The following is a 72,089-nucleotide window of genomic DNA, read 5'->3' on the forward strand; positions in this document are numbered from 1 at the left end:
AAATATTAAATATAATAAATTTAGTGAATTGGCATTTATAACTGACGTATGAATAATAAATATTATTTTTTCTATGTCCTATGATATTTAAGGCAATTTTGCCTTATTCTCTTTAGAAATTATTAGATTTAATATTAAGTGTTAAAAATTTATATATTTATTTAAGGTTTAATTCGAAAATATCAAAGATTAACATATAAATCTTTTACTATCTATTATCACGTTACTGCTCAAAGTTAGAAACAATTTTCAGAATAATTTATTAAAATCCTTTATTTAATTTGTAAATATAAAGATAAAAAAATCAATTAATAATATATGCGATATAAATAATATATGCTAAATGCGATATAAATAATATATGCTATATGCGATATAAATATTAATTAAAATTAATTATGCGATCAATATGTTTGCTATGATTTATTAAATAAATATTTACATTAAATTTTTTAATATTACTTAATTTTTTAATGGGCATATAGTATGCCCATTTATAAATAGTATGTATTAAAATATTTGTCTGGAGCATAGTTGTCATTGCAACTATCTCCACCTCTGTACCATAAACGGCATTTTGAGCCATGCCCGTCCTCTCCGGCGGGGCACCTATTAAATTAAAAAATTGATTTTATCAAATCTTAAAAATGTTACCAAAAGGTCGAATGTCATCAGGCTCTAGCATTTTCGATGCTTTTTCTGGTGTCTTAACTCCATTATCTATTTTGTTTATACAATATAATCCTCTCCAACTATCGAATTTAGTATATTCATAACTAGATATTTTCAAAAAGGATTTAATATTAAATATATGAAAATATTACCCTTCATAAGCTTTAGATTTTTAATAGCTGGTTCTTGAAAATTTTCATCATCATCTAAAAAAAGGAATATTATTTAATAATAAAATCCATTGTATACCTTTTATGGTACTAGAATGAAACTTTTCACTTGACCTAGGAACTGTTTAAAGTTATTTAATAAATTTTTAAAAGTATTAACATTTTTTCTGTCCTGATTTAATTGTGTCATCTTGATAAATATATAATTAATTTTTTTTAAAACTATACCTTTTTTTGTAGCATCTAAAAAATAATATTGAAAAATAAAAAATAACAAAGAAAATATTTAATGAGAATTTGTGTTGTGATGATTTAATGACACATATTGACGATTAAATTTAAACCCATTCATGTATAATTATATTGCTAGCAGAAATAATTAAAATAACACATTTGTATTTGTGTACATTATGTATAGATATTGATAATTAATATTAAGATGGGTATTTGCTGTTTTGATAATTGAGTTTGAAATGTTTAACCATGAGTCATTATTGCAAATTATGTAGAAAATTATTTGCTGGGGTTGGTAAATTAAGATTAGAGATATTATATTTTTTAAGGATTATAGGAGTATATTTGTTTGAGGGTTTGAAGTATGTGTGATATTTATTGTTTCCTTGTTTATAAAAAGTTGATTATTTAAAGTAGCAAAACCAATAAGAGAATTAGTGATTTCATTACATAATTTCATGTTAAGGTCTCCTCCAATGATGATAAAGTATTTTTATTGATATCTATAAAATATAAAAGATTAAATAGGCCTGTTTTCCATTCAAATAAAGATATGGCATTCCATTATTTCTCGGAGATGGCATTTTAAAGGCAAATATTTTAAATGTATCTTGAAGAAAAAATATAAAACAATTTAACATCAGCCATTTTCCCGCAGACGATTTTTTCATCTGGTACCAAGCATCATGCACATATTTTTAACACAAAAATATGATTCCGCCTTTACAAGCCATAAAGCGACAATTTGAGATTGTCCATGACTATCTATTACAAGTAGAATAAACAGTGGCATACCTAGATTGTTTAATTTGTAGGTAGCATCAATGAATATCACCTCAGGATAATATTTAAGATAATGGAGCATGCTAGCATCTTGAAAGTAAATGCCCAACAATTCACTATCATTTTCTAGGATTTCCACCACAGCTCCATTATCTTCCCTGAGTTGATTTATTACATCAAGTAATACATTATCAGATGGCTTGTTTAATTTGGCTGAAATATTATGAATATCTCTCAGAGTCATCATCTGACCTGAATTAAGAACATATTCTTGTATTTTCACCTTATTAGCTTTAAAAGTGATAGCTTGCTCCACAATTTGTTTTTTTATAGGAGAAAGCCTTCTTTGTTTAGAGAGCATCTCATATAGTTTTTTATCTTGATTATATAAATCATGTTAGTTAAAAATCAAATAAATATGTCTAACCTAGATCATGGTTTTTATGATCTTTTACAAATGTGACAATATCTAAAGAATACACATTTAGTTTATCACACTGAAGAAAGACTGTGAACATAAAAATACATTCCTTGTGAAGACTAGATGAGGATCTTATACCTCTAGACTTATTTTTTCTTCAGTCCATATTTACATATATAATAAACTCGATTATATTTATATTGAGCTATAAATGCTTTGCTATAAGGTTCCTTTAATAAGTCTGATTTATTAATAACTATGTTAAAAAAAAATTCTTTTTCATATATAAATATGGCATCGTTTAATTCATGTATAGAATTAAATTTAGTATTAAGATATAATGACATAATTAAAATAAATATATAAAACTATAGTGTAAAATATATTAATATGAACCTGTTTTTAAATCTTTAGCTTCTTGAATCAATGATAAATCTTTAGCTTCTTGAATCAATAATAAATCTTTAGCTTCTTGAATCAATGATAAATCTTTAGCCTTCTTTTATTTTCTAGAATAAAATAAAATTTATAATGTAAAATATATTAATATGAACCTGTTTTTAAATCTTTAGCTTCTTGAATCAATGATTAGCTTCTTGAATCAATAATAAATCTTTAGCTTCTTTTATTTTCTAAAATAAAATAAAATTTATAATGTAAAATATATTAATATGAACCTGTTTTTAAATCTTTAGCTTCTTGAATCAATGATTAGCTTCTTGAATCAATGATAAATCTATTCTTTTATTTTCTAAAATAAAATAAAATTTATAATGTAAAATATATTAATATAAACCTGTATTTTTAAATCTTTAGCTTCTTGAATCAATAATAAATCTTTAGCTTCTTGAATCAATGATAAATTTGTAGCTTCTTTTATTTTCTATAATAAAATAAAATTTATAATGTAAAATATATGAATATGAACCTGTATTTATTTTTTAAAATGGAGTTTAAAAAAGGCGCCAACGAGGCAAATATCCTTTACGACCTAAAAAATTTGACTGGAAATTCAAAAAAATCGCCTCAGCATCATCAGCTCCAGAATAATGTTTCTTGATTGACATGAGCACTTTTTCAAAAAAATATCATTATAAAAATTACAATGATCTAAATATACTCTGATATGTAAATACATTATAATCTAACAATATGATCTGAAAATACTCCACAAATAAGCTTAAAGGAGTATATAAAAAAATGGAGTATTTTTAAAACGTTACACCGGGCCTGAAATTTTTTTCTAAAAAAATATCCGGGCCGGGCCGTAAAAAATTTTTTTTTAATTTATCCGGGCCGGGCCTTAAATCTTTAAATCCGGGCCGGGCCGTAAAAAAATTTTTAAAAAAATATCCGGGCCGGGCCTAAAAAATTTAAAACCGGGCCGGGCCGGGCTGTGCAAATGGTGCCTCTGCAGGTCTCTGATATATATAATCATTTAATTGACTAACATAATAATTCATAATGTATCAATATTATATTAGAATATATTTCAACATTACTAGACAAAAAACCACCCCTCTTTATCAAAATCCTATCTACGCCTTTGATGTTACATATTAATATTTAATCATAAATTTCCGGAGATAAATCCTAAAAATAAATTTGTACCCCCCCCCCCCCCCCCCATTTACAAGCGGAAAAATTCTGGCAACTCCACTATAATCAACATAAAATATAATTAAGGAATAATTTAGCCTTATTTTTAAAATTTTAGACGGTGTCAAAAATTGTCAATGAAAAATCTACGAATGAGAAGAATTATCGATTTTTTTGTGACGTCACATAATTGCCTCTTTCTGAAAATTTTATGAACAGTTTTCTAAGAACTCGATCTTTATTGCTATATAATCATATTCATTTCAATAAAATTCTCAATTCTTCTTTTCATTTATCTGTTATAAAGTACATAATTTTTTTAAATTTTTATGATATATAATTAGCATGAATAAAAGGTAAAATTAATCCTTAATTATTTTTAATAAATTTTCATTGAGAAATTAAATTACAAGGTCTAAGTAATCAATAAATCACATTTTTGTTAATATATTAATTAACCTATTAAAAAAATTACTCCCATTTAGAATAAAGATGTCATCTAAAAGCAATGAAATTAATCAAAATCTAATTAAAATGAACAATAGGGAAGAAAATTTAGACCTAAAAAACAATGACATAGAAAATAAAACCCATAATGTTAATATTCTAAGTAGCAATCATATGACAAATTCTCAAAAACGGCGATTATCTCTGCTCAATACTGACATAGAAAGTTATGTTACATATGTTGAAGATAATATAACAAAGTCAGAAACAGACAATTGCACATATAGAGGATTAGAACTGAAAAATAAGTTGAAGGTATTATTAATAAGTGATCCCGAAGCTGATAAAGCAGCTGCTGCTTTAGATGTCCATATAGGTATTAAATATATTTAGTAAGTTACATAAACATATATGATAGGTAATCTGAAGGATCCAAAAACTATACCTGGATTAGCTCATTTTTGTGAACACATGCTTTTCATGGGAACAAAAAAGGTACAGTTTATAGATATTATTTATTATATTATATTTTATGATATAGTATCCTAGTGAAAATGAATATTCAAAAGTAAATTCTATAATTTTTATATATCTTATGAATATTATTTTATAGTTTTTAAATGAGCATAGTGGTTGTTCTAATGCTTATACTTGTGATGACCATACAAATTATTATTTTGATGTTGCTCCAGAACATCTTAAAGGAGCTTTAGATAGGTTTTCTCATAATATTATTAAACAATAATATAAAATATAGTCATTTTTTTTATGAAATACTATTTACACTATCTGAAGGGTTTGGTTATATTTTATTATTATTTAAATTACATTTTGATTGGGTTTAAATTTTTAAAGAAAATTCATATATTTAAAAATGTTTGCAACAAATAAAGCACCAATCTTTTTATTTGTTAGTAGAATGATAAAAAAAAGTTATAGGCTTGAATCTGGCAGGCCTATTTTTTTAAAAAAATGATTCTGGTGATATCATGCCTTATATATTTTAAAAAAAAATTGAATAAGGCCAGGGCTTAAATTTTGAAATATAAAGTTATATTTTAAAATTTTTGCAAGAAAAAAATGCCGATATTTTTTATTAGTTAATATAATGATCAAAAACTGTTTATTTAGTGTAAAAATGGGAAATAATATTAAAAGATCAATCATTTCTATATTTAATATTAAATTTGGGCTAAGTTGTACAGTCAAATAATTTTAATTTAGGATCAGGTTTTTAGTACTTAGTACAATTAAAAAAACAATTGTTTGAAATTAAGTCAGGCTAGAATTTGTAAAAAAAAATTTTTAGGCTAGGCTTGAAAAATTAGGCCCTATGTAGATTACTAATTTATTTATTATTCAAGAATATCTAGTAATATGAAACAAATCTTACCCCAATTTAGTTATTGCCTCAATTTTTAATTTCATTTATTTTCTAGGCATAGATATATCTAGAATTTTCCTATAAGGGGCACTATTTAATAGATTTTCTGATCATAAATTTTATTGGAGATCTTTAGGTCCATTATTTTATGCCTTTGGCTATATTATAATTTTATAAAAATAATTATAGATTTCACTTTTTTTCTAAAAATTTGGAATTATAGTTATTATTTTAAAAGGTTATTAACTTTTACAAATTTTTTTGGTTTAGGCCTTGTATTTATTTTAAAAATATTAAAACTGGGCCATGCCAGATAATTTTAGTAAAAAATTGAAAATGGCCCAAGCCAAGCAAACTTAATTCCCTCCTGGCTGGGCTGGGCCTGAGAATTTTGTTATTTGCCAACCACTGATCCACATATATATTCCAATTATGTTCATATTGAAGATACTATAAATATATATTTCATTAACATATTCTATAAAAATAATAAAAAACTTAATAAACTCTCATCAAATAAAAGTTATATTTCTGATTCACTTATAAAATACCCTTGTATCGTTAGATTTATGTTTGTAGGGGAGAATATTGATGTCATCAACTTTGTTTTATCAATATTTATTTTTAAACCAAAAAGGTCAGCAACTTGGGTCATCATGTCCACTAGCAATTGGAGGTGTGATATAGAATCTCCTATAATACAAATATCATCGGCAAAAGCAAGAATATTAAATTTCACGATGGGAATCTGAGCTAAACATTGTTTAGTCACTCTTTTTATGATATAGTTTGTAATAAAATTAAAAAGAAGAGGAGAAAGGACACATCCCTGTTTTAAACCTATCTTAACTGGTATTTTTGTTGATTTATGACCCGCATGGATAATTTGTATCGAGTAATCGTTATAGATATTTTTTAATATTTTTACCAATGAAGTTGGAGTATTAACTTCTTCTAATGCTAACCATAACCTATCATGATTAATCGTATCAAAAGCTTTCTTAAAATCAAGAGCAATAATTATTAATTGCCTTTTTCGTATTATAGATTTCTCCATTTGTATCTTTAAGTTGAGAATAGCTTCAAGAGCATTATGTCCCTTTCTAAATGAAACTATTGAATCCACATAATCTCGTTCTATAAAAGGTTTGAGTCGATTTAGGATTAAGTTAGTGAAAATCTTATAAACTATAGAATTTAGTGAGATTCCTCTCCAATCCTCTAGAGTTTTAGGGTACTTAGTTTTTGGAAAATTAATTAGTATAGCTGATAGCCAATCACTAGGGCATATCCCTTCCTTCCATACTCTCGATATGATAGGGAATAGTATATCGGCGGATAATATAGGGTCCGTTTTTAAATATTCACTACGAATATTATCTTGACCACACGCCTTGTGATTTTTTAGTTTCTTTATTATATTTATTATTTCACTCTTAACAGGATCTATGATTCTATCTGTATTTTGGAATAAGGTAGAGGGGGAAGAATGTGTAGATAAAGATGTAGTATTATGGGTATTATCTTGAGGGAGAAATAATTGTGGGGACCAGAGGTACGAAGTGGATGGACCATGATGAATGGAAGACTCACTTTGGTTTGGTAAATGTAATAATTTAGATGGCAAGAGATTATAAGAAGAGGAGTTTTGAGGGCATAGATCCGAAGGCCATTTAGTAGGGTTCTGCTGAGGAGGCCAGGAGTTTGAGGAAGATGCATTTTGGACAATGGGAGATTCTAAATTTGAGTTGTATGTAGAATTAGATAAAAGATTTGAGATATAAGAATTTTGAGCGGGAAGGAATTGGGGAAGTCCACGGTTTAGCGGATTTGGAGGCCAGAAACTTGAGGTAGATGGACATTGATCAATGGGAGATATTACTATTTGGTTATTTGATGTAGAGGAGGGTTCGTTGCAATTATTTGATGTAGAGGAGGGTTCGTTGCTATTAAATATTTTAGAGTAATGTGAAACCCATATTTCCATTTGTATCTCTGGATCTGTGATTTCTTTTGCATTGTGACTAAGTTTAAAAAATTGCTCTTTTTTGAAGGAAGTGAAGGATTTCAATAATTTAAAAGCTTTATATGAATCATTTGCACTGAACGAATTACTTATCTCAGTGGCACGATCCTCAAGGAATTTCCTCTTATCTCTTCTGAGTTTATGACTAATATCGTTTAGGATATACATGGCTCTGTTTCTCCTATAATGACCACTCCCCACTATATTTGAAATAAGATTTTTTGATTCTATTGAGATCCAGTCCGGATAATTCATCTTGGCTGGTAAGGAATTTGATGCCGCATTGTTGAAAATGTCACGAGTATTTTCCCATAGTGTGTCCGAGGATAAGTTGTTAGTATGATTGATAAATTTATGAGAATTATTTCTGATTTGTTCTATATATTCAGTTTTGATATTGTGATCATTTAAAGCCTCGATATCTAATTTGGGACGTTTCGAAAGTGACTTTCCGTTTCTTTTCTTCCTCATATGCCAAATCTTCAGGTCTATTACCATAGAGCAATCTATAATTTTATGGTCAGAGTTAAATAAAACCTGATAATGAACTTTAATATTTTTTATCCAGCTCATAGTCGACCTATTACAAATTAAATAGTCTATTTGAGACCAAGTATTGTATGTTGGGCTAAAATATGTGTATATCTCTCTTTTATCCGAATGTTCGAAGAAAGTATTAGCTATACGAAGATCTAACTTATGACAGAGTTTTAATAGTAGTTTTCCTCCAATATCGGATTTAATATTTAGTGTTCCTGAACCAAGGGAAATATGATTCTTTATATCGATTTTTCCTACTTTCGCATTAAAATCCCCAGCAATTAGTAAGTTTTCGCGTTTCGGAAATTTATTTAGATATTCGTCAAGAAAAATGAAGAATAGTTGTTTTTCAGTATAGTTCACTGGTATATAGATATTTACAATATTTAAGGTTTTACATCTCGTATTTACTTTTATGCTACATACCCTACTATTTACGCCGTCGAATTTTGAGATGTAGCCCGATAGATTCTTTTTGATCAATATACATACTCCACACCAGTTTTTTTCAGTTTCGCCCGAATTAAAGAGTAAGTAACTTTTGCAATTAATTTTACAAGGGAAAATTCTTGGAAATATTATATCGTTGTAGCTGTCGGAAATTGTTATGATAATTCAAATTCCATTTTTTTTATAGAGAAATCTTGATAAAAAATCTATATAATTGTAGTAATAAGCTATCAAAAAAATTGCCTTGATAAATAGTGATATAAGTTGTCTAAAAAAAAAAAAAAAAAAAAAAAATTTTTTTGTCGAAATCAAGTTTTATAAATCGTTAAATAAATTGTCAGAAAAACTTTATTTTATATAGTGTAATTTTGATAACATATATTGTCCGATATCTTTTTTTATAAATCGTTAAATAAATTTTTAATCTGGTAATATAAATCATTGCTCTAATTTTTTAATTACTAACATTACAATGAACAATTTTTCTGGTTCTCTAAGAATTATATCCCTAAATGCTAGATCCCTAAATAATAATAAATTTGCCCAACTAAGAATAATATTAGACACCCTAGCGGTCGACATTGCTTGTATACAAGAAACACATTGGATTGATACTTGTAAAATTAATTGCAAAGGTTACTTACTCTTTAATTCGGGCGAAACTGAAAAAAACTGGTGTGGAGTATGTATATTGATCAAAAAGAATCTATCGGGCTACATCTCAAAATTCGACGGCGTAAATAGTAGGGTATGTAGCATAAAAGTAAATACGAGATGTAAAACCTTAAATATTGTAAATATCTATATACCAGTGAACTATACTGAAAAACAACTATTCTTCATTTTTCTTGACGAATATCTAAATAAATTTCCGAAACGCGAAAACTTACTAATTGCTGGGGATTTTAATGCGAAAGTAGGAAAAATCGATATAAAGAATCATATTTCCCTTGGTTCAGGAACACTAAATATTAAATCCGATATTGGAGAAAAACTACTATTAAAACTCTGTCATAAGTTAGATCTTCGTATAGCTAATACTTTCTTCGAACATTCGGATAAAAGAGAGATATACACATATTTTAGCCCAACATACAATACTTGGTCTCAAATAGACTATTTTATTTGTAATAGGTCGACTATGAGCTGGATAAAAAATATTAAAGTTCATTATCAGGTTTTATTTAACTCTGACCATAAAATTATAGATTGCTCTATGGTAATAGACCCGAAGATTTGGCATATGAGGAAGAAAAGAAACGGAAAGTCACTTTCGAAACGTCCCAAATTAGATATCGAGGCTTTAAATGATCACAATATCAAAACTGAATATATAGAACAAATCAGAAATAATTCTCATAAATTTATCAATCATACTAACAACTTATCCTCGGACACACTATGGGAAAATACTCGTGACATTTTCAACAATGCGGCATCAAATTCCTTACCAGCCAAGATGAATTATCCGGACTGGATCTCAATAGAATCAAAAAATCTTATTTCAAATCTAGTGGGGAGTGGTCATTATAGGAGAAACAGAGCCATGTATATCCTAAACGATATTAGTCATAAACTCAGAAGAGATAAGAGGAAATTCCTTGAGGATCGTGCCACTGAGATAAGTAATTCGTTCAGTGCAAATGATTCATATAAAGCTTTTAAATTATTGAAATCCTTCACTTCCTTCAAAAAAGAGCAATTTTTTAAACTTAGTCACAATGCAAAAGAAATCACAGATCCAGAGATACAAATGGAAATATGGGTTTCACATTACTCTAAAATATTTAATAGCAACGAACCCTCCTCTACATCAAATAACCAAATAGTAATATCTCCCATTGATCAATGTCCATCTACCTCAAGTTTCTGGCCTCCAAATCCGCTAAACCGTGGACTTCCCCAATTCCTTCCCGCTCAAATTCTTATATCTCAAATCTTTTATCTAATTCTACATACAACTCAAATTTAGAATCTCCCATTGTCCAAAATGCATCTTCCTCAAACTCCTGGCCTCCTCAGCAGAACCCTACTAAATGGCCTTCGGATCTATGCCCTCAAAACTCCTCTTCTTATAATCTCTTGCCATCTAAATTATTACATTTACCAAACCAAAGTGAGTCTTCCATTCATCATGGTCCATCCACTTCGTACCTCTGGTCCCCACAATTATTTCTCCCTCAAGATAATACCCATAATACTACATCTTTATCTACACATTCTTCCCCCTCTACCTTATTCCAAAATACAGATAGAATCATAGATCCTGTTAAGAGTGAAATAATAAATATAATAAAGAAACTAAAAAATCACAAGGCGTGTGGTCAAGATAATATTCGTAGTGAATATTTAAAAACGGACCCTATATTATCCGCCGATATACTATTCCCTATCATATCGAGAGTATGGAAGGAAGGGATATGCCCTAGTGATTGGCTATCAGCTATACTAATTAATTTTCCAAAAACTAAGTACCCTAAAACTCTAGAGGATTGGAGAGGAATCTCACTAAATTCTATAGTTTATAAGATTTTCACTAACTTAATCCTAAATCGACTCAAACCTTTTATAGAACGAGATTATGTGGATTCAATAGTTTCATTTAGAAAGGGACATAATGCTCTTGAAGCTATTCTCAACTTAAAGATACAAATGGAGAAATCTATAATACGAAAAAGGCAATTAATAATTATTGCTCTTGATTTTAAGAAAGCTTTTGATACGATTAATCATGATAGGTTATGGTTAGCATTAGAAGAAGTTAATACTCCAACTTCATTGGTAAAAATATTAAAAAATATCTATAACGATTACTCGATACAAATTATCCATGCGGGTCATAAATCAACAAAAATACCAGTTAAGATAGGTTTGAAACAGGGATGTGTCCTTTCTCCTCTTCTTTTTAATTTTATTACAAACTATATCATAAAAAGAGTGACTAAACAATGTTTAGCTCAGATTCCCATCGTGAAATTTAATATTCTTGCTTTTGCCTATGATATTTGTATTATAGGAGATTCTATATCACACCTCCAATTGCTAGTGGACATGATGATCCAAGTTGCTGACCTTTTTGGTTTAAAAATAAATATTGATAAAACAAAGTTGATGACATCAATATTCTCCCCTACAAACATAAATCTAACGATACAAGGGGAAAAAATAGCAGAAGTTCAACAATTAAAATATCTAGGAGTGATACTAGATAGAAAAGGAAATACAAAGCTAGACCTAATAGCTAAAATAAATAAAGGCAGACAGAAATATAGATCCTTTATGAAAATATGGAGTTCGAATCAATTATCAATTCCGTTAAAGATTCGATTATTTAAAACTTTAATATTTTCCTCCCTAATCTATGGTACTTGGAAAGATACCAAACAAGAAAGTAAAAAGATGCAAGCGTTCATTAACAAATGTCTTCGATATATTACCAAAACTTTCTACCCGTATAATACTTCAAATCATAATCTTTGGTCCAGATGTGACATTCTCCCTATATATAGACTATGTGAATATAGGAAAATCGAAATATTAGGGCACATTCTCAGACAAGCCCCAAACAACCTAGTATATCAAGCCCTTTTTATTACCCCTTTAGAAGAATTATCTCTCAAACCTTTCCTATCCTACAAAAATAGTTGGTTTGGTAGAATAATTCGATCATTATCGGACATAGATCTATCTTGGGAGTTCATAAAACGTGCTTCGTTAGATAGGAAAACTTACAAAATCGTTTTAAGACTTATTTACGAACACTTGACGAATAACTGCTGAGAATGTAACAAGTAAAGATGATGATTAAATTAAATTAAATTTGGTTTATTATTTAAATATATAATTCCATATATTACTTTGATATAACAATGAAAGTTGAGTAAGTAAAGTTATGTTATTACTAAAAAACAATTTCTTATATTGCTTTGATATATATCTAAGAGTTGAAGTAATTGAATAGGGCTATAGTAAATGAAGGCAGATTAAATTAGTGCACATTGTAAGATAATTTCTAATAGATTACATTACATTATGAGATTTAAGGTCAAATAGATTAAATAGATAGATATTTTAAACTAAATAATTATAAAAATTAAATATAATTATATTTTCTAACTAAATAATTGGGAACATATTGTAAATAAACTAAATAAATTTAATAATCATAATAATAATAAAAATTAAGACTAACTATAAAAAAATAATGTTAGATAATTAACTAATGACTAATAATTTGTATTGGATGATACAGTACTACTATTTTTTTTTTCCTTTTAAATATGCTCATAATCTTATTCACTATGCTATTATTATTATTATTGGATTGGGTGAGTTCCACTCCTCTTAATAATTATATCTGGGTTACAAGGTTTGTTGGTATCCTTGAGGAAAAAAATCGGCATAATTATTATGGAGGATAGGGTCTCTATAGTAATTCACGTTCGCTCATTTTGGGCAGGTCCATGACCAACGTGCTAGATAAGATAAGATAAGAGATTCATTCATTATCAAATATTAAAGGGGAAATTTCTAATTAATTTATCATCAAATAAAGGAGAAGTGATTCCCCATCATTCTTGACAGGTTACTTACTTATTTAAATATAACTCTTTTTATATAAAAACTATATTAATAAAACCTAGTGTTGTTAAATTGCCTATCTTTGACCATCTCTATTGTGGCTTAGTCAAGCCTAAAAAATTGAATTAAGCTTCTAAGTTGAGACTATGAGTCTCAACTTGAAGATTGATTCGAATATATTTGGATAAATACATAGCTACGCTGTTTTATAGTTGTATAAAGTTAGGCAATTTAAAACCACTATGAAAAAATGATAAATTAGAGCTATCAGGTGCTTTAAATAAGTTGAGAGCCCAGTAAATAGCAAGATGTGCTTTGCTCTGATTTATAAGATAACAAAAAAAATTTAAAAATCAAATATTTCTGATTTTTCAATTGGAACTATATTATTAATTATACATTATCTGAACATCAGAATTTGTATTAGTTAGCATAGTTGTTCACTCCTAATAATATTAGATAATAAATTAATAATTTAAATAAAATATAAATAGGTAAATAGATATCTTTATTGAGTATATAAAAAGTTTGAGATATTATGAAATTTATAAAATGATTACAATTATCTTCTAAATAATTTATGCTTAGTTGTGAGTAGATGCATTTGCAGGATTCTTTAGAAAATGATTTCAAAAAAATATTTTTATAATGTGATAGCCCCTTAAGATGTTGAAGAATATTAGTACAAGCATTATTGTATGTATTAAAATAAAATATGTTATAAAGTATGTACCTTCAACTATGCAGATATTAGTAATTGATATAAAATCATAAAGTATATATTCAATGTATAGCTAAATGAATGGAATAAGTATGTGTCCAGCTTTCCAAATTGCTAAAAATTCTAAAACTATGGTTTAAAAAGCTGGATGGAAAAACTCTTAATTTAAATATTTATATTAGAGATCCATTAATATTATTTAATAGTTCTGCATTAAACTATACTCTAGTTCCTTTTTTGAATGAGATAAATAATACGTGATTTTAGCATGAAGCCCTTTAGTGTTGGCAAACAACAGAGCTACACTAGGTCTTACTCATAATCCATCAAACTGGATATTTAATTTAAAGGGAAAGAAAAAATATTGAGCCCTTCACACGTTTGTGGGCAAGAAAAAAGTTAAAAAATAACGATTATGACAATTGTCACTCTTCTATGGTACATCTTCATTGAAATTTTAATTTAACATTAAAAAAAATTCAATTATGACAATTGTCACTTTTCTATTGTCTTCATTGAAATTTTAATTTAATATGTTAACAATATTTTTTCAGTGCTGTAAAGTACGTTATAATTTTTGAAGAAAAGGAACGTCATTCCTTACCTTCTAGAGGTAACGAGTAATGGTAACGCGTCACTTTTTTTGGTAACGGTAATGCAAAACATTACTCGCTACTCTAATTTTTTCTTAAAAATATGGGAACAACATATTTTATTGTATTATAAAATTATTGTTATTTATTTTATGAATAATTTAAGCTGTTTTTAAATCATATCAATCACCATTCTTCATTTTTTTAAATTTTTAGTCAAGATTGTTAATCTAATTAATATTGAGTCAAGATATGTTAATTTATATTCCTATTCTCTAAAATTATAATTTATTTTATAAAGAACATTATGTCAATTGTACATATTTCTTCAGAGAAGATAATTCAACCTTCCCTGGCCCCATTATGAAACATCTTTTGCACCAATAAATAATTAAGGGTACAAAGTCTGCACTTTGTAAAATCCCAACTCAAATATTTCCTCAATTATGGAATAAAGATGGGCTTCTCAAAACTGTGCAATCTTTTTTAAGGAACAAATGGGAAAATTTCTGATTAAATTGGTTTAAACAAGATGGAACTCTTTTTATAACTCCGCGTAATTAATAGTCTTATTAAAGAGTAATTTGATGAATCTTGTGATAAATCCAATATATGTCATATCCGAATCGCAGAGATTTTTAGATAATGACAAGTCATTCATATTAAAAAATATATGTATATATATGATTTTATATGTTATGGAACCTGTTGCTACGACTCTTTCGATTTTAGAATATTTGGGATATCTCACTCCCACGATAACTAACATAATATTAAAACTTAATAAATGCTTTAAATAATTTCAATTATTAATACAATCCTGCAAGACATAGATAAAAGGTATACCGTTGAAATATTGTTTACAATTTATATTTTGATTATAGTTATTTACAATAGATTTGAAACACATCTATAAAGATAAATATATTAGATTCTGAATAAAATTATAGGTCAACGAAGATAGAAAGTTTGAGCTTATTTTTAATTTGATAAAATATTTTGACAAATAAAAGTTAGACTTTGATTCTTTTAAAAAACAACACATACCAGATTATTTTCTGATAAAGATAAAATTGATGAAGATCTGAATGAAGATGATCAATTAAGCTTTTTTTAATTAGGGTTATTCTTTAATTTTTAATAAATTCCCCCAATTAAAATTTTTATTTATTAAATTAATACAGCCCTCCCATCCTCTGCGTCAGTTGAACGTGTGTTTAGCACGGCGAAAGATGTGTTAAGCACTATATTGTTTATCTGATTAAAATTTTGAAAATCAATTGTTAAAAATAAATAAAAAAATATCTTATCATTATTTTTATATAATTTTATTTATGTTATATATAAGCAAAAAAAATTATTATAAAAAGATTTCATTTTATCAGAGTTGTTAAACGCTACTTTTAAAAGTAGCACGCTACCGCTATCGCTATTTGTTAAAAAAGTAGCTTGCTATTAGCTACTTTTTAAGCTACTTTTCATAAAAAAATTTGTTTTATTTTTTGCTTATAATTTTATTGTATAGCAGAGTTGTTAAAGGATCTAGATACTTATATAAAAATGTGGTATCTGTATCTAGATAGATTTTTGATTAAATAATCTGTATCTATATATTATTTTAGACGTTGTATCTGTATCTAGATCCATTTAAAAAGTATCTTTTAACAACTCTGTTGTATAGTAAATATATAAAAATCAACATTTATAAATATTAAAAAATAGTTAGTTTTGATTATAAAAAAATTTATATAATAAAAATAAATATTTATGGTAATTTGTTGCATTTTAATAATAAAATCTTTTCAATATTATCATCCCCAAATCTAGAGCGACGTTCAGAAAGTATAAGTTTTGCCTTACTAAATAATCTCTCGACACGCACTTGAGGGTAAGGGCGTATTTAATCTTATATACATTTTTAATATGAGATAGATTATCAATAATTTTATTTGCAAGTACATTGTATGTCTGGCATCCTATTATCATTTTGAGGGCTAATGCCATAGATCTTATTTTTAAAGTCCTAGGGTCTAGCCAATGGCCTGTGATTCCCAAATAAGCTCAAAAATATTTAATCAGATAAATAAATATAAATAAGTTTTTACCCTTTGTTATATATACAACTATCTGCCATGGTACTTATATATGATATCTCTGATAACTCTACTATTAGAGCATCTTTCATCATGTTAAAGTTATCTGCTATTTTAATCATTAGTGTCTGGCGGCATAAAATTGTTGTACTAGAGGATAAAGTTTTAATCATCATGGTAAATGATGACAATCAAGAACATTGGCTGAACTGTATAAATTATAAAATCAACAATAACTTTATCAGCCAATTTCTAAGAAATATTGTCATTTGCATTATTAATTAATTTGGTTTGAATGGAATTAGTCTTTTTGGATGTAGAGTCGCCTATACCAACATTATTTAGATGTTTCTCCATTTCCTTAAAACTCATGAACAGTTATAAAATAAATATTATTAGAATGTAAAAATGACAATTTACCTTTAGGTGTTTTTTGAGGTTATAGCTACTAGATTGATTTGAGGAAATATTTTTTTTACATTTTAATAAATTTGAAGCCATTTTTGGATTATATATTTATTTTAAAAAAAATCTAGGGAAAGGTAAATTTGTATTATAGCTATTAAGAACATTTTCTTCCCTGGTATCTTCCATTTTATTAATATCATTGTCTGAATCACTTTCAACGATTTGGATATCCATAGGTGATGACATTTATTAACACGTGATTTAGGTTAATAATACAAATGAAAATATAAATTACAAATTGAAAATATATATCAATTTTAAAATTAAATAATAAATCATAAAAATTATAATTAATTATGATATTATATTTAAATTTTCATGTTTATACTTACCTTCATTATATAGCTAAGTAGTACTTTTAAAAAAGTAGCGCGCTAAAAAATTAAATAATTACAAAAAAAGTAGCCCCTATTAGCTATAGCTACCAAAAAAGTTAGCGCGCTACTTTAACAACTCTGCATTTTATAATATATATTTTTGTTATAAATTTATATTATATATAGCAAATTTTTGTATAGTTTGTAACGAATAATGCGTTACTTTTTGAATAATCAGTAACGCGTGTTTCTTTTTTGAAGTAACATTTGCAGCACTAATATTTTTACCTATTTGGTTAAAAAAAATAACAATTATGATAATTTTTATATTTCTATGTCACATTTTCATTTGAATCATAATATATATTATTTATTACCCATATGCGCCTGAAAGTTAAAAAATAATATGACAATTGTCACCTTTCTATGGAACATCTTCATTGAAATTTTAATTTTACATGTCAACAATATATATTATACCCATCTACGTCAAGAAAGTTAAAAAAATAACGATTATGACAATTGCCACTTTTTTATAGACATCTTCATAGGAATTTTAATTTATTATGTTAATATATATTTTTGCCCATTTGCTTCAAAAATAACGATTATGAAAATTGTCACCTTTCTATGTTCATTGAAATTTTAATTTAATTTCATCACTAAACCATTTACTTCAATAAAATTACAAAAATAATAATTAACTATAGCATCTTATAAGACGATCGTTTATTAAAAAAATCTTAAATATCTCGATCGTAAAATTTTATGATCTACAAACGTTGCTCAAAATTTTTAAAAAATAAAAAATCTTAAAATTTTATGATCTTCAAAGATATCGATCTGTAAAGATCGTTGCTCAAAATTTTTGAGCAAGCTCAATTTTTAATACAACTAAACAACTGCTGAATCAGATGATTTCGGTTTGGTAATTGGCCGATATAAATTTAATATCGAATCAGCCTCTAAAAATGGCTTCGATACACCCCTATTTATTTATATGGATTAAAATTTCTATTATAAATAAAAATTTAATTCCGACTAATCCGATTGATTTTCACAATTTGTCCGATGTATACCTTTAGTTTTTGAAGTAAAAGGACCATACCAGTCTGCACCCGAGCTTTGACGATCAATTCTACGGATATACCGATTTTTAATATCGGATCGATCATTTAAAGAATTTAGTGTCGGCCGATGTTTTTAAATTGGCCAAATAGGTTAATTTTTTAATGATATCTAAATTATCTTGTGATTATTATGCAAGCATTCATTTTTTGGGTGCCAAAATAACTGTTCACGTTATATATTTTTTAGATGTAAATGGTTATTAAATATAATTTTACAATATATTCATTTTATATGTTAGATTCGCACAATTTTTTATAACTCCCCTCTTCACCCCATCTGCTACCGAGCGAGAAGCTAAAGCTGTCCATGCCGAAAACGATAAAAATCTACAACAAGATTCATGGCGATTTCATCAATTGGAAAGACATATTTGTCACCCGGAACAAGATTTTCACAAATTTGGAACAGGTTTAAATTCCCGATTTCAATGATTCTATTTATTATTTATAATAACGAATTAACAAATTTAGAGATTAGAATCTATATACTTATTAATATAAATCGATAAAAAATATTAAGTAAAAATCAAAAATAGAGTGTGTTTTGTTTTATATATATAATGGTTTACACATTTAAGTGTAATATATAATTTTTTATTTAGCGCTATTGATTAAATATTGTTTCGGATCAATAATTCATAAAATAAATTATATTATATAGATATGGTATGATAACCAGGACATTTAATATTTTGTTAATTTTTTACCAAAACGATATTCACGGTATTGGTTAGTATCGATATCAGTCGAGACTTTCCATTTTAAACGATACCAATGCCCAATATTCAAATATGATAATTCTTATTAAATTTTCTAGCCTACATTATGCCATATAAAAAAAATACAAATTGCTAAAGCAATAGAAAAGGAAGAAGATATCGAATTAATTTTTTTCCTATATCTATTTACTTTAAATTTATTTTCCTTTTTATAAAGTATTTCCAAGTTTATCTGGCTAAATCTAGGCTGGTCAAGTAATTAATAAATTTTTCTCTGTCTTAGCGGCATCTTGGATGCTATGAAAGGCAGATTACTATTAATCTTAACAAATCTATTAGTAGAGCTGATGAAATGATGAAAGATTGTCTTAATTTCATAAATCAATTATAAATGATAATATTAATGAATTATATATTTGCTATATTTTCAATAAATACTACTTATCAGTAGCGTCGTTAAGGGAGGGCGCATAGGGGCTTCCCTAAAAACTTTGAAAAAATTAAATTTTATTCACGGTCCTTTTTTGTTAAGTAGAATTACTTTTGTGCTTATAGATGTAATTTTCTTTTTTTAGATATAATTACATTTCATTTTTAGTTAATTGTGGAAATTTTTTTTAAAAATAAGCCTATTCAAATGGGAAAAACTAGAGGTAACACTGAATAATTTTTAAAAAAATTGTATTATATTTTGTGATCTTAATTATAACCAATTTTTCTTTTATTTCCATTTACATAAAAATTTTATAATCATAATTCTTGCATATAAAAAAAATATTTCAAAATAAAATAAAATCTTTTAAAATCCATAAAAACGATTATTAATTTTTTTATCCACAACTAAAAATTAAAATTATCTTTCTTAATAATTTTCATAAATAATAAATGTCTTTTCTTTCGTTCATAAAATACACAAACTCTCCACAAAACTAATAGCACAATACATGGTAGAATCTTAAAAAACATAATAATATGACATCTTGTATCGATTGGGATGGGCAAATGTCTTTAACAAATTTAATATATTAAAGTACAACTATATTACTTCAAAAAAATGGGGTTTAGGTGTATTTAAAATTTCATTCGGATTATAAGCATATAGTTGTGTCCTGGTTCGACTTATTTCTGAATGCCATCTGTTTAGCCGACTCGACTATCTTTTCCTCTAAACAGCCTGATAATTAAAGGCTATTTAGATTTCAAAAATACCACTCATTTAATTTTTTAATAAATATATAAACAAATTTATTCATAGTTTACCTTATATAGGGGCAAGATAAAATAAAACTCATTGAATGGATGATAAAGTTTAAGAAATTGCATTAGGTTATCATAAAAAATATAAATGCACTCTAAAATGGTGTGTGAGGTGTGGTTTAGTTTATGGCGGCGAAACATGGGCATTGAAAGTGGCTCACGAAGTAAATTGGAAAGAATAGATATGAGGATGATTAGATGAATGTGTGGGGTATCTCCGAGAGAGAGAAAAACTAGTAAGGATGGGAATAGAACTTATTGAAAGATTAAGATGGTTTGGGCATGTGGAATGTAGGACAAAAGATGACTGGTTAAAGAGAACCTTAATACAAGTAGGAGGATCAAGATATCGAGGAAGTCCTAAGATGACGTGGATAAAGGTTGATGGCCAGGACTGTCAAATGAGAAAAATCAGAGGGGATACTAGCTAACCTGCTGAAATCGCCATTAAAAGTAGACTATAACATTAACAATTATATATGTTTGAGCATGGCAATTAACTTTATTATAAAAATACATATTTTATACTGTATTTATTTCTTATTACTAATGCCGAACAGAAAAACATTTTGATTTTTTAAAAATGTACTATTTATTGTTCAATTTTTACTCTACTCTATTAAAACAAAAATTTTAAAAAAATTAGGGCACTCAAAAAAGTTTGACTGTTCGATGGCTATTAGGTCTTCTTTTAAAAAAATGACGAACTTGTACACACTTAAAACCAACCAAAATAGGGTGTCCTAGTTCAGATTCTGTTTACCCTAAGTATTAAAAATAAGTCAAACCAGGACACGCCCATAATGCTATACTATTTTGGATTACTTTATTTAATACTTATATTAATTTTTTTCTTCTATACATAATTATACTGTAAAAATAAAATTATAGAAAAGTTGTGTAAATTTACTTAAATATTTGAGATCATACATAAAAAAATAAAAGAGATTAATAAATGAAGCTTTTTCAAATACTCAATTTTTATTTATCATAACAAATTAATACAAAATTATGATCGGGATATGTAGATTCATATATTATAAAATAATTTAGCAAATTATCTTTAGACGCTGGACTAAATCCTAATAGGCTGCTATTCCATGTGACTTAGAAAAATGGTTAATATGAGACTATGTGTCGTCGTTCCCTATGAATATTAACACCAATCCTCTGATCTTTAAAAATATTAAAATTAACCAACTACATTTTTATCACCTATCATTTCATCGACTAACCGGAATTCTTCGCCAAAAAATCAAATCAAAATTCTAAAAAAATTTATTTTTAGGAACACAATTAGCTACTCCAATTCTAAAATCTTATTTTTTCTAATAAACATAGCAAATAGAGATGAAATCCTAGGAAAAATTAATTACCCAGTCAGATCCGATACCGGTCGCCATTTTTTTGTTATTCTTAAATTTTGAATCGAAAATCGAATAATTTTCTATAGATATGGTCATACATACAAATAAAATTATTTTTTTAGACATTTATATTTTATTTTTCCGCGATATTATAAATTATAGAAAATTAATTTATTAAATAAAAATTTTAATAAATATAGAAAAAATATTCCGAAAACATAAAATTACCTCTGAATATTTCAAATTATATTTTTTTGTTTTAAGAAGTTACGATTGGGATCGTTTATTATGATTTTTAGTTTTTGACTTATAGATTTTAAAAAGCATTCAATTTTAAGACCGAAATATCCTTAATAAGTATTAATGATATAAATTTTAATGAAAATTCATAATATTTATTTTATAGGTATATTCGGTTGAATTGATAAGTTATAAAAAAAAAATTAAATTCCGTAAAAATTTATATAGCGAGAAAATCTATATTAATGATTACATTTAAAACAACGTTACTTAAAGAATATATTAATTATTCTCAAAATTTTGATTCGGATTACCTTCATTTCTTTCCCAAAAAATAGCGTTATTGCCTAATTTTGAGTATCTTTTGGTATCGGTATTGGCAAAAAAATATTATCTGGACTTTCTGTATTTTACCAAGTTTATCTGAAGCGATCTTCTTTTTCATGAATATTATCCAAAATAATCTTTTAAAATTAAATATAAAAAAAATATTGTTGATAATGTCTTATCCTCCAAAATAATAATTAAAAATCGGGTTTCCCAACTTTAAAATATCCACATCCAGTTATAAGAATACAAAAATTTTTTGAATCAATTAATATAAATACATGCCAAAGAAAACTAATAATATTCTAGATTTATTGTATAACCAAGTTGTTGATAAAAAACTTTAAAATACGTCAGAATAAAAAAATAATGTTATCTATTTCTTTTTCTAACTAGGTAATAAGAAGACCCTTCTAACAACCCCCAAAGCTACGGGTCTTGATGTGCATAAAGAATTGCTGAAATTTCACCATGAATGGTACTCGTCCAATATTATGGGCCTCGCTGTTCTTGGAAAAGGTTTATGTTATTATAACGTAATGTTAATATTAATTTAATTATAAAATATCCTCAGTTATTGCCTTTGTGGATAACCCTGGCTAGGCCTTGCCTTTTTTTCCATTTAGAATTTTTCCTGTTTAAATAAAATGCTAATTTTAAAAATATTTAAAGAAAGCATCGACGAATTAACGGAATGGGTTGTTGAAATGTTTGGTGGTGTTGAAAACAAAAATATCACTATACCCGAGTGGAATCAAAACCCATACACCGAAGAATATTTGCAAGTTAATAAATTTACAAACTTTAAATAAATAATTATCATTATTAAGAATGCATACTTATTTTTAAATATCTGATTAAATGGGTCATATCATAATTACGGATAATTGATTTTATTTAATATAATGGAGGAATTTTTTTACAAATATGGTATTTTAAAAAATTTAAATGGTTGGGGAGTTCGGGATCAAAAGGGATAGATTTTCTTTATTGTAATAAAGTTTTATTCTTTTAAATCTAAGGCCTTGATAACCTTATTATCAATATACGTTAACATTTCCAAGATTTATGCCTATCATAGAGATAAAAGGTCAATTACCTTGGGTGAAATGGTTACTATCAATTCTGTGACAGTTTTTCCATTACAATTACTTTTTCTTTAGTTTAGATTTCGAATAATAATTAGTTAATTACTTTTTCTAGGAAAGTTTTTGATCAATATATCCTCTCCACTTTAAAAGTGAAGATATGATAGAAATTAAATATTAAAATATATCTTTTGGCTAAATTTGAAATATTCAGTAAAAAGATTATCAGCCTTTTTTTTCTTACCCCCACCCCGGTCTCCTGCAATTAAAGATTACATGGATAATAGGAATATTTAAAAATCATATATATTTAATTAGTTATAAATGAACAATAAAAAAAATATTAGATATAATCGGTTGATATCGGATCAGCCTCTATTTAGACACTTCTAATTGGTATACCATCTTGTGTCTAAGATTAGTTATAATCTTAACAAGGGTTCGAATAATGAATAGAAACTAAGATTTTTGATTTGTTCATTATTCGAGGCGAACATCTTGTCAAAATTCAATATAACAACGGGATTTGCTAGAATCAATAAAATACTTTTAAATATAAGCTAGTTACCATACTCATAACGCTCCCATTGATTTTATAACTACTATACATCTATCTATTTTTTATATTAATTATTTTATATAGTTATTAATCAACGTGGTACCCGTTAAAGATTTGAGGTATTTTTACATTACTTTCCCGATACCTGATCTCACTAAATTCTACAAATCGAGTGTAAGTTCTACTATTCAATACCAATTATTAAAATTTAATTTATTCTAAGATAATAACGAGAGATCGGAACCTTAAAGAACCAGAACAGGAAAGGACCTTAAAAAAATCAGAAAAGTGTGATTCTGAGGTTCTTACAATTTGTGTCACCAAGAACGAATTTATCTGTAATTATGTTTAAATATATATAATATATTTTATTTTTATATGGCTAAAATCATAAAAGTTTTGATTGTTAATAAATACACGTTTAAAAATATAAGTGAGGTTAGCCTTTTCTATTAGGTATTTTGAATATATCATTTTTATATTTACCATACAATAAACAGCCCGGAAACATAATAGGTCATTTGATAGCACATGAAGGGGAAAACAGTATTTTATCTTACCTCAAGGCCAAAGGTTGGATTAATAGTATTTGTGGGGGAAGTCAACCCGGAGCGAAGGGCTACATGTTTTTCACTATAAGTGGAGATTTGACGGAAATAGGAATAGGTTTAAATAAATAAAGATTGTGCATATTTTAAAAAAAATTCACTTCGTTTTTGCCATTCGCTGCTTAAAATCATGAGCAAAATGATCAGATTTGGCCCCCTTTATTTTATTTCTTTTGAAAAAATTATTTTATAAAACATTTAACAAGATATTTTGTATTGACCGAAAATGGAATATACCCAATAAATGAATTTCCCAGTTTAATTTAAATATTTAATCTAGATTGTAACAAAAAATTAACCGAACCTGAGACCCTCGGGTTCAGTGCATTTTATATAAAATGCATATATTTAGATAGTTGACCTTGGTCGTAGAATAAATTCCCTTAAGCATGGGGTAAACCTTTCTTCTTGTAGTCTTTATTAAATCAACAGATAAACAATTGTCTTTACATGATCATATTAAGCATGGAATAGAACATTTTTTATGACTATAAATGGAAAATTATGTCTCTTATTGCTCAGAAATGTAAAATAATTTCTAAAAAATAGAGTATATGGAGCTCTCAAATTCACCTCATGTAATGAATTGGCCCTCTTATTATTGAAAGAAATGCATCCTCTGGCTTTTTCTGAGCACCTCTCCACTCCTATAAAATTTAATTCAATCAAAATAGGCAAGGATCAATATAATGAAACAGTTCTATCTTTTAATGTAAACTCCACTCCTATAAAATTTAATTCAATCAAAATAGGCAAGGGTCAATATATTGAAACAGTTCTATCTTTTAATGTAAATTCTTTTTTACATTTTTAAATAACCCTAAAAATCCTATTTAAGATACGTTTGTAAATTCATTTATTATACTTTGCGAAAATATATTAATTTAACTAACCAAGCTCATTAATTGAAGCAAGCCTGATGGTGGGTTTCATTGTAGTAGGTCATTTTAGGAAACCAATGGCAAAGATGATTGTTGAGCACATCAAACCTGATGCTTCAAAAATCTACCAAACACATCAACTAAGCTTTAGCATTAAAGAGAAATGCGAAATAGTTACTCACTTTTTATGCATATATACTGTAAGTCCTCCGCCAGATGCCGTGGTCGGTATGCTAGATTTAAAAAATTTTTATGCAAAGTTTATTGAAATTTTATCGCTGTAGTATCCAAATTTTAGGAATAGTGTAATTCCATCTTAGACCTTTTGGGTCCCCTCATTTTTAGCTTGGGCCTACATAACTTAATAATTTCTTTCATTTTTTACTTAAACACATAAATATACGTTATGTGGATGATGGTACCACCTGCTGACTATTTTAAAATATTTTAGCAGAATAAAGTTGACTTATCTAAAAATAGACCTTACTCTAAATATATCTAAACCGAATTTTTTAAATTCAAATCCCCTCTTATTCAGAGTTTAAAGTTATTAATGTCAAATAAATCTTTTTGTTTCACCTTTATTAAGTCTCCCCAACTGTGAGGTATTAGAAAAGTTTTTTAAAGCTTGCCAGGATTTAAAGATATCTTCATAGCTAAGTTTTTTAAATTTTGCATATTTTTAAATCACTCTTATAAAAAATTGAAATTAATTGCTTTCATGCAGGTTTTAGAAATATGTCACAAAATATTTTAAATTGGGGTTTCTCATAATTGCCTTCAAAATGTGAGGTTAGATTTTTATAACCAGTAAACCTTATATCTCAATTTTTAGCATCAAGTTTGATGAATAACGCAATAATATCTTTCTTTATCATTCCCAAAGATAACCTTTTAAATTTGACCTCACCAATCAATTTTTAAACATCTAATTGGAAATTTTCTTAATATATTCTCCCCCTTTATTTAACTGTTACAAAATAGTGTCTATATCCAAGGCAGATATGCAAGGCTTGGGGTAATATTGCAATAATTAGCCATTTACGAGAGCCTGAGTACCAAACATTTTGGAGGCTGCTAATTGAAACCAGATGGTTTAACTTACCTGGTCTTTAAGTAAATGCTTAATTCACACCCATCCCTTCCTTTCTAAAAAATGTTAATTCACATCCGCTTCATATTGCCAAGACTAAAAAATTCTCTGAATTAAACTAATTTGTGTACATATGTCAAGAGGATTTCTTTTTAAATATGAGCGGCAGAATCAGAGCCATACATCAGCAACCATGGTTTTTTTTCTAAAACAAAAAATGCAAATCATTATTTTAAATAAAATTATGCTTGTTTTGTAGGGACTTGTGTCTCATTTCCGTTTTTATGGAACGTTTTGTTATAACATAAAAATGCAAAGTATTTTTAAAAAACCAAAATACCTTTTGAAATGTATTATATGAAATTAAATAAAAAAATATTTAAACAATATTATATATTTTAATTAAGCTTATTAGTATATAATATATTTACCCTGCAATCAAATTGAGATTGCCTTTTTATATGGGCATATTTACATATAAATTTTTATAACTTGCATAGAGGCAAACAACTAACAACTTTAATTAAAGTCATTGAATGAGTACTATTATTTATATTATGGTATAAAAATCAAACCAATACACTGCACAATATAAATAACATACCAAAAAAAGATGCTAAGTAGTTTGGAATATGGTCGGTCACGAATCATGGCATATACTTGTTATTAAGTTAATGTCACTAGGTTCTATGTAGAGGGTTAAGCCGAATCGGGTTCAAGTAGAGCTCCTAAGCCCAAACAAACTCACCTCTTTTTTGCCCTTAACTGAACTCGGTTTTTAATTGTAGCGAGTTCCCGAACCTGTCTAATTCGCCATCATTTTACTTGTAATATGCATATAGATAACGTGGAAGAAATAATCAGTACCGTTTTTCAATATATTGATATGCTTAAAAGGGAATTACCTCAACCATGGATTTTCGAAGAATGCAGAGTTAATATTTTTTTAAATTTTTTATTTAGAAACTAGAAAGAATCAAAAACAAATAATTTAACTCTTTCCTTTATTATCTATATCTATTAAATGTTATATCTCTAAACATATTCATGTGAATATTTATTCTAGGACATTGGAGCTCTGCAATTCAGATTTCACGATAAAAAGATTCCCGACTCTTACGTATCCGATATCGCTTCCAAATTACAGGTAATTTTGGACAAATTAATTTTTATATAGTAACTATAGGTGTAGCTAGACTCTTGCTGCCTTCAGCCCGCTTGTGTCCAACCAGCGGCTGGGGTGCGCTCATATTTTAAATAGTATTTATTTTACTTCTATATAATTTGATACTGGTAAAATACAAATAAACGGGCTAATTTAATACTAGTTGAGAATCAAGATTTATTATTTAATATTGATCACATAAATTAATCTCATTGCAAGTCATATCTAAAGAAAATGTTATTGATCTACTCAAAATTGTGTAATGTGTTTTTGTTGTTAATTTTTTCCTAATCCCATTCACAAATAAACACGATATATTATATCTATTGGAAAAATATGTGGAAAGTAAAACTATTAAATGATGGAATGCCTCACTAGATATTAAAATAATTTGATTATAAGCTGTGTTCATTAGATTGAGTATTTCATTATTGAAAAGATAGTATATATCCTTAATATCCAGATATAATGGCAGATATTCAGACGCGACATATTATTTATATTCAAAAAAATAAATATTATTTTTATTAACAAAATTATATAATATATCATTGGCGTACGCAGCGGGGGGAGGGGGGGGGCAAATCCCCCCCAAAGCCAAAATGCAGATGCCGGACATATTTTTCAAAAATATTATTTTTTATATTTTTATATTTTATTATAATTATTCATATCTATTTCTTTTTAAAATTTTATAATATTACCTTTTTCATTTACTAATTTACTTTATCAATTAATTTCATTTTCAAGTTTTCCTTGTGGCGTAATATTTATCTATTATTTTTAAATTTCCCGGTATTATAATTTTCAAATTTCTAGTCATGGATATTAGACTTTTTTTAAAAAAACGCTGAAGGTGAAAATCATGCTAAAAAGCAAAAAAGTATAGTATGATAATTTAATAAACAAAAGATGTGAACTGATGATTTCCTCAAAAGAATCAATTCAAAAGGGGGATATGATTCCCATTTCATCAATAATTGATAAAAATAGGGTTAAAATTGCAAAAGAAAATAGAGGCAAGATAAAACTAAGTATTGAGGCTATTTTATATTGTGGCTTGCAAGGCCTAGAACTTCGTGGCCACAAGGATTCAGGAAGCTTAAATTTTAATAATAATGATAACGAAGGTAATTTCCGTGGACTTTTAAAATTTAAGCATTAGGATATCCTGTATTAATGGAGAGCCTCATTAGTACCAATAAAAATGCTACTTATCTCAGCCCTAGGATATAAAATGAGATAATTGATATTCGCAACAATATCATTTTAGAAAAATTGATTGTTGAAATCAATTCTGCCCCATGCTTCTCAATTTTGGCAGATGAGACCACGGACATTGCTGGCATTAAGCAGTCGTTGTGTGCGCGATATGTAGATACTCATAAAAACATTATCAAGGAAATGTTTCTCTAATTTATTCCTGTTTCAAGCATGACTGGGTCTGCTTTAGCTGATGTAATATTTGTGAATCTTAAAAAATTAAAAGTAATAATTAATCTTATTATATAATTATTTTAAAAAATATAGCTAAATATAAATATGATACGTGGGCAAGGGTATGATGGAGCACGTGAAATGAGTGGACAATTCAATGGGCTTCAGGCATTTATTAAAAAAAAATGCCCAACAGCTATATATGTCCACTGTGCTGCCCATTCACTCAACTTAGCAATATCGGATTCATGTTCTTTACCATTGATATCAAATTGCTTAGGTTTTTAATTATTAAATTAAATTTTTTATATTTATATCAGGTAAAATATCTAGCATCTATGAGATGTTTAGATACCCCAAGCGTCAAAATATTTTGAACAGAATTATATCTGAAACTCCTTGCCCAACAAGGAGAAAAAAATTGTAAAAAGCTTGTCCAACAAGATGGAGTCTTCGACATCAAGCAGTAACAGCTTTTATCGAGTTAGAAGAGCTGATTATTAATGCTCTTATAGAAATATCACAATGTCTGAAAAAGATATTTCTTCAGAAGCAAGCAAGTTACTGGATTCAATACTTATACCAAATTTTTTTTTCGCATTAGAATGTATTAATAAATTATTTAATTATACAACTATTTTATGTAATACTTTTCAAAAACCTGATATTGATTTGATTGAGATGATGAGAATAGCAGAGACAATTTTATTAGAACTCAAAGAAATTAGAGCTAATGCTGATGAGGAATTTTATATGTTAATGTTGAATCAAAAGCAGAGCTATACGAGTTCAATATTTGTCTCCCTCTACTTACAGTAAGGCAAACTTATCGTCCAAATATAGGGTCAATAGATGAATATTATAAAATAAATGTCTTTATACCTCTTTTGGATACATTTATAACCCAAGTAAATGAAAGGTTTTTAATTTATCAAGAAACACTTATCAATCTGCAGATATTACTTCCGCAAAAGCCCTCTGAACCTTTTTCAGATGGTGATAGAAAAAAAATAAAATATTTGGAAGATTTTTATCATGAAGACATTAATGTATCTCATGATGCTTTATTAGCTGAATGCCAACTATGGTATAAAAGATTAACTATGGTTGATATAGTCCCAAAAAATGCTATGATGCTTTGCATCATTTCAAACATCTTTTAGATTATTTCCCTAATATATTGAAATTATTATATATATTAGCAACTCTTCCCATTAGTACTGCAACTAATGAGAGAACATTCTCTTCTTTAAGAAGTTTAAAAACGTACCTAAGAAGTACAACTTCTGAAAGTAGGTTGAATGGTCTGGCCCTTTTGAATATTCATAGACATTTGACGCCAAACACGGATGAGATAATTGAAAAATTAGCTCCCTCCCAACGAAGATTGGATTTTACATTATAAAAATATAATGTTTCTATAATATTTTTTGTGCTATCATTTTTTAATGTCTTATATATTTTTCTTTTACATAAAAAATATAATTATTCATATTTCCAACATTTAGATTTTTTTACTTTATATATAAATTTTAAAAGCTCAAAAAAATTTAAATTTCTATTATGGATTATTTATTTTATAGTCATCATATCCTGGTTATATCCACTTAATATTTTATAATTCAGATTTATTTAAAGTATTTATATGCCGCCGGTTATATTCGTTTAATATTTTTTAAATCAAATTTATTTTTATATATCGGTTTATATATTTAATTTTTTATAATTCATATTAATTTAAATTTGTATATTAGAAATAGTTATTAGTCCTAATAAATTTATGCTTGATATTTTCAAATAACAATCATTTTATTTTAAAAAATTTTAATTATCCCCCCCCACACCAAATTCCTGCGTACGCTACTGTAATATATGGTTGTAAATAATTATACCTTTCTATATAAACTAAGTTAAAATTTTTAAGTATAAAAAATAGCTTTGGACATAGTGACAAATAGATTATCTAATAATTGATTTAATATTTCTAATAGCTACTGTAATATATGGTTGTAAATAATTATACCTTTCTATATAAACTAAGTTAAAATTTTTAAGTATAAAAAATAGCTTTGGACATAGTGACAAATAGATTATCTAATAATTGATTTAATATTTCTAATATAACAATTTATTGACTGGTTATTCTTAATCGATAGTTAGTATATACAAAATTATTATAAATAAAATATTATTTTTATCAAATTAAATTGCTTATTATTTTGCAGTAAAATTTGTTTTCTTCTACAGAGCAAAATTCCCCCATTAGATACCCCTATTATAATTCCGTTTATAGCCATTTTAATGATATGTAAAATATAGTTAGTTCTATGGAAAGATTGTTTTTAATATATTTATCTAGTTTATTTAGCTCTTATTGTGATTATTTTTATTAATAATATTTAAAAATACAATATACATTTAGGACTATCCACTGAATGATGTATTAAGTTGTGATTACATTCTCACCGAATACAGGCCCGATCTAGTTATGAAATTGTTGGATTGTCTTACACCCGAAAGAATGAGGTATAATTGTGTAATAAAGATATTGTCACAAATATTTAAACAATGATGGATAAATTGAAGCTATTCTTTATATGAATAATTTTTCATCGGAGTTGAAAATTAAAAGTATATAATATCTAGGGATGACAATTTTTTGTAAAAATGCAAAAATTTATTCATTTTTTCTGAAGCTTATATTTTATGCGTTTCCAAGCTTTAATCTAACTATAATGAATAAATAACAGGGTGTATGTGGTTGGACGTAAATTTACTGGTATGACAGATCAAAAAGAACCTTGGTATGGTACAGATCATAGCTCAAAAAAAATATCTCCTGAAATTATTCAAGTATAGATATAATCTCTTGCATATAAACCTTTTTTATTTTAAAGATTATTATTATTTTGGATAATATGTCTATAAAAATATGAGATCTGCAGAACTATCAAAATTTATCAAACCGCTTGATTTATAATATTTTTATTGATGCAAATTAAATAAATTAATTATCCTATAATTTTAGAAATGGTTGAATCCCGGGAAAAATCCTAAACTGAGCTTGCCTAAGCCAAATTCTTTTATCCCCAACGATTTTACAATCTATGCAAAAACTGGGAAATCTGAGGTTTTATTAATAAATATTAATTTACATTATGTTAAACTTATCTTATATTCATTTATTTTTTTTATTCTTCTATATTTTTATAGCAAACCCCAATGCCATACCTAATAAAAGTAATACATTATTATTAAATTTTTTAATTATTATATAGATTTATTGAATTCATAATATGTAACCTGATATTAAAAGATATTTTGTGGGATATTTTTCGATTACAAATAAGTCTAGTCATGTTTGTTGGCCCACATTAAAGACTTGTTACCTATCATAATTATTTGTGAATTATAAAATGGTGAAGATACTAAAAACTAAGACAGTATCTAATTATTAATTCTTCTCACATTGAGTTAAAAATAAAAGCAAGTTTTGCATTTTGATGTTAAATTATATGATTAGTTTTTTTTAAAATCAAATTTATAAAAGCCAGACAAGCCAATATGAATTTCTTCAAAAACCTGGATAGAACTGAACCGATACTTAACGGTTCGAAACCTGAATATACGATAGATATTTCATTTCACATATCCACTTCTAACTCGAGTGATTTATTATTGGAATTTATTCTTATATGTTTTATTTAATAGGATGATCCCAAACTCCGAATATGGTTCAAACAAGACGACACCTACCTCCTTCCCAAATCATACATGAATTTTGAATTTTTGACGTATTAATTTTATATATTTTAATCAATTATTATTTATTCTATTTATTTTTTTTTGATCCGCAATTTTTAAATTTGTTGCATCCAATAGTCCTTTAGCTTATTTGGACCCCGCTAATTGCAACATGACTTATTTATACGTTCAGCTTTTCAAAGATGCCATAACAGAATATGCGTACAATGCAGAGTTAGCTGGATTGTCATACAATATGGAAAATACCAAACAGGGCTTAAATGTTATATTAAATATTTTAAACTATCTTTTTTTTATCATGGAAAGTTTAGAAAGATACATTTAATATTAATTAGCTAAATAAAATTTTATTTAACATTATGAACTTTATTTTTATGACCATTTATTTAGAATGTACTGTTAAATGGTTAACTTCACATTTGCTATAAATTTGGATAGGGTCAAAATCTTATTCTTAGAGGTTCATCTCATTCTCGTTCATCCCTTCCCATAAAAAAAATCATCCTATAATAAAATATACCTACCTATTTTAATCGGAACCAAATGTATTGTTTTTTATTTCTCTCTTGTAAAATTGTTTAAAGAGAAAGATATGTTAACCGTGATTTACTGCAAAGTGCCAACACGGCGCATATACCCCCTTGCAACATAATAATTTCCAAACTTTAAAGATAATCGCTTTAATTTTTTACTAATTTATTTTTCAGCTATCAGTTAGAGGTTACAATCAAAAACAGCTGATATTTTTAGACGAACTTTTTGCTAAAATGAAAGATCTTGTCATCGAACCAAAACGTTTTGAAATCATTAAAGAATCTGTAAGCAATTTTATATATTTAGTATCATTTATAATGCAAAGTTTCAATTTATGATTAGCCATATAATGCTAATGAAAATACAATCTCATAAACGACTATCGACTATAATTTGATTGATTGGTTTAAAATAAATTTAAAATAGAAGATGGGTCCATGTTAAATCGATCACGATTTTCTATTCTTTGGGATTTGTACAAAATTACACATAAAGCAATATTCAGAAAAGCATCAGAGCTCTTATATTTTTGAGAATATCAAAGTCAAAGTATGTAGAGATTTACTAAAAACGACAGAATTATATATAATAATTATAATATCAAAATTGTATACATTCTATTTCTAAAAAATATTTTATTTTTTTAACCCGGCGTTCCATTTATACTTATGATGAGTTTCTCCAATTTTTATAAAATTTTTAGGAACTGTAACTATAAAAAATTGGAATACTACATTTTTATGCGGAAAATCAATAAAAATATTAAAAACAAGTTTTTTCGATAGATGTCATATATAAGTAATGTTTGAATATTATTTTAAAAATATATTTATGATATTTTTATAATAACACAGATTCATGAAAATATTTAAATTTGACAAATATTTTAAAGATTTGATGGATGGTTTGAATATTTTTGGAAAATATGGTTATAATAATTTACTTTTAGAATATTTTCTTACCCATAAAAATTAAAATATTTCATAAGGGTTGTGGTTTCTTTACTATATATAATTAGAATATCATGTAAAATACAATAATATTAGAACATTAGCTTTTTAAATGATTTTTACCATGAAAACGAAAACTTGACATATATATGGATTGTCTTGGTGGCATCTTAAAATTTATTAAAAAATCAAAGAATTATTTTTATGATCGGACTTTAAATTTAGAATTGAATTAAATGGACCTAAAAAAATTATGAATTTATCTTCCTTTAAATATCCTTGATCATATAGCTGCTGTCAATCCTTTTTAAATTCCCTAATAGTTTCGCTGACGAGTGGGTATTTGCTGCTTCGCTCACCCCAAAAATCGTTATATAGGCCCAACGTGAATGGTTCACCTCCATAGTCTTTATTGAGTTTTCATACTTCTCACAATTTCTTTTACAAGGGTTAATAATCTATCCAATAACACAATCAATTTTTTATTTTTCTTAACACTTTTCCTCCTTTTTTTTTGTTATAAAAAGGATTTCTTCGATATTTTATGGTCGATCTTCATCCCATGACTATATTTGGTTTGATCAACTCATTTTCTTTCCCCTTTCATTTACTTCAGCTTTATTATCTACTAATTCATCGATTTATTAAGAAATATACAAGCACTCTTTAAGGCTAAGATTTCTATTAATACTTTCCCAATATATTAACACTTACAAAAAATTTAAACCTCTTTTATATCTCTCCTTTTAAATTTCATCCCACATATACATACTTTTACTCCTTACGATTTCTCTTCAATGAGTTCCCCCAATTTCTCCCCTAGAATACCCTTCGATTTTTCTCCAGTGATTCCTCATGAATACTCTCCTATTTCTCTCTAATGAGTTCCCCCTGATTTCTCCCCTAGAATTCACTCCGCTCACATCTATACATTTGCTAATTCATTTATAACAAAACAAAAATGATTTAACTTCTTAATTATAAATTTCTACACATTCGTCAATCACCTCTTTTTTTATACCCCAAAATTTTAAGATAATTTAATAGCCTCATAAATCAACGTATATTAATTTATTTTTCTAAAATCTACATGTTTAAGATATTCTTTATCTCATTTACACTTTCTAATGAATTTCTCCAAATCATAAGTCAAGACAGTAAATACTTTATTTTGATATTAGAATAATTCTATAGTTTTCAGTAAATCGTTAATTGAATGACAATCAATCGATAAGAGTAAATATAGTTCATTTTTTATATTTAATCCTTAATATCTCCAAAAATATAAGAGCTAGGATGCTAAAATTGAACATGCAACTTAGCTTGTAAACAATATTTTACCCAAGGGGTCCTGCGAAAATTTTGTTTTCTTATAATCTATTTGACATGGAATAAATGGTCCAATATATTTTTTAAATAAAAAATTGAACTCCAGCTTATACCAAAATTTTAAATAAACATTATTAAAATTTGAAATCATAATTAATTTCATTTTGTTATATTTAGACTGGTCATGATTTATATTTTCCTAAATATCCAGAGTGTTTGGAATCTGGATTAAATAGGGTTCTGGCTTCGGTTCATAAATTTGGTGTGGCCAATCAAAAAATTAAACAATATAATAGATAAATCTTTTAAAATTAATTTCACTTTTGTTAGAACCGGTACTTGGAAATCTTAGAAATTTTAAGAGGGTTCTACTTCCACTGTTTATAATACTTTCTAAAAAATAAAAGCACACTAGGAATCTCAAAAACTTTTTTGCCGAATTACCTTATCACCATGCTATGTATTTTACGAACTCACTTTTGGACGATTCTCATTGGAGTAAAGATGAGTTGATTGAATCCTTGCAAGGTATACTATAGCATTTAATACTTAAATATCATTGCTTGTAATTGGGAATGATATATAGTCATTCTCTACGTGATTTAAAATAATAGATTCAGAGGGTCATTCAATGAGTATAAAATAAAATCAAAATTTTGATTAAAAGCATTATTTTAAATTTAATGTTTTAATTTTTTATTTATTTTCTAAGATTTTATCATTTATATATGCGCGTTATTGTATTCATACATTTTACAAAAAATAGTTAAAATCATTTAATTTGATTTAAAATAGTTTTTATAATGATATAATACTAAATTAAGTAATATCGTAATGAATGGTACTTGAATTTTGAAAATTATCTAAATAAAATGATGAAATATTCATCTAATAACCCAGCGCTTATATAAATATTTTTATCTCCGTTTAATGGCAATTTCGGAGGTTCCAGGAAACGGGAAAGTTCTGGAGTATCTAATTTTTTCCATACTTTTCCCAAACGTTTTATTACAGGTCTCTTATTAATCTCAATTATTATTTGGAAATTTGACAGCAAAATTTAAAAGTAGTTATAAATTAACATTCATAATTTTTACTTTATTTAGTAGAACGGTTAGGGCCATCTGGATAATTGTTTTAATCAGGAACTTATTTTTTTAGACATATCTCACAAAGACGTTCAAAATTACATACCCAGACTATTTGCTCGTTTCTGTCTGAATTGCTTAGTTTACGGCAATTTTACTAGCGAGCAGGCGTTTAGTGTGTCCTCTTTGGTCGATCAAAACTTTGTCTCCACCAAACCCCTGTTTACTTCCCAGATTATCAAGAGTCGAGAACACGTTATACCTAAAGGTAAATTATAAATTCGATAATATTAATTTATATCTAATATAAATTTATACTATATCTTTTCTGCAAAAATGAGATGTTGTTTTTTAGATTATTTTTATGGGGGTAGGCTAGGCAATATATTATTTTATAAACTTGCGTCTATCAAGTTGTTAAATATAATACCTATATTTTATCTAGATATTTTTTTAAAAAAATATTTATATCTAGATATACTTTTAGTTTTATCTATATTCATTTATAAATACATTCAACAGATATAATTTTATTTTACCTTTATTAATAATATTTTGATTCAATCCTATTTTTTTGTATTAAATGTATTAAATATTTGTGCCAGTTTATTTCTTTCCATTTCAATACAAACTTTATTTTATGCAGACGAAAATATGGTAATTGTCTTAATAAAAACCTTTATATAATATAAATTTTTAGATGATTATTATTAGTGATGTTGATAAGAAATAAAAGAAACAAACAACACAGCATCAGCAAATTTTTATACTTAATTGGACTTGGCTTCAAATATATAACTTAAGTAGAAAAAATATTGACATAGCGATAGTCGATGAACTTTCAAAGTTTCCAAAAAGATATCTATTTTAACACCCATCAAACTTTGAATGAGTGTCCTGTTTTTAGCTATATTGTAAGAATATCCTAAGGTTATTTATAAAGTATAACACAACACTACCTTCCATCGCGCCAGTTAAAAAAATTTACCTATCTCAGTGATAAAAACAATGATATTTTATAATCATTTAAATAATATATCAAATTGAATAAAAAATGTCTGGTTCACTTCACTTTTTAAGATACATTTGATAAGTATCTTTTAACAACTCAGGTGCCTCTAGTGTAAAAAAGGTATTAAACTCTCAAAATTTTTATTTTTAAATATACCAAGAAATATTATTTATGGAAAAATGCAATTAGGTTCGTATTACATTTACCAAGTCGATAACCCAGTCCACAAGAGTACAGCCATCGATACCTATTATCAAATCGGGCTAAGAGATATTAGAAACACGGCTTTGCTTGATTTAGTCTCTCAAATTATTGGTGAACCATGTTTTGATATACTCAGAACTAAGGAGCAATTAGGTATAATTCATATTTATGTTTTTTTAAATGTTAGCATTTTTAATAAGATATTGTAGCCATAGCAGAAAAAGTGGAAAAATAAAGATCTTAAAAGAGAGAAAAGGATTGAGGCCAGGTCGATATTGAAAATAGGCATTTCTGCCGGTTTTGATGATTATTAAATATTGCTTAATTATTTTTTTTAATCACAGGATAGTGTGATTAGGTTGAATTTGAAGAGTATCTACTTTTTAAGTTTACACATAACCAAAAATGATGGCTAATCAGTTTTTCATGCTAAACTTTCAATTAGGGTTGACATGATTATGATTTTTGAATGAAATACATTATTTAATTCAATAACTTTTTTCCTTGTGTTTGTTAGTTTTTATAATAACATTTTATTTTGCAGATAAGTTATAAAAAATTGCTAAATTTTATTATTATAAATGAAATTTTGGTGTGTTAATCCTGAAATTATTTTTGGTATAATAAACTCAACATCATTTTAAATATTCTTTAAATTTAAGGAGAGATAAAAAAACTTAAATTATATCTAATTTCATTAAATCAATACAAAATTTTGTGTATATTTTAATTCAGATGCAGTTTTAAAATATTAATTCTAGGTTATATAAAAATATTAAATTAAAATAAATATTGTTAACATTAAAAATTTAAATTTCTCACAATGTATAAAATTATTATAAATGAGTAGTGCTGTAAACATTTTTAAAAAAATAGAACGCGTTCAACGTTCTTTGACAAAAATCGAACGCGTTCACGTTCAAAATCCAAAAAAGGAACGCGTTCAATGCGTTCAAAATTTTATGATAAATTTTTTTTTAAATTTAATTTAATATAAATAAATGCCTTATATTTTTCAACACAATATATTAGCCATGATAAAAAATAATAGTTTTATTTTGATAATATAATTATAAATTAAATACAATATAATAGAGCGATAAAAAAATAAATTTATAAAAAAATTTTCTTATTAATTTTTAATAAAAATTGCTTTTTAAAATTTTCATCTGATAGGCATGAACGCTTGGCAGTTAATACAGCGTTAGCTATACTAAAAACTATTGAATTACCTTTTGATTTTAAAACAGTGAAATATTTATGATATTTGGGCCATGGTAATTCTAATTCATCTAATATTGAATTATGATTTTCAGAATCTGATGATGAAATATTTATATCCATGCAATTAATAAACTTTAATCTTATCTTCTCTACACGTTATGGTACGTTAATTGCAATATGAAAGAGGAAAATGTAAAAACAGCTGATTAAAAAATATAAGACTTTTTTGTTAAAAAATTGGAATAAATATTAATTTTTCAAATAAATAAAAATATAAGACTTTTTTGTTAAAAAATGCGGATTAATATTAATTTTTCAAATAGATAAAAATAAAAAGAGTTTTTAAAATTAAACGCGTTCATCAAAGAAAAGGAACGCGTTCACGTTCAAAGTTCGTCAAAAAAAAGGAACGCCGTTCATCACCTTTTTTCAAAAAAACGAACTTCGTTCACTCACAACACTATAAATGAGCATATTACTTTTTATTCAATACTATTATTATTGATTTAAACAACTCTATTATTCATAAATTCCACAGGGAAGCAAATGTTAAGTATAATAAAATCAATTACATGCTCGATTATTAACCTAGCCTCTGAATTTTTTCTCAAGGTCATCTTTTTAAGAAATCAAAAATAACATAATTTTTTGCTAACACCTCTCAATGTTAATGCTAATTTTTTAAAATAATAGATTGTGTTTATAATATCTAAATAAACGATAAATATTTCAAGAATATTGTTATTCTAGTTATTAGTTCTAATTGGAATTAATATATTTTTTATTATTCATATAAATAAATATGTGTATAAACGAATCGAAATGATTATTAAAGAAGGGAAAGAACGAAAAAATTGGAAATATTAAGATTTTAGGTATAGTGTTTTATTCATTGATAATTTATGAAAAACCTTGATTTTGCATTTCTAATTAATCTGTTTGGAATTAATTTAAAAAAATTAAATTATTTTTTTCCTAGGTTATGTTTGTATGACCAGTGTTCGTCAATCGAATAGTGTTCACGGTTTAAGAGTCGTAATACAATCTGATAGGATGCCTTCATTTTTAGATTCTAGGATTGAGGCTTTTCTTCTGCATATGGAAGTAGTTAAAATATATGATATGCATATTAAGATTACTTTTTACTCATTTTTAGGTGGTATGGTAGATAAAATAAAACCAATCATTTTAACTAAGAATTCGTGATATTTTTATTTAGCTATAAGTTAATTTTCTATTCTGCAATTAATAGGATAAAAAAAGTGTGATTGAAATTTTGGTTTCTTTCGATATTTTATATATAATATAACTATGTTGTTTAATAAAAATAAATCCAAATTTTTTGATATAGGATTATATATCGGAAATGAATGACAGCGTTTGGCAGAAAAATGTCGAGTCCGTAATAATAAATTTGAGTGAAAAACCAAAAAAAATGGTGGAATTAGGTTATAAGTATTGGGGTGAAATAATTTCCAACCAGTACAACTTTGACAGAGGTGAAATTAATATCACTTTTATATATTCACATATATCCGATTAATTTTTTTATATTGTTTCTAAAAAAAAAAATTTTCAAGAATTTCTTTATAGCATTTTATTTATTTAATCATTTTTAGATAGAAAAAATAATATTAAAATAATATATATTATTTTTTTAAAACAGATCAATTGGAGATTGAAGAAATAAAAAGGATTACCAAAGATGATCTTTTAAAATTTTTTCAGGTAATTTTTATCTTTAGTTTGTAATTACATTTTTTTTTGATATTTTAAAAGTAAAGATCTAGTTACATCGAGAAGGGAATGAGGGAATTGTGCTGGATTTGATAATGTTGAGACTGTAGCATAAGATAGTAAACTGTTGAATAGACATACCTCTATTCTAGCTTTAAATAATCTACGGTATGTTAAATGTTGTATTTAAAAAATAGTCAGGTCTTAAAATTAATTTTTTGAACCCGGAAGGGCGAGCCTGAAAATAATCATTATTTTTTATAAATGGTACCTTTGGAGATCTCTGAAAGGTTTTAGAAATTCAATGAATGATATAAACGTATAAAATGGAACTTTGTTAGATGAGTTGACATTTAAAATAAATATTTTGTAAAAAAAATGAAAATAGGGTGTTTTAAAAAAATTATACAATATTTTTTTAAGGAATTCTTTTCTCCCGAATCTTCTGCTCGCAAAAAGCTGTCAACTCATGTTATACCTAGTAGTGATGAATTCACCTCGAAAGACGACACCGACATTATTAAAATACAAAAGGTAAATAAATATTTGGTGCACTTTTTCAAAATTACATTTGCCCATTTTGTTATTTATCCATTTCATTTTAAAAATATCTTAACGATGTGTATACGGTAATTATTATAAAATATAATTTTGGAGAAACCTATTTCACGTCGGCACTTGATCACTCAAATATTATTAATTATTACATCTTTTAACCTAAAAAAAAGAAAACTATTTCACAAATCTTGGTAATTATTCAAATCTATTTTTTTTCCCCCTGAACTATTCCTACCCTTTCCATAATTAGTATTAACCTCTAATTATTTTTATCCCTTAAATAATCCTATAAATTTTAATAGAAAAATAATAGGTATGGAAGGCTTGTCTCTTTACCTATCTACCCTTTACTGTAAACCTAATGTAGTATCTCTCCCCTCTCAACGGGCAAACTAACTTAAAATTTTCCATTTCAAAAAAATAAATATTCATGCTAGAAAAAATCGCGTTACATAAATGACCCAGGTCAATTCAAGACAGGTCTAGGCCTGTATCCGCTCACGAAACCCTGCCTGGACGTGGGGAGCGCTGGTCTCAAGGCTCGTTTCGAGTTTCACGGGGCCTTAGATGAGAATAACGCTCAAGAGTTGAAAGAGGAGGCTAGTAACAATTACGATATCCGTCGGCGTGCGCTGGATCATGATTCGGAAGATTCTGAGACCAATTCTAGTCCCTCTATTTCGGAACCACATACTCCAGAAGAAGTCGAAATGGAAGAAGAAGCGGAAGATTTGAAGGAAGGGGATGAAAAACAAGAGAAAAAAGTCACTTCTAAAAGTAAGAAGAGAGAGTTCTATAGAATGATTTGAATAGAATATAAAAAAAATTTATGTGATTATTGTTATATATTATATAATCCCTTCAGAGCCAATTTTTAAAAAAAATTTGACAAAAATTTTATAATCAACACATGTTTTTTATATAAACTCTAGACACTCTTTTTTTTAAAAAAAATTTTTTTATAAGCTTGACAGTAATTTTGAAGATCGCATTTATAATTATGTTGGAAATATTTGAGATAGTTAAGTATTAGATAAGTTTATCTTTATATTCATTTCATTAACAACGCGATGTGCGCAATTTTGTTTATATATTAAAATTTTATATTAAGACTATCGATTAAATTCTACATAAGGGTATATAAACTTCTAGTTTTAAAGCTGTCTTTTTTTATAAGTTAGTTCAACTATCTTTGATAAGTTTTTTTATGTAATTGTATAGTGGCCCTTTTAATTATTCTCAATCCCGGTCATTTTTAAATGGTTTTTTTAAAAATCTAGGTAATTATATTTATAGTATATATTTTTTTAATTTTGAGGAAAAAATTTTGAATAAAATTATAAATTTTACCAATTAAGAATTCTATTATAAAGAAACTTTTTTAAAATCATATCTTCGACACCTATCAAATAATTAAGTTTATTAATAATTTTTAATTTGCAAAATATTAAATATAATTTTTATAAATATTGTAAACTAATGTTTTATATTTTTTGATAATAAAAAATATATTTTTAATTTTGATGTGCTACTTCTACAATATGTATAATGATGTTTAGCGGTGAACGTTATTGATATTCTATCCGTTTTATTAAAATATTAGATAGCGTCTTGATTTTATCCTTTATACAAAATAAATGTTGCTTCTGAGTAGCGTTTGTAGCTCAGTTGCTATTCTATAGTTATGCTACTCCACCGATGAAAAAAAATCGGTGATTGGTGCGCTGTTGCCGACTTCTTAATCAGCAGTGGCTCGGCTTAAAGTATTATGGTTATTAGAGATCTGCAAAGTTAGGCCCGGCCCGAGTCTGGGGCCTAATTCTATTTTAAAAAATCGGGTTCGGGCCAGGCCTAATATTTTAAAAAAAAATTGGGTTCGGGCAGGGCCGGGATTAATATTTTTTAAAAAAAATCGGGCCAAGTCGGGTCGGACCTTAGAAATTTTATTAAATACATCTAAATTTATCAATTTTATATTGAATTTTTTATGTAAAATAGAAATTTTTGATTTAATTTATTGAAACTAAACGCTATATAACATATGTCTTTTATTTTAAGTAATTATAAAAATTAATTTCTTTATTTAAATAAATTCGGGCCTGGCCGGGCCTGTAAATTTTATTAAAATAAATTTCGGGTTGGGACTGGCAAAACATTTTTAAAAAATTTCGGGTTCGGGCCGGGCTGGCAAAACTTTTTTAAAAAAAATTTCGGGCCGGGCTTGAAAAATTAGGCCCGATGCAGATCACTAATCACTATTATATTATTAAAAACATTAATTTTTATAATTTATTAAATACATTAATATTTATAATTATAAATCTTTCTTTATTAATTTAATTATTTTTATGCAATAAGAAGTATCTGATTTGTTAAAGCTACATTGCATCAGATAGATGATATGTTTAATATTGAATATTATATATTGTCAATTAGAAATGCAAAGTGATTTTTTCATGGTCCGACTCGAGCCAGAATTTTAAGAAAATTTTTGTCCGAGCCCGAGCACACATTTTTAATTTTTTTTTTTATAATTTGTGTTTATATATTATAATATCTAAGAAAAGTAAAGATTATGTGTTTTTATTCTCATGCCACCTTAAATAAAAGTATATTTAACTCCCATATTCATATAAAGTTGCATTTTATTTAATTTGTATACATATTAAAAAATAAAATTAAATACAAACGAATTTAAAAATTATCATGATTATATAAAAATAATTTGCATTATTGATGTCAAAAAAAGATGGTATAATTGTTTTACAGAGAAAAAATATAATAATAGACATATTAAAAAGACATCAATATCAGTCATTCTCATTCACATTTTTGACAAAAGATATTTGTATTTTTAATATTTATTTTTCGAGCGAGGAAAATAATTTTCAATTCTCGAACTCTGGCTGAGTCGGGCTTCGGAAAGCCCGCCAGATCTATTGTCAACCCACATAATCCATAAACATAATGGGGAAACAAATCTTTCAGAAATAGGTTAAGTTGAATACATGTTCAATTTAAGAACTAAGAACATTTCAATGGTCACGAATGCACGCCTTAATGTCTATGTCCAAGGTGAATATAACACCTATGTTTGGGACATGAATTACATGATTCGGTAATAGTGGATGGGATAAAGAAAGTGAGTAGAATTGAAAATATTATTTGAAAAATTATAAGTTGCATTAAAATTCAAGACCTCCGATCTTGGTGATTTAATTAATTCGAAGAATAGAAAATGTTTAGAGGCAATAGATCTTTTACATCGGATTTATTAGATGGATGAAGAAGATCTTTTCATCGAATAGCGTTTTGAACCAGATAATTATGTTAATGATATATAACATTAAATCATAAAACTTTAATAATATGCCTACAAGTTAGCATAGCATTTTGATGATGCTCAAAAGTGTTAGTTGTACTAACAAAGCTAAAATCAATATCATGTTAAATGGAATGGAGAAACACAGCCTTAAATTGTTTAGTCTAATCCGGATTTAATGGAAGATCTACTCCCATTCCTAGTATTATTTAAAAGTATCGTGGATACTTTATCATCTCAAAAAGAATTCACCATAAACTTAGCTTTATTATTTCGCAATGAAATAGCCAATACTTGATCGTTAATGGAATTAATATATCTCTCCTTAAACTATATATGTTCAATAAATTGGATCATTGATTTCCAATCACTTTTTTTTTATAAATTGTTTTATTTTTTACAATGTATTGACCGTACTTTTAGACCCCAGATTTCAAAAAATGAATATAAGTTTTATTTCTGTTTAATTTTTAGGCATTTACGCGACCACACCATTTGAAATATACGATTTTATTTGAAAAATACCACATATAAATATGGCTATTGTTACTTGCAACTATTGTTGCATTTAAAAATTTATAAAAAAAGTAAAATTTTCATTTTTTAAAGAACGCATGTTGTTTTTTTTTACCATTAACAATATTTATTTATTTCAAAATAATTTTTTTTTTATTTATAAATAAATATATATTTTTTCATAAATAAAAATTATTTTATTAAAAATGGAAATTGTGAAATAGATACTATTGCAGGTAAAAAATATACTTTTTTATGCCAAATATTTATTTATGGTATTTTGAATAATAGATAACAGCAGAAGAATTCCATGAAAATGACCAAAAAAACAACTCAAAACTTATCTTAATTCTTTTTATACTATAGGCATTACAATAAACTGGATAAATTGAGACTCTTCATAAGCAAATATTTTTATTAAGCTATAAATTATAAATATCTTTTTTTCCTAATTAATTAAAATTTTCATGTTTAATCTAATTTTCACAATATATATGTCTACACTAAAAATAGATAATAGCAGAAGAATTCCATGAAAATGACCAAATAAACAACTCAAAACTTAGATAAATAGATTATATCTTAATTCTTTTTATACTATAGGCATTACAATAAACTGGATAAATTGAGACTCTTCATAAGCAAATATTTTTATTATAAATAATAAATATGTTTTTTTCCTAATTAATTAAAATTTTCATGTTTAATCTAATTTTCACAATATATATGTCTACATAGATAATAGCAGAAGAATTCCATGAAAATGACCAAATAAACAACTCAAAACTTAGATAAATAGATTATATCTTAATTCTTTTTATACTATAGGCATTACAATAAACTGGATAAATTAAGACTCTTCATAAGCAAATATTTTTATTAAGCTATAAATTATAAATATGTTTTTTTCCTAATTAATTAAATTTTTCATGTTTAATCTAATTTTCACAATATATATATTTAGTCTACACTAAAAATAGATAACAGCAGAATATTTCCATGAAAATGACCAAAAAAACAAAATAGATTATATCTTAATTCTTTTTATACTATAGGCATTACAATAAACTGGATAAATCGAGACTCTTCATAAGCAAATATTTTTATTAAGCTATAAATTATAAATATCTTTTTTTCCTAATTAATTAAAATTTTCATGTTTAATCTAATTTTCACAATATATATGTCTACATAGATAATAGCAGAAGAATTCCATGAAAATGACCAAAAAAACAACTCAAAACTTATCTTAATTCTTTTTATACTATAGGCATTACAATAAACTGGATAAATTGAGACTCTTCATAAGCAAATATTTTTATTAAGCTATAAATTAGAAATATCTTTTTTTCCTAATTAATTAAAATTTTCATGTTTAATCTAATTTTCACAATATATATATTTAGTCTACACTAAAAATAGATAACAGCAGAATAATTCCATGAAAATGACCAAAAAAACAAAATAAGTTATATCTTAATTCTTTTTATACTATAGGCATTACAATTCTGGATAAATTGAGACTCTTCATAAGCAAATATTTTTATTAAACTATAAATTATAAATATGTTTTTTTCCTAATTAATTAAATTTTCATTTTTTAAAGAACGCATGTTGTTTTTTTTACCATTAATAATATTTATTTATTTCAAAATAATTTTTTTTTTATTTATAAATAAATATTTTTTTTTTCATAAATAAAAATTATTTTATTAAAAATTAGCTCTCCATTTTTTTTTATAATTAATTAAAGTCAAATATGATCGAATTAAACCCTACTGGAAATTGTGAAATAGATACTATTGCAGGTAAAAAATATATTTTTTTAAGCCAAATATTTATTTATGGTATTAGTCCCTCCTATGATCGAATCAAGCCCTACTGGAAATTATGAGATAGATACAACTCTTGCAAGTAAAAAATATTATTTATTATTATTACATACCTTTTGAAGTAAATGTTAGATATTCGTCATTCTTCACTTTAAAAGAATGGCTAAATAAATACAAAATTTCTAATGCGACAAATTATTCAATACACCGTTCTAAAAAATCGAAGGACCCAATACTTAAGTCTACAATAATGTACGAACGACTTTATTACCAATGTTATGAGGGCAAGGTCAGACCATCCAAATCAAAAGGTTTTAATTTTTATTAACCCTTCAATACATACACCAGTGAAAAAAATGACGTTATTAGTACTCCGGTGGGGTTTAATAGACCCCAATTTCAAATGTATATATCTCCAGTTATATTCATTATTTTGATTTAATATTTGAATATAAGATAGAACAACCTTAAACTTGTTATGATTTCAGGTTTTTGTTGGTTATTATTATCAATATTTTTATTATGATGGAATGTTGATAGCATTATGACATTTTTTCTTTTTTTTGGAACATGATAATAATGTTATGTTTTCCTGAAATGCATTTTAGCTAATTTTAATTTGCCTAAATAATACTTAACGGAGTATAAAAGGGTTAAAGTATATATTAAAATTTTTTAAAGGAAAAAGACAAAGATTGTCTGTCAAGAAAAATTGTTTATCCAGAATTTCTTTTGCCAAAGATGGACCATATCTAAAATGTATCAGTATACATGATATACATAATCATGATAGAGGTTTTATTATTTTTAAATGTATATAACATAATTTATTTATAGATCTATCTTTGTTCATGGCATCTTGCCGGCAAAGACAATTGGATGGTGATCAAAAGTCAATAATTCACCAAGCTCTTAAATATGATGGAAATCTTACATTGATACATCAAGAAATGAAAAGAAAGAATTTAAATATAACCAAAAGGGATTTATATAATCTAAAACATCAATATATGAAAAATCCATGTAGTGTTAATGATCTGGAAGATCTGATTAAAACTATAAAATTAGACATAACCAATATTGTGGAATTATTTGAAGAAAATGGCATATTTAAAGCCTTATATTATCAAACTAAAAAAATGCAAGATTATTATTTGCGATATCCAGAGGTGGTGTTAATTGATGCAACATATAATTTAAATTCCTACCACTTGCCAATTTTCACTTTGGGTGTAATAGATGGTGAAGAGAATACCAGAATAGTTGCAATCTGGTTAGTTTTATCAGAGAGCTCCACCACAGTTAAAAATATGTGCCAGATTTTTAAAAATTATAATAATGTTTTCCTAAAAACTCTTACAATTATATCTGATAAAAATTTTACAGAAAGAGCAATCTATCAAGATGAATTTCCCAATGCTAAATTGGAAATTTGTATTTTTCATGTTCTACAAATATTCAAAAGACAGTTAACAACAATAAAATATAATTTAACAATAATTGAAGTCAAAAAAATGCATGTCCTATTTAGACGTTTAATTTATGCAGAAACCCCTGGCATATATTGGAAATATTATTATTATTTAAAAAATTCAAAATATCAAAAGGTATTTTTATACTTTGATACAAATTGGCATGGAATTCGTGAGGAATTCTGCTTGGCATGGAGAAATAAATCAGTAAATTTTGGGAATTTTACAAATAATAGAATTGAAGGGACAAATCGTGCCCTAAAACGAATTATTAAAAGGAATTCTTCCTTACATATTTTTTATAAAAATTTAAATGAATATTTAAATTGTTTGGAGGACAAGAATAAAGATATAATCCTTACAAATAGTAGACTTAATTATACAAGTCTGCCACCATCTTCCCCACAATTTTTATTCTCCAAATTATTGACTCTAAAAGCTTATAAAAGAGTCAACCTTGAAATAAAATATTCTTTTAATATAACTTATGAAGATTTCAATGTTAGTGAAAATTTATGTAATTGTGGTTTCCAGCAAAGGTATCTTTTACCTTGTAAACATATTTTCAGATACAGGGAAGATAACAATATCTCCCTCTATGATGATTCCTTATGTGCTTTAAGGTGGTGGAAGGAATACAATTTATACCCATATTTAAGTGAAAATAGTATAAATTATGAAGAAAGGGATGATAATATTGATATAGAAATTATTTCAAAAAATACTAAAAATAAATGTGAATCAACAGATATAGAAATATATAAAATGACACAAGAATATTTTCAAAATAATATTGGCAACTTTATTAAGGAGCTACCAAATGACCTGATGATTATATGCTTTCAGGAATTAAAAGAAACATGTGAAAAGGTATGTAACCTAGAATATCTTAAAAGCAAAAAAAGAATAAATACATTGGAAAACAAAGAGAATATTAATAGTTTACCATCATCTTTGAATTCCTTAGAATTAGTTAAAAATTTAAAAATGCCTGAAAAAATAAATAGAAAAAAGAAAAAAATGCAGTACACTATTTTTAACAAAAAAAAAGTTTTAAATAAAGAAATAGATAATGAAATCGATCTTTCTATAATGCAGGATATCACGAATCAAGAAAATCTACAATTATCCAAAGAGAATCTAGAACTACCCAAAGAAAATCTACAATTATCCAAAAAGAATATAGAACTACCCATACAGGATCAATTACAATTACCTAAAACCTTGTCATTTCACAAATTGCATTCAAAATTATTATAATTGTATCTATTTTTATTATAATATATTTAAATAGTGTAATCATATTTAAAATACAAATGTTATGAAAAAGAAATAAATATTCAGTTTATTGTAAAAAGAATTAAGATATAATCTATTTATCTAAGTTTTGAGTTGTTTTTTTGGTCATCATGGAATTCTTCTGCTATTATCTATTTTTAGTGTAGACTAAATATATATTGTGAAAATTAGATTAAACATGAAAAATTTAATTAATTAGGAAAAAAACATATTTATAATTTATAGTTTAATAAAAATATTTGCTTATGAAGAGTCTCAATTTATCCAGATTATTGTAATGCCTATAGTATAAAAAGAATTAAGATATAATCTATTTTGTTTTTTTGGTCATTTTCATGGAATTATTCTGCAGTTATCTATTTTTAGTGTAGACTAAATATATATATTGTGAAAATTAGATTAAACATGAAAAATTTAATTAATTAGGAAAAAAACATATTTATAATTTATAGTTTAATAAAAATATTTGCTTATGAAGAGTCTCAATTTATCCAGATTATTGTAATGCCTATAGTATAAAAAGAATTAAGATATAATCTATTTTGTTTTTTTGGTCATTTTCATGGAATTCTTCTGCTGTTATCTATTCAAAATAAAAAAAAAATTATTTTAAAAAATGAAAATTTTACTTTTATATAATTTAATACCATAAATAAATATTTGGCATAAAAAAATATATTTTTTACCTGCAATAGTATCTATTTCACAATTTCCATTTTTAATAAAATAATTTTTATTTATGAAAAAAAATATATTTATTTATAAATAAAAAAAAAATTATTTTGAAATAAATAAATATTGTTAATGGTAAAAAAAAACAACATGCGTTCTTTAAAAAATGAAAATTTTACTTTTTTTATAAATTTTTCAATGCAACAATAGTTGCAAGTAACAATAGCCTATAAATATATACAAAAAATATAATTATGATCAAATATGTTTATAAAATTAGATGGAAGATGAGAATTGACTTTAGCTGGAAGGAAATAAATTGATTTATTTTACAAATATTATATAGTAACGTTGATAGAGTTAATTGTGCTTATATAATACTTGGTAAAGATGCAATTATAAAATATATGAAATTAATAAAATATTAACTATATTACAATTGATATTATGATAAATGATTGAGCAGTAATAAAAATGAAGCATTAACAATATAATTTTGGCTTGAGATATATTTTAAATGCCTTGAAAACATTTCTAAAATTAAGTTTCGTATGTTTTTTCCAAGTTCTAATAAAACACCTTTCCTTATATTACTACTCGAACGTTTATCTAATTTCATAATTCTAATGATGAAAAAGTTGACTCACAACTCGAGGTAGATAATCTAAACTGATACAGAATATTTAGAAATGCATTTTTGAAAAATATGACAAAATCTGATGTAACACAATCTTTATAATTTTCTAAATTTTTAACAATTTCTATTACTAATCCCTCTTCAGTAATATTGTTTATCAAAAAGTTTTAATTTTTGACCATCTTGATTTAATTTTTCTTTTAATTTGTCATTTAGTTTTATACAAAAATGTTGGAAAAATCTTTTAGTCTTAGGATCCTCTTCAGGTGTTGGCCTATTTGGTAATATCTGATTTAATTCAGTTGTAAAATATTTTCAATAAGAATAACTAAAATATCTTACCTCTCCATTTTGTTTTTGGAAACTTAGGCTCATTTTCCTTATTCTGATGACACCTTAATCATTTTCACCTTCACCAAACTCATTACTTTACATTTTTTCCTGTTCCTTATTACAATATAAAGTGCGGTTAGCGCTATTAGGTATTTCAGCAGACATGAATATATAGTATTTTTTAAGCCAATAATTCTTTGAACAGCAGTTATTTCTCCCATTACATTTTTATTTTTAAAAAATGTATTCATAAAATATAAAAAATATTTTTAGGAACCAAAAAAATTTTTAGAAATGGGCCTAACATGGAGATAGTCCAAATAGAATGTGAACGAAATGTTTATTGTGAATCAGATTGCATTTAAAAATTAGCCAATAATTGTCCTCCACAACACGATATCGTGAATGAGGTTAATGACTTGGTACCAGGGTTGCCAGATATTATTCACTTGAAAACGTGAGTTTTTCTTTTAATGGGGGGCTTCACCCCCCATACCCCCCAATTTGCGTATAACATACTAATCTATGTAAATATGTTATATTTAAAAAAATTTTAAGACAATGAAAATTCAAATTCTTAATTGATTTACTAATCTAATGCATAATATTAATTATTATATTTTATAGATGATTTTAAAAGAGGTAATAAAGATTTCCCATCAGTACTGTGGAGATAGGCTGATAATTCTTTACACGAATAATTAAAATTTTGTTTCACCATAAGTTCCGCTTCCAATGTTGATAAATGTAATCGATTGCGTTCTTTTCTCCAAGCAGTATTCATTAAACTGAATATTCTCTCGGATGAAGCATTTGAATGTGGAATAGAAAATATAAAATCACATATTTTCTCTATCAAGGGTGAATTTTTATTAGAGAGGAAATCCATCCATTTTTCTTGAGCATTCATATGATTGTTTTTCGATAATTTTTCTTCATAATATGAATAAAATTGCGAATATTCCTCAAAGAGACTATCTATATCTATATCTGGTATTTTATAATTAATAATAATTTTTTGTAATTGCTCAAATGCTGGACATTTATCCAATGTCATAGGGCTAAGATATTTCCCTATATTATCTATTATATCATAACGTTTTTCTACATAATCTATAATATTTTTTATAAATATCTTTGATTCATTATTGAAATTTATTGCCTTTTCTACATCATTATTATGTTGTAAAATATTTTTAGAAATGCTCCCATAAAAATTTTATTGAATTTTTAAATTTAATGAATTCTTTAATTTTAGGATAAGATCATGTATATATATTGCTAATACATCTTCAGATTGCAATTGTAAATATGTTATTAACTAAAGTGCCAACGTTAAGGACAACACCTAAATAGGCTTCTGCAAAATCCTTCAAAAAATATTTTCAAAATTGGTGGGGTTACTGATAGTGATAAAAAATATTCTTTAAGGGGTTGAAAATACTTAAGCATCCGCTCAATCGCTGGGATTAATGTAAGCCAGCGTGTTGGAACATGGCGAAGTAATTCTGACCATTCTAAATCGCACCATTCTACCAATTCTTTTAAAATTGTAACTCTTTTTGTCGAGTTGCTAAATTCATTATAGCATTTTATTACTATACTCTCAATATCATATTTGAGAAAAATTACAGCCTTTTTGAACGAATTGTGGAGAATATGGCATATACAGCCTATTGGTATAATATTATTATTATGACTTTTCAATTCTGTCCAAATACTTTGATTTTTCCCAAAGTTTACAGATGCGTTATCTGCACAATAGGCTGTTATATTAGAAATATCAAGTCCAGCGATTTTTAAATTTTCTAGCAAACATCTAGATATGTCTTTAGAGGTTTCACTGTCAGACGAAAAAAAAAGTAATTTAACATTTATTCCATTATTTTTGTTGAAGTATCTAAGTAATAAGGGAAATGTTTTTATATTACCTTTATTCGATGCATCCGTTAGTATTGAAAATGGATGATTGTTTTTTAGATCTTTTATAATATTTGCCTTTGTTTCAAGTGCCAAAATATTTTTTCTTATTTTCGAGCCTTTTGTTCTGCCACATGAAAATATTGATGCAATGTTAGAGTCAGGAAAAAGTGTGGAAAATAGCTTGCTTGAACAATCAGCCGATATATAGCTATGAGAATGTTTTATGGAATGATATATGAATGTTGTTTCAGCAATAACGCACAAGGTCTCATTCTTAGAATATTTGGTTATGTATGATGATATAGTAGTATTGGTTCTAGATTGTTCATTTGCCAGCTTATGTTTGTTAGAGTTCCTATGTTTGATTATATCATACTCTCCACTATGGCTTATTGAAAAGCATGATGCACATATACTACATTTTACAGTCGACTATGAATGCTGCTTTATCCATTCATATTTTTGTTCCCAACTTTTATTATAACATACCTTATATATTTTCCTCTTTTTGGTTTGTTTTTATTTCAATTTTTCATCTTGAGAATTATAACTTGAGGTTGAGGATGAGCTTCCTGAAATATTTTGAATTTGAAAATCCATTCTGTAAATAATGAGGTTTTTAAGAAGATACAGAATACAAAATCATAAATTAGCATTGACCTACTGAATATAAATTACCTTTATTTTAAATTTTATTTATTTAATTTATAAAAATGTTCCTGTCCTGAATCTAATTAATCAACTCTATAAATTAATGTTTTTAGTTATATCTTAATTTGATTGTATATTTAGCAATATCTAAGTTAAATTAAACTGATTATAATATGTGAGAGTTTCCTTAAATATTTTAAATTTGCAAATCCATTTAGTAACAAGTTCAAGAAATAGATATTATATTAAATGTTTAGATAATGAGGTTTAGATACAGAATAAATCAAATTATAAGTTAGCATTTTTTAAAAATAATAATCTGACCTACTGAATATAAATTACATTTATAATTTTTTATTTTCTTTTAAACCCTCATTTTTCTATTTCTTGAACTTGTTATAGAATGGATTAGCAAATCCAAAATACAGGAAGCTCTCACAAATTATAATTAGCTTAATTTAACTTAGATGCTAAATTAACAATCAAATTATGAAATATCTAAAAACATTTTGTTAGAGTTGATTAATTAGATTCAGGATCATTTTCATAAAATAATTTAGCAATAATTGAACTAATAATTTGTGAGTGTATGTATAATTAATTTATTTCATTTAAAATTTTACTAGTTTTAATATATGATTTATAAAATCCATAATAGTTATTATTTAAATTCATATTATACTTGTACTATCCAAAAATTGAACTTGTAGGTAGGTAATTATTAAATGAATATGAATTTGATATGTTAATTTTAATATTATAAACTATGTTAAAAAAATTTAAAAATGAATATAAATTTAAAAATATATGATTGGTTAGTTGAACCATTAACAAATACTACAATTTTTTTAAAATAAAATTAATTTAAAATTTTATATTTGTTTTTAAAAATATTTTTAAAAAATTTAAAAACGTGAGGAGTGTGAGACTAAGCATGATTATTTTAATTTACTCAAAAACGTGAGAAAAGCGTGAGGTGTGAGAAAACGTGAGTAAGTAAAAAATTAGGTAAGAAATCGTGAGATCTGGCAACCCTGCTTGGTACCTTAAGGTACCATCTATCAAATTTGAATTTTGTTCATTTTTCATTTGGATAGGCACTCCAAATATATTTATAATATATATTTGAAAAATCGTGATTTTTGGAAAGCCTCTATGGCCTAGTAGGCAAGAGCTTGGCTTACTTATTCTATGCTCCCGGGTTCAAATCCGGGGAATGATCATGTTTTTTTCTTATTCTAACTTGGTGGTTCCATCCTTGGGGGGATGATATATAGAAGGCCGGACTCGACCACGTGATTCCGTATTAATATATTAAATAATAAGGGTCTTATTACATTTTAATAAATTTTGGTCGGTATTTAGCAAATTAGATTGGTATTTAAAATATTTCCATACATTCACTTGGTAGTAAGCATCATTAACCTGAATGACTTTGAACAAGGATTCTTATTATTTTCTTCTTTATATTTACTAGTGAATAATGTTTTATTCTTTTGGAAAGAGAGAAGATTGGAGCTGCCTAGACTTTCCATTTTAACCAAAAATATATTGTTTGTTCCAGGTACAAGCACTCCCAGATAGCGTGTATTTTCTCTGGCTAGGCTAACCTTAAACTTAAGAAGATCTTCACTATGTCCTTACAATTAGAATAAAATAATTTTTATACAAGATTTATGAATTTAATCTAATGTATCATATTTATATTTGGCAAAAAATTTTAAAAAAAAATTAAATAAGTGAGAAAAATCGAAAATAGTTTTTTAAAGTAATAAAAAATTCGCCGCCCGAAATTTTTAAACGGCCCACAGGTCTATATAGACTTTGATTAATGAATCCCTCTATAAACCCCGACTGGGTTCGAATTCAGCAAGGAGCAAGTTTTTTTTAAGCCAAATAGGTGTTCCGTGCTACGTTGTATGAATAGAATATCGAAAGCTGCCGCTTGATTCCTTTAATAATAATAAAATAAAAGTGGGTTTTATTATATTTTGATAAAATTTGATTGTTACTTAATAAATTTTTTGATGTTTAGATGCCCAACGCTTTATATCATTACCCCTACTATATAATTTAGCATCAGTCCTTTTCATTTTTATATTAAAAACTATTGATTCATTAATTTTAGGAATTCTAATATTTTCCATTAATTTTCAATCAGAATCGAATAATTTTACTTCATATTTCTCCATTCTATTTAACATAATAATTGGACCTTGTTCCATTCACACTTTTTTGTTTTTAAGTTGATCTAATCCAAAACGTTTTCCATCTTACGGGTTTTTATAATCAACCATCTTATATATCTGGAATGCTATCTATCACTTCTGCGCATTTTTTATTTTCAAAATCAATTATTTTTAAATCATAATTCTTAACATTAATGGCAACATTTATTTTAACGGTTTATTTATAAATTTTGATAGGTGGCGGTGCGCCAATCGCTGAATTTTTTATTCGGCGTCTTAGAATTACCAAAGTCTGACTGTCTGATGGTTAGATATTAACAATTATTTTAGTAAATAGGTTTTAAAAAATTGAATTACCATAGAGTGGAGATTACTTCTTCCGTTTAATAGCAATTTGTCTACCCAGGTTAACCAGTTTCCCCTCTGTTTTTCTTTTTCATTTTTGACTGTCCTGAGCATCATTATTTCTAAGATTCATTTTTCTCATATCCGCAACTGTCACCTTTATTCACGACATCTTAGGCCTTTCTAGAGGTCTTGATCCTCCTACTTCCATCAAGATGCATCTCTTTACCCAGTCATATTTTGTCTTGCGTTCCACACAAACCATCTTAATCTATTTCTTCTCGTTACCACTCCAATCCTTTCTATTCCCATTTTTGTTCACAATTTTTTGCTAGTTTTTTCTCTCAGAGATACCCTACACATCCATCTCATCTCTGTTCTTTCCCATTTGGCTTTGTGGACTTCTTTCATTGTCCATGTTCCGCAACCATAAACTATGCAACTCTTCACACAGCTTACGTGTGTTTTCCCAACTTCAGGAGATCTTTTTATTTGCTAGAATTGACGACATCTCTCTGATCTTCTTCCATGCTTGTCTGGCCCTTGCAACAAGAGCAGAATCTACACCACCATCTGCGTTTAGCATATCACTCTTATAGAAAAGTTATTCTACTTTATATCTAAATCGCCACTTTCTACATTATCATTATTATGTTCCCCCTTTATGCATGTTCTACAAATAAAGGTCATTCTTGCTAAGATCAGACTTCCCCTTTTCCCGCTACATCTATTATACACCCATTTCTGGCATCTGGCGCGTTGGATTGAATGTCTAGCAGCTCCTCACCTACATTCACCACAAGACCAGTTTCCATGTTCCTCCATATTCAGATTATCCACCATAATCATTACTTTTGTCTTAGCATTTCATCAATTTTCCTTTGATCTCTTATTCGCTTCTCTAACACCCTCTCAAATGCTTTCATAGAATTTTAATAGCTCTATAAGACCCCCTATCTAAAGGATCACCTTTCCCTTTGTATACTGGAATAATTATATTTCTTCGCCAATCCTCAGGAATAGTTCCATGTGTGACAATTAGATTGGCTAAATTCGTTAACCATTTAATCCCTAAGTCATCAGAGCCTTTAAACATTTCTGACACAACTCTCGTTAAACCAGCTGTTTTTCCTTTTTTCATCTCCTTCAATGCTCTCATAATTTTGTTCTTGCTAAATCTACACCCTGTACCTTCTACCTTTGCACAACTAACTTCGTCATTCCATTCATTCTCTTTGTTCATTGATCTTTACATGTAGAAATTCCAGATGTCCATAATTCCTGTACTATCAATCACCATTTTCCTTCCATATTTTTAAGACATCTAATACCTACTTATCCTTCCTTTTTTTGCAATTTGCTTTGCCATCTGAACAATATTTCCAATTCCTTCCGCGTATTCAATATCTTTAGAAAATCTTCCCTTTGTTCTTCTTGCGCTTTCTCTATTATTTTCTTGGGTTCGCCACCTTGTAAATATCGTTATCACTCTTGATATATCTAATCTTTTTATTTCGATTTGTCCATTCATTTCTCTGCAACAAATACACCAACTCCAGCTTTACCATCATCACTTCCTTGCCAAAAAAATAACTTTTCCCTTGTCCTTCCAATTAATCATTCTTGCGCTATTACCTTTCTATCTGGTCTCTTGTATGCAACACACAATTATATGCCTTCTCTGCAGTGCATCAACTACTTCTTCCAGTCATGCGCCCTACATTCCACGTCACAACTCTTACCCTATCCTTCATAAATTGGTTTCTCCACTTATTATTAGGTCGTTTATGGCCGTCATATGTTTCATTTTCACGAATCGTGGTTTCACCAGGTTTTCCATCCTTCTTTTTGTTGTCTGCGGATGAAGGCACACTGGGTACTTTGGACTGTACCCAGCCTATGATTAATTGTAATTATTAGGGATTTTGAAGCAGGATTTTTTACAATCGGATGCCCTTCCTGACATCAACCTCTTTAAATGGCTTTTACGCCTCGTCGAGAAGACGGTGATTCTAGACCCAGACCCCAGGAAACCTTTTAAACCTCCATTAGCCATCAAATGATGTTGCCACTCCCCCGCAACGATGAAGCTGAAGTTGCTGAGTTTTATATATATAATTCTGTTATATTTTTAACCCTAGACTTAACATTTATAGATGAGTTAATTAAATAAAATTAATGAATTGCGATGTTTATTTATGCATATGACATGACTAAGCAAAACATATGGTAAATATTAATAAAATTGATTATAACTAGAGGGAAATACGTCAAATTAAACGCCCTGTAAAAGAAAGAAACCAAGATTTTCTTAATATGGATGGAAGATATAAGACCAACCTTACGTGAACACGCCTAACCATTTTAATTAGTGATATCAGTGCAACGAGAAGATATTCTCTAGACCTGAAAGCTTATTATGTTGTATAAGAAAGTAATATATATCTATTAAAACTAATAATATTTCTTAATAATTGTTGTGAATATACTTTTTGAACTAATTTTTATTATAATCTAATTTTTTGTTATAATCTAATTTTATTTTATAAACGGCGTAACCTTACTTTTAATTTTATTTTATAAACGGCGTAACCTTACTTTTATATTACTTTTTTTGTTTTTCGTTTATATTCTAATTTGACTTATAAAAATGTATATAAACGAAGTGTGAAATGAAAAAGTTAGTTAATAAAATATATTTTTACTGACTCGAACCTCGCACCATATCGTTAGCAACCATATTCTTTGCATGGTGCCCCTTGGGTGGTGGACTAGAAAAAGACGACTACCTAATCTTCTGAGATGACTATCTAACCTATAGAGACCGCTTTACCTATTGAAATGACTACCTTATCTATTGATATGACTACCTATTGTGTATCTAACCTATAGAGACTGCTTAACCTATGGAGATGACTACCTATTGAGATGACTATCTTATCTATTGTGACTGCCTAAGCTATTAATATCCTATGCCTAATATACTGAGATGACCAAGAATCAAACCTTAGTACGTTCTTTCATGCAAAAAGCTTCTTTCTTTAAGGTGTCCCGGCTCTGGATGTTGGACTGGAATATAATAGCCAGCACCTAACCTAATGTGGCAACCTAGAAAGAACCATAATGAAAGTTGGACGTTAGGTTATGAATTCTATATTGTGAGACCAATGATGATTACTTATTATTCTAATTCACGTAAGAAGAAAAGTTATTATATTAAGATTTTATGCCATGATAAAGGCATGTTATAAATTTTTTAAATCATTAAAATGTAAAATCATAATGGATATTTGAACACACAAAAAGCCTTTAAAAATTATTTATAATTTCTTAGTGAAATATTGATACTAAAATGTAAAATCATAATGGATATAGACCACACAAAAAGCCTTTAAAAAAATTATTTACTTAAATTATAGTGAAATATTGATATTTTTTTGATTTCTTGAATGATGACCAATTGTTGTAAATTAACTAAACCTAAAGATGAAATGATGACTAATTGTTGTAAATTAACTAAACCTTAAGATGAATTCTTAGATATAATTAAAAATAAACCATTAAAAATCCTAAACAAGAAGATAAAAACTTAATTTTAAATATGTTATAATGTAATTAAAACATATGAATTAAAAGGTTTAAATCACATGATTGATTTAAATAACCCAAGTAATACTTAATATGATAAAAATGTTTTTGAAATAAAGCTTTTGAAAGTATAAGAATTTTTATTAAAAATAACACTTTTTGAATTAAAACTAGGGTGTGAAATTTAAATTTTTAATTTAAAGAGAGGGAAATGTGAATAATATTTTATTTGCATATTTTAATCTCGGAGATTGAAAATAAACAAAAATAAATTAAATACTAAAACGCAAAAATTAATTAAACACTAAAACGCGAAAAAATAAAATTATTAAAACGCGAAAAATTAAAACGCTAAAAATATAACAATCTTATTGATTTATCATTCTTCACTTATTTTAATATTTTGATGAACTATTAATTCTTATTATTCGCGACTTACTGATGATTATGACGATTTTTAAAAAATTGCGATTTAAACGAACCAACGTGCAAAATCAAACCAACGATTGGGACAAGCCAACGTTATGATGATTCGTGATACAACTTGATTACCAAAACGATAAACCACTAAAACAACAAACTCTATATGACTTCTCCGATGAAATTATCAGAAGAGGGAGAATGTTGTGAATATACTTTTTGAACTAATTTTTATTATAATCTAATTTTTTGTTATAATCTAATTTTATTTTATAAACGGCGTAACCTTACTTTTAATTTTATTTTATAAACGGCGTAACCTTACTTTTATATTACTTTTTTTGTTTTTCGTTTATATTCTAATTTGACTTATAAAAATGTATATAAACGAAGTGTGAAATGAAAAAGTTAGTTAATAAAATATATTTTTACTGACTCGAACCTCGCACCATATCGTTAGCAACCATATTCTTTGCATATGGATAAAAATATAAAAATTACTGATAATAACGATATAACACCTATCTTTAGACCTGTGCGAATTAAAAAAAAACCTGCTTATTTAAAAGACTATGTAACTTAAAATATAAAATAAATGTTAAATTGCATAAACTAAATTAAATATTAAAACGCTTATATTAAAACGCAAAAAATTAAAACGCTAAAAATATAACAATCTTATTGATTTATCATTCTTCATTTATTCTTATGATAAACTATTATTTCTTATTCGCAACTTATTTATGATAATAACAATTTCGGAAAAATGATAATTAACAATTGAGTACTATCAAACAAGCTATGATTAATGGAGACAATTTACGATATGGATATCAGGCTTGTGATTAAACAAACCAACGTGCAAAATCGAATTGATCAAACCAACGATTGGGACAAGCCAACGTTATGATGATTTATGATACAACTTGATTACCAAAATGATTAACCACTTGGACAACAAACTCTCTGTGTCTTCTCCGATGAAATTATCAGAAGAGGGAGAATGTTGCGTTATTCTAATTTCTTAATCTTATTATATATTTTTATAATCTAATTTTTTGTTATTTGTTATAATCTAATTTTATTTTATAAACGGCGTAACCTTACTTTTTTATATATTATTTTACTTTTTTGTATTTCGTTTTATATTCTAATTTATATTTTAGAAAATGTATATATACCTTTAGAAAAGAAAAAGAAAGGAGTTAATAAAATATATTTTTTATTTAATAAAGTTAATAAAACATATTTATTATTTACCGGCACATAATTCATGTTACTCTACATGGTGCCTCCAGTTTTGGCAAAAGAAACTCGCCTTATGGAAATTTTTTTTAAAAATAAAATTTTTTTTTCCCTTTGTAAATATGGTTAATAAAAAAAATTATAAAATGGTACAAACAATTCTATATAAGATGGATAAAAAAAAGGGTAAGTCATTTCAAAATTATTTTTATCAATTATGTTCGCCTTCAAACTACTAAATGTACCCCATCAAATCTCTATTTACGATATTTTATTTGATTTAACCTATAATTGCGATGTCAACTTTTCTAGGATAAACGGTACGGAGGATGTGCTGTTTGAATTTATGAATTTAAGAGACATGATAAATTGCTTTGAATTATTAAACGGGAAACACTATATTTACAGTGATAGTGATTTCATTGAATTAATTTGTATATTCGTTAAAACATAAATAGTTATACCAAAACTTGAATTAATAAAATAATAAATGTTATAATTGCTTATTTATGTGTCTTATTAATTAAATATGGAAATTAAACAAGAATTTACACATAAGATCCCTAAGTTAGTGGGTCCTCTTACTGAAATTTATTTAGACAGAATATTAAATTACTTTTCGACCAGTACATTATCGGACTCTATTAAAATTAATACTTTGCTTAATAATTTATCAGACGAAGTTTTTGACGACATTAAGGCAATTTGTTCTGATACCGATATTTTAGATCTTAAAATTGTGATTAAAAAGTTAACCTATCTTTTACCAGCGCTAAATTTAAATACTTTAATTAATAAATTTAATCTTCTTCAACAAAACTCATCAGAGAGTTTTATGCTGTGGTACATTAGAGTATCGAAACTTCATAAGAAATGTAATTTTTTGGACGATAGTAGATTAAAAGAGAAATTACGGACATCTACTTTAAACGATAAAATTAAATACAAATTCTCCAAAAATTTTGACCTTACATTGAATCAGATGGTGGAATTAGGGGTGAAACTGGACTCTAGTAATATTAAGTCTGAGGATAATGATATAAGTTATATAAATAATGACAAAAAGTCCGATAAAGATAAAAATTTTTGCAGTAGAAATGATAATAATTTTAGAAATAATTTTAGAAATAATTTTAGAAATAATTATGATAATAGATATAGAAATGGGAATTACAATAATAATTTTAGATACAATTATGGTAATAATAATTCGCGATACCACGATAATTATAACAATTATAACTATAACAATTATCGCTATAATAATAATAATCAATCGAATCATGGTAGAAATAATACATGGTATGATAATAATCAAAGAAAACAAATCCAATACGGTGACGGAAATCGTAACAATTACCAATCTTATTACAACAACTCAAATAATTATAGAGGTAATGATAATAAGAAAGCATATACAATATAACAACAACTCAAATAATTATAGAGGTAATGATAATAATCAGAGAAAGCAAATACAATATAATAACAACTCAAATAATTATAGAAGTGGCGACGAAAATAATAGAAAGCAAATACAATACAATAATGATTACAACATGAATATTGAGGAAATTATTGAAGAGAAAGTTGATTCTACAAAGAACAAAGATGATAATGATTTTAATGTCAACAATTTATCTGGTGACGTGATTAATGACAAAGATAACGCATTTATGACTACTGTAAAAGTGAACGTTGTTACTTGTATGCAAGTGGACACTGGATCCAAATACACTATTATACCTCATGGTCTGGCTAAAAAATTTGGTATTAGAGATCTTAAGAAATCTGAGCTACAACTCATTGCTTATGACGGGAATTTAATCAAAATCATTGGAACTACTCAAGTTAAAGTGACTTATGATGGTATTTCCAAATATTTACAAGCGGTAGTGGTTGAATCAAGTAAAAATGCCTTGTTGGGACGTACGTGGATCAATGCTTTCAAAAATATTTTAAATAAATTTATAGCAAATATTGACACTAATTACGAAGATGAAATAAAAAAATTGATTAAAGAGTGTGAATCGAAATTAACTAATGGGCCAATCAACAAAGCAAGTGTCAAGTTACATTTAAGAAGTGATGCCCAACCTAAAATTATACCGCCTAGACGTATTCCTTATTCAAAAATTAATCTTGTTAGTAATGAACTTAAAAAATGGATACATGATAAAATTATTGAGCCGGTGAATGATGTCCGATGGGCAAGTCCTGTTACCGCTGTCTACAAAGATGATGGGAGCATTAGGCTTTGCGCTGATTTTAAGGATACTGTAAACCCAGCTCTAGAAGACTTTAGATACCCTCTACCACGAATTAATGATCTAATTGCTAAACTTTCGGAAGGAAAGAAATTTACGAAGATTGACTTTAAAAATGCTTTCTTACAGATTCCAATTGATAAAAGTTGCAGAAATATTTTAACCATATCTACGCATAAGGGATATTACCAATTTACTAGACTTCCTTTTGGGCTTAAGACCTCATCTGCAATTTTTCAACAGATCATGGATCAAATCTTCGGTGACATGGATGACCTTATATTTTATATTGATGACTTACTTATAACTGGAAAAAACGATGAAGCCCACCTAAACAACATAAAAAAGTATTTGATAGGATATCATCGTATGGGCTAATACCTAACTTTAATAAAAGTGTGTTCTTTAAAAACAAAGTGAGGTTCCTGGGTCATGATATTGACGCTAAGGGGATTCATGCTAATCACGACAAAATTGAAGCAATAATTAATATGCCAGAACCAAAATCAGCTGCTGAATTATCAAAATTTCTGGGAATGGCTGGCTACTATAGAAAATTTTTGAACAATTTTGCGGAAATTGCCGATCCTCTTTATAAGATTGTCAACAAAGAAAAATGGGCTTGGAACCTAGAACACTCTAAAAGTTTTAATGATCTAAAGAAGTTAATTAGTCTTCCACCTGCTTTGACATATTTTAACCCTGAATTACCTATAGGGATAGCCACTGACGCATCTAAATGTGGTTTAGGAGCTGTACTATTTCATATTGAAAAAGATGGTAAAGAAAAACCTATAGCTTTCGCGTCAAGAACTTTATTAAAATCTGAAATGAACTATACCAATATTGAGCGTGAGGCTCTCGCTATAATGTTCGCCATAAAGAGATTTCAGGAATATTTAATCGGCACAAAATTTACAATTATTACTGACCATAAGCCTCTAGTTCACATCTTCACCAAGGGTCTTAAGGATAATAGCACCATGTCGTTAAGACTCCAGAAGTGGAATATTACATTAGGAGGATATGATTTTAATATAAAGTATAAAGCCGGTAAATATAATGTTGTTCCTGATTGCCTTTCAAGATTACCACAAGAATGTCGTGATGAAACTATTGAAAATGTAACCATTATAAATGAATATGAGGATTTACCTATTAACTTTGATCAAATTCGTGATGAAACTTTGAAAGATACGGAATTAAAACAAGTCATAAATGATATTAATAACAACAGACCTATAATGAATAATATTTATAAAAACATTGAATTGGAATTAAGTATAATTAAAGATTGTCTTTACAAAAGCAATAAAATCATAATTCCGTCTAATATGAGAAAAACTATACTACAGTCATTACATGAAGGTCACTTGGGAGCAGGAAAAATCAAATCCTTAGCCAAATACATTTGGTGGCCTGGTATAAATAATGATATCGTTATGGAAGTGAAAAGTTGTGACGATTGTAATATATATCACGATAATCCTATAAAGATACAAAAATCATGGGATCAGTGCAACGAGAAGATATTCTCTAGACCTGAAAGCTTATTATGTTGTATAAGAAAGTAATATAAATCTATTAAAACTAATAATATTTCTTAATAATATAATGATAAATATATAATAATCTTTCATTCCTCATCTCTTCAGCATAATAGTAACATGACAACAAAAACAACTATGTGAAGGTGAACTAAAATTTTAAATTAAATAATTGAACCCATATTCTATCTTAATTGATGCCTATATGAAGGCTAAAGTTATCAAACTACTAAAATAGTTCTTTTAAAGATTTTTAACCCGCCCGCTCACTTATACATCTTACAAATGTACAAAGATACAGATACAATTTTTTATATTTATGTAAGGCTTGCATAGTGCCTAATTTAGGATTCTGTTGTTAAAATTCAAATTTTTAAGTTAGCTAAAAAAAATTAATGAGTTGATATCTCATCTACTACCTAAAACCAAAAATATGCTGGGTTTTACTTTTATGCAATACAATATTAAACGATCTATTAAGATAGGATGAAATATTATAATTATTGTCAATTATAATATTAAATATACATAACAAACAATAATTTTATTTTTTTAAAAAAATGGTTGAATATGTCAAGAGTTATAGTATAAATAAAATTATCATTTTGATAACATATTCATATGGGTCAAATTTAGAAATGTCTCTTTTTGCTATAGGAACGTATGAAGCCTTCTGAACATTGTCTCAAAAAATACCTGACAGGGCTTAGATTCTTCATAGTATTTTTAATCAATAAATGAAAGCTTTCTTTGCCTTGCGAAACATTTGCTAATACTCTCAAATTCCAAAATAAGCTTAGACTCTTCGCCAAAAACAATTTTAACCATTTGGTAAGGGTCCAATCTTTATATTTCTCTGCGAGATAGTATTGTTTCTTCTTTTGGTTAACTGCTAATAGAGATTTTTTCTTGGCATATCATTAAGCTAAAAGGTACAGATACGCTAAAAAAAATAAAATCACTTTCTTTCATCATTGTCACCTATGGAGGTCCTTTAAGGCCAATGTGATTAGATTTGAGTAGATTTTGCAATTTTTGAAAAGTATAATAGGCTTAGGATGGAAAATCCTATGAGGTTGAGAAACATGGATTTCACGATTTCTATTACTTATTGTTTCTCTGCTTAGGTAAAGTTTTTGGCCATGGCCGAATTATTCATTATGTAAATCAAAAATTTTATTCTGGGCAATTGGATCAATTGAAATTCCAAGGGTCATTTGAAATTTAAAAAATTCAAAAATAATTGAAAATATAAAGATAAACCTTCTTTTTGCAAATGTTCAAATAAAGATATGTTATGATCATTTAAAACAATGTCTACCCTGCGTTCTCAGTTAGCTTGAATTAATGGCGAAGTGTCCAAATCATATAAATATAATAATTTTACATTCATTTTTGTATACTTCGACGCGAATTCGTGCTAACTGTGAACGCAAGTAAAACATAAAATTTAAAAACGGCGCTATTTTATAATTAAAATAATTTTCTATAAATTCATAACTTTGAAAATATTGATCTAATATAAATTATTAAATCATCATTAAAATCACTACCTTTTTATCTTATTTTAAATAATTTTTTATAATCCAATTCACTTTTTTAAAAAATGATTTTGAATTTTTAAGTTATTCAATAATTACTTCTTCATAAAGATTTACTGTAATGTATAAGTGATATATTAGCTGTCGTTCTCCACCCTTATTTGAATTTTCTGGAGTTGAATCCAAATCCAGAGAATAAAAAGAAGAAGATGCAAGTAGAAAGAATTATCAACTTTTCCAGTTTTTCAAATCTAAGTCTTGGAAATTTTTTTAAAAAAAATGAGTATTGCATTTTATTGAGAATATTTCAATGTAATATGAAATCTAATTATTTTTGCAGATTAGAGATTTTCTATTTTTAATAATTTTCCGAATGTTCTATTACTATTTTATAATTAAGTAAAAATTTATATGTAATTGTATTTTTTTTATTTGATGTTTTTAAAATAATTTAGGCACATGAATAAAAGTCCTGAATTTTACAAAATTTTTCACGCTATTTATACAGAGGACCCTAGTGCTTCAGAGAGTTACATATATCAAAGAGCCAAAGATGTATATGCAAAAAATAAATCGATGGGATCCATGCCATGCAATTTCAAACAGTTTCAAAATCAAAATAGATTACCTGATAAGGATAACCCCATATCCACCATAAATGAAAATAAAATGAGCATTAAACCTGCAATGCGATGTTCAAATGGTAAATTATTATTTCATTTTTAATCAAATCATTAATTATATATAAAATATTAAGATATGAAAGTAAATATAGATCGAACACAATTTTCCAACTTGATGTCGCAACAGGCAAATTTTTCTCGATCCAATCTTAAGAGAATTGAAAAGGATGCCGATGCTCAAATTTGTACATTCAATACTCTGTCAAAAGGTTTACCAGATTTTAGTAATAACACTGCTGAAACGTTGAGCAAATATTGTAACATGGAGGAGGTGAAAGATTTAGTGAATTCTTTAAAGGTTTGGCTAAAAGACATTGAGAATTCTATCGATGTAATAAATAAATGTTCGATTTGATATAAGGAGCCTATTAGTTTTGCAATTATAGGAATTAATAATGTTGTTGTAAAGGTTAGTTGTAAATATTATATATACTGATAGTGATATCAATTTAAATATTTTTTTATTAGCACATGAGTAGCATTTTTGTAAAATTAGACAAATTTTTAATGTTGTTATAAAGGTTTAACATTTTTTTATATTATGTTAATATAGTTGTAAATAAATTTGATTATATACTGATAGCGATAATATCTATTTTTTATTAGCAAATGCATGAAATACTAAATTTACATATTAAACAAAACAAAATATATTCTTAAACACAGTAACTTGATTATTTAAATATTCAATTCCTAAATATTTATTTTAAAGACTTAACTCTAAAAATAGATATATAATAGAATTATCTATGTAAATCAAATTTTAAATAAAAATATCAAGTTTAGGACAAGAAATTCCTAAAAAATAGCCCAAAATTCAGTTCTGATTAATATCAAGATATCAAGTTTTTACTACAAGGCCCTTCTTAACATTTAACAAAGATTATAGCAGTACTCTGCATCGACCAGAATAGCCCTAAAAAAATTAATATTTTTTTAAAAATATTTTATGGGTATAAATCAAATTATTTTGTCCCTATTAAGAATGGGTTAGCATTTTTACACATAAAATATATTAGAAAAGTAATTTATTATAGAATCGTTTTAACTATGTTTCTGGTTAGAAATAGGAGAAAAAATTTATTGATTATTTTTATGATATTTGCACATGCTTACGAGGGCTGGAATTAGATTATTTATCCTTTGGTGTATAACAAGCCTTGGATATTTAAGATTACACAAATTGCACTTGGCAAAGAATGATATGAAAAAAATCGGTTTATGCGCCAAAAAAAATCACCTTATTCTGTAAAACAACATTAAATTTTATTTACTCTATAAAATCTGAAAAATTCAAATAAAAAGTCATGTTTTCACCTTGGTAAAAAATATCACTAATATGATTTTTCCATTTTAATCAGAGGCAGATAGGCCATAAGACCAAGTGGACATTTTGCCCACTAGGTCGCGAATAAATGTCGATTTTGAGGCCGATCAAAAAAATATGAAAAAAGAGGCCAGAATAAATAATTGGGGCCGATCAGAAAAAATATGAAAAAAGAGGCCGAAAGAAATACGTGTTATTTTTATTAGTTATGACTTTTCACTTATTTAAAAATTATTATATAGAAAGTTACTTTTAATTATATTTCCGATTTTCTATAAATTAGTTTTAAAAATTAATGAGAAATTGTATGACATAAGCGAAGCTTTAAAGCTCTGAAGGAAATGTGAGAGCAGCATTAAGCCCTTTAGCTAATAAAAAGAGTTAAACTATTATATTATACAAAATATTTGTTTGATGAAATAATTTTCCGTGTATAGTTTGGAATCGTAAATATAATGAACACAAGCCCAGTGAGGTTAGTTAAATTTTTCTCCATAAATTTTAGACCTTTGGCTGGGTTAGATTTAATATAGTGAAAATTTCAATTTTTACCCTCTTTTTATTAAAAATCCTTTTCCTGAAAATTTTGTTATATAATCATTATTTTAATTTTTTTTTATTAACTTGTGCTTTAACTTTTAAATTATTGATCATAGTGACATATTTTAATATTTTTGAGGTAGGATAGGAGAAATGTAGGGTACTAGTTTTTATTAGCCTAAAATGATATTTATGAAAAGGGTAAATTTTTGAAGGAATGAAGCGCTCCACGCCCCATTGCTTGCTACCACTTATGTACTAGTGTTGTTAAAAGGCCCGATTATTAGCCAAAATAATACTATATAATCCTCAAGATTTACGTAATATTATTTTGACTGAAATCATAATCGGGCCGTTTTTAAAAATGGGCCCAAATCTTGAGAACGCTACTATGCACAATCCTGTTTTTTTTGTGTATCGTCATTGTTGCAGCTGATGAAATCAATGACATATATATGTCATTGCATGAAATTGGAAATTAAATAATATAATATATTATAAGAAATGTCAATCAATTGGGATATTATTTGTTTTGGTGTATTTTTTTATATAATTTTAATTTTTTTTTGGTTTTTGTGAGTCTTGTCTTTCAATTCAAGCCTCTTGAATCCAACTTGTTCCAATTTTTTTTTCAGATAAATAAGTAAACATTTATTTGGAAAATGATATATACGTATCTATCTTTTATTTATTATTTTTAGACAATTTTATTAATAATATAAATCATAAAATCTATAAATTTTTAAATAATATGAGTGAGAACAAAAAGTTAGTCATTAGAGAATGGCCCTTCAAATAGTAAATGAGCGAAAGTAGAAAGTTTCAGTTTAATAATTTGAATGGCTATTCTTTAGCGTATAAAATCCCTCATTTGGGAAATCTATTTTGGCAGAGATGAGTTTGTATAGGTTTTAAATGAAGAAGAGGTTATGGGTAGCAAATGAAGTAAGTGGGGCGGTAGTTGTTATAGGGAATATGTAATCGCTAAGGATATCACCGTATTATAGGTTTTCTGCCTCAGCTGATAATATATTACTGCTTAGATGGGAGGCAGGAAGGGGTTCCATGCTAAAAACTAACCTATTTTTAAATCATGGTGTACTAGTCTGTGGGCGACTTATACTGTCCTGGTGACGACTATCATTGATAGGCTGAATGGTTCAAGAGACGATGGCATATCGTGTGAAGGGAGATGGATGAGGGAATTACAAATGATGTGGAGAATAAATCGATCATTGCTATATTTGCAAACATAGGCCTGCCCGGATAAGGTGGCAAAGGGACCCGTTAGGGACAATATACCTGTTTACGTAAACCGCATTTAAACTTATAGAAATTCCCTCCTCTCCCCAAATAATGTATACAATTTATCACTATAAACGATAATTTGATAGAAAAACATGCAAAGTTATTGATTTTTTCAAAATAATGACTTTTATTATTTAAAATTTTTGACGAAAATCATTTAGAATTAAAAAAAGTTTTAAAAATATACACTACCATTTATGGGGAAACCTCCAATCTAATAACCCCCCCCCCCCCATTTTGCAAATTCCTGGCTACATCTATGTTTGCAATGTAAACAGTGACGACCACAATATCTTGTGGGCCCAAGTTCCTGGAAAGAATGGCTTTAAGAAATTCGTAACCGTAGCCCTGGTTAAGAAAATCGAATAGGGTTTATAATCGTCAACTTATATGATCAACGGACCCGACAACTATCGGGGTGACCCAATTTCTTTGCTTAGAGTAGATGGGGGAGGGTTATAGCTTTGGTTGTGATTTTAAAGCCCAGTAAGTCAGTATATGAAATAACGTTTGAGAGCGTAAATGATCTTGAGAATGGTAGAATTTAAGGAAGGAGGTCTTATGAGCTTTGGAAATCCTTCATGACCTCCAACAGGAGTGCCATATTATATAAGATTTAAAACAGTTGTATTCCTTTTTTCGATTAATTTCTATGTTCTTC

General features: G+C 26.7%; 1 protein-coding gene and 3 long non-coding RNA genes across 4 annotated transcripts; 2 read left to right on the forward strand and 2 right to left on the reverse strand.

The window, feature by feature from the left end:
- Positions 1–408: 408 nt before the first annotated feature.
- Positions 409–964, reverse strand: LOC135924973 (uncharacterized). The gene is made up of 4 exons (XR_010571471.1): positions 922–964; positions 825–878; positions 655–776; positions 409–609 (listed from the first exon to the last, which is right to left on the reverse strand). It is a non-coding gene; the product is annotated as an uncharacterized LOC135924973 (long non-coding RNA).
- Positions 965–3,076: 2,112 nt separating this feature from the next.
- LOC135924870 (uncharacterized) lies at positions 3,077–3,327 on the reverse strand. Its single transcript, XR_010571428.1, has 2 exons — positions 3,209–3,327; positions 3,077–3,163 (listed from the first exon to the last, which is right to left on the reverse strand). It is a non-coding gene; the product is annotated as an uncharacterized LOC135924870 (long non-coding RNA).
- Positions 3,328–4,044: 717 nt separating this feature from the next.
- On the forward strand, positions 4,045–43,185 carry LOC135924869 (insulin-degrading enzyme-like). The gene is made up of 27 exons (XM_065459995.1): positions 4,045–4,185; positions 4,365–4,702; positions 4,745–4,821; positions 4,868–4,894; positions 4,940–5,043; positions 18,869–19,038; positions 22,936–23,058; positions 23,212–23,324; positions 24,271–24,360; positions 24,687–24,852; positions 27,611–27,702; positions 27,835–27,915; positions 31,793–31,896; positions 32,121–32,223; positions 32,399–32,500; positions 32,584–32,610; positions 33,082–33,164; positions 33,253–33,397; positions 33,843–33,953; positions 36,356–36,476; positions 37,110–37,304; positions 38,238–38,405; positions 40,456–40,580; positions 40,828–40,975; positions 41,143–41,204; positions 41,637–41,747; positions 42,209–43,185. The coding sequence occupies exons 1-27, from the start codon at positions 4,091–4,093 to the stop codon at positions 42,578–42,580; spliced, it is 3,453 nt and encodes a 1,150-aa protein (XP_065316067.1). The 5' UTR covers positions 4,045–4,090; the 3' UTR covers positions 42,581–43,185.
- A 4,453-nt stretch (positions 43,186–47,638) lies between these two features.
- LOC135923231 (uncharacterized) lies at positions 47,639–48,477 on the forward strand. Its single transcript, XR_010571156.1, has 3 exons — positions 47,639–47,752; positions 48,123–48,236; positions 48,279–48,477. It is a non-coding gene; the product is annotated as an uncharacterized LOC135923231 (long non-coding RNA).
- Positions 48,478–72,089: the final 23,612 nt, after the last annotated feature.

Source organism: Gordionus sp. m RMFG-2023, chromosome 2 (assembly GCF_954871325.1).
Source record: "Gordionus sp. m RMFG-2023 chromosome 2, tfGorSpeb1-WG-v2, whole genome shotgun sequence".
NCBI classification, from domain to species: Eukaryota; Metazoa; Nematomorpha; class Gordioida; order Chordodea; family Parachordodidae; genus Gordionus; species Gordionus sp. m RMFG-2023.

Excerpts from the sequence above, each read along its gene's own strand:
- LOC135924869 (XM_065459995.1), top strand. The coding sequence starts at position 4,091 with ATGAACAGTTTTCTAAGAACTCGATCTTTATTGCTATATAATCATATT. Across the intron at positions 24,853-27,610 it reads TTTGACGGAAATAGGAATAG|ATAACGTGGAAGAAATAATC; the intron begins GTTTAAATAAAT and ends ATATGCATATAG. Across the intron at positions 37,305-38,237 it reads AGAACACGTTATACCTAAAG|GTTCGTATTACATTTACCAA; the intron begins GTAAATTATAAA and ends AAATGCAATTAG.